We start from the raw sequence: 69,946 nt of genomic DNA, 5'->3' as shown, positions 1-69,946 counted from the left end.
TGCTGAACCCATGAACGGAGGCCCAAGACTTCTACCCCAAAATCTGGTTCTGACAGCAACACTACATTTTTTTGACATTAGGAAGTGACCAGAGAAATTCTGATGCTGTGGAGTAGAGTCAGTTGAACTAAGCTTCAGATGCGTACACAAGAATTTTCTTGTGGCTGGAAGTCCATGTTTCCCCTTCCCTCCACAACCCTCTCTAGGGAGTGCTCCTCCTCCACAGAGCTTCCTGTTTTTCTGGCCATTCTCATCCTCTTTGTCTCCTCCCTCCTTGCCCATTACCCTTTGAAGGGAACCATGAAGCTATGCAGAAAACACTTCTGCACCTGTCCTCTGCTTGATATGAATTTCCTCTGTCCTAGCATGAAGTTGAGAGGAGAGAGGGAGAGGTGACACAGTCTTTAGGTAAGTAGGAGTTGGCCGTGTGGAAAGTAGGGTTGCCAAGTGACTCACCAAAATAAGCAGGAGAGAGTTGGTCCCGTTCCGGGACATTCACACACGCACCACGATGACATCGCCCAGAAGTGACATCATCACACTGGGCATATTGCCGGGCAACGCTCTAACAACCGGGTGATTGCTAGATTGCTAGAGCGTCACCCAGTGACGTGCCCAGCATGATGACATCACTTCTGGGCAATGTCATCACGCCGGGCATGTCGGCCTGATCTGGCCCCTTCGAGGATGGGGTTCCCCCCACCAGGCGGACCCAGACCGGTGGATTGGGGGCCCTTTTAACGGGGGAATCCCCGCCCCCGGGGGGACTTGGCAGCCCTAGTGGAAAGGTGAAATGGGAGAGATTAAGGGCATTAAAAGCAAGGTGATACATGCAATAAACAATTGTGTTAGTTTACAATCCCATTATCTTATAAAGGTGCCTTCCTGGACTGTTCCATTACACTGCAATTATGATCCCTTTATAAAAATGCCCTCCTGAACAATTCTGTTTTGCACATCCTGAAGAATGATAGAAGTGTGGGAGCCTTCCTGACCTCCTGACCTTCCTGACCTCCTCAGAGCCACCCCAGAGAATACACATTAACAGGCAGTTGCTGCTCTTATCCATTTGCAGGCTGTTCAGATGAGTGAAACTCATGCACCAGAGCATAGCGGGAGAGGTGGTCCTGCAGGTATGTGGGTCCAAGGCCATTAAGGGATTTGCTGGAGAAGACTCTTGAGAGTCCCTTGGACTGCAAGGAGATCAAATCAGTTAATCCTAAAAGAAATCAACCCTGACTGTTCCCTGGAAGGCCAGATACTGAAGCTGAAGCTCAAATACTTTGGCTACCAAGTGAGAAGGGAGCACTCACTGGAGAAGTCCCTGATGCTGGGAAAGACTGAAGGTAAAAGAAGGAGGGAACGGCAAAGGATGAGAAGGAGGGAACGGCAAAGGATGAGATGATTAGACAGTGTTATTGATGCAACGAACATGAAATTGAGCAAACTCCGTAGGACAGCGGAAGACAGGAGGGCCTGGCGTGATGTGGCCCATGGGGTTGCGAAGAGTCGAACTTGACTGTGCGACTGAACAACAACAAGAAAAGATGACAAATAATACCTTGAATTGAACTCAGTAACTGATCAGTGAGCAATGGAGTGACTGCAGGAAGATATGCATGCTCTGCTGAACTCCAGATAGTAATTGAGCTGTGGTATTCAGTACCAATTAGAGTTTCTCAGTTGACTTTAAGGGCAGACCTCCATGGAGTGCATTACAACAGCTGGCCTTGAGGTAACCATGGTATGGATCCATGTGGCCAGATCAGCCGGGACAAGGTAGGAACCCAGCTTCTTGGCTAAATGAAGATAGAAGAAAGCTTTTTGTTTTGTTTTTTGCAGTCACATTAACTTGCTTCTGCAGTAGTAATGCTGGCTCCAGTATAACCCCTCTGGACTGAGTCAGTGATGATTCCCATCTAATGTGGAATGTATTGATGCTTTACAGATTAAAGTGGAAAGAAATAATAAAAAATGGGATTCCCTATGGGGGGGGGGGGAAATGCCTGTTGCAATTCAGTCTTATTTCAACAATAACTATGCCCAGGTTTTCAGAGTCTCAGTAAGACTTTCCGGTTTGTTCTTCGGTACAAATTCCCAGGGATCTCTTTGCAGAAGCCATCTCTTATTCTTGACTTGACAGCCTGTATTTATGGTGTACATTTTTGATAAAGTGGAACATTTATGACACATTTGGAGGGGGGGGGATTCAGGAAGCCAGGCATCAGCTCCATAACACCATCATCACATGTCCACAAACCCCCAAAGCCTTGAATTTTTTTGCATTCTGTCCCACTCAGTGATGACCACACCTGGTTTTTGCCAGCATTTTTACATTTTATTGGTCAGATCTTGGGGGAGGGGGGCAGTACTGCACAAAATGAATGCTTTAACTTCAGCAGGGAATTCGAAGCGGTGTGATCGGTGTACACGCGACCACTGTTTCCCGACTAAAGTTCACACGGGAGAACTGTGAGTGCTCATTATCAATTACAGAGATTGTTCCCATTGTGAAAATTCTCAGGCTGCAGGAGATCTAACATTCTTTGCACTTTGTTTTGCAGATCTATTGTGATGTGCCCTTTTCAAGCCACAGCCAGCTGCATTGAAATCTTGACTGACACCTCTTATCTGATAGGGCTTGCTTTTCCACTAGCTGCTTTTGAGAGTGATAAATGTCAGAAGTTTTGGAGTTTCTTGTATCGAAGTGTTCCATCGGAGGCTTTGAGGCAGGCAATTATCCCTGGATCCACAAGACTTTTGTGATGTATTCCAGAGCAACACTTGTTTAACAAAAGTTTCAGAGACTCACAGCATCAAGGATTGGGAAAATGTCTGCTCAGGACAGGGAACCGAATAAGGGTCTAAAACTGTGGTGGCGAACCTATGGCACGGGTGCCAGAGGTGGCACTCAGAGCCCTCTCTGTGGGCACGCGTGCCATCGCCCCAGCCAAGCCTAGACCATCATTAAAGTGTCGAATTCTCTGCCAAATAATTTTAAGTAAACAAAAGCATTTGGGATTGCTTTCCTTACTTTGTTTGGATCATCTTAAGTTAATGTATGAGTTGTTTTTTCTAAAATAAAACCTCAGAATTCAGGTTAATTTGCCGTGTTGCCATTTTGCGATAAATAAGTGGGTTTTGGGTCGCAGTTTGGGCACTCGGTCTCTAAAAGGGTCGCCATCACTGGTCTAAAACAATTTTTTTAAAGCCTTCCCTGTTCTAATTGTTATATAATCTTCACAAGCCTAATGTCATGATTAACATGTGAAATAAGTCATGTAGAATCTGAGATGGATTGCAAAGATGCTTATTTTTACTGTGTCCCAATCCAGCAAAGATGCTTATGTTCCAGCGTGGTCCATGTGTTGATCCTCTTGCTGAATCAGAAAGGCCTGCACAGATCTATCCATTACAACTCTTATCCACACTGCAAGCTGTGGGATAGGGATGCACTAATCTGTCATAGTGTGGATTTGAGCACACATTCCCGTATGTTATCTGGAGTACTAGACGTGTGATGCAATCAGAATGAGTGTGGCATTAGAGAGTTGGACTAGAATCTGGGAGACCACTCTGCCATGGAAGCTTGCTGGGTGACCTTGAGCCAGTCACTCTCCCTCAGCACTGCACAACCTACTTCACAGGGTTGTTTTGAGGATAAACTGGAGGAGGAAGAAATAACCTATGCTACCTTCAGGGCTTTGGAGGAAGGGTGGGATAAAAATGTACCAAATAAATGCTCTAGGCGGATCCTGCATTGAGCAGGGTTTTTGACTAGATGGCCTGTATGGCCTCTTCCAACTCTGTGATTCTGTGATTCTAAATAACCACATGAATACATTAAGCTGCCTAATACTGAATCAGACCATGGGTCCATCAAGGTCAGCATCGTCTACTCAGACTGGCAGTGGTTCTCTAGGTTCTCAGGCAAAAGTCTTTCCCATCACCTACTGTCTGGACCTTTTAACTGGAGATGCCAAGGATTGACCCTGGGACCTTCTGCATGCCAAGCAGAGGCTCTTCCACTGAGCCACAGCCCCTCTCACAGCTTAGTCATCACTGACTGGGACAAAAAGCTACAGCCCCTCCCTATAAAAGAACTGTGCATGGCTGACTCTGGCTCAGGGCCAGAGGACCAGCTGTACTGTTTCAGTACCCAAGTTTAATATGGCAGGTCTCATGTGGGCTGTGCAATCCGTATTGCTGGCTTTCCTCTTGACCACAGGGGAGTCTTAAGGGTAACCTTTTTTGCTGGTCATTTTCTGTGCTCTGAATCATGTGCTATAGGAGCACGAGTGCATGACCAGCCAACATCTATCTGTGCTCATAGTACATCTACATTGACTATTTTTGACAGGTGTATTGTGGAAAGGGGTGGGGCCATGTGGGTTTTGCTACCGGTGGGACTTCCCTTCTAAAAAACTCTCCCTCCCCACACATAAGCATCCTCCTTCCCTCCTGCCCCCTTCAGCAGGGATTGCTTCTGTTTTCCCTTCTATTTTGTCCCAGACCAATCGTACGGTATGGAGGTCCACGGTAAGGTTGTCAGCTCTGGGTTGGGAAATCCCTAGATTTTTTTGGGGGGGGGTGGAACCTGGGGAGGGTGAGGTTTGGAGAGTGACCTCAGCAGGGTATATAATGCCGCAGAGTCCACCTTCCAAAGCAGCCATTTTCTCCAGGGAAACTGACCTCTGTAGCCAGGAGATCAGTTGTGATTCTAGGAGATCTCTAGCCACCACCTGGAGGTTGGCAACCAGAGTGCTTGGGGACTGGGGATGAGGGACTTCCCTGCATCTTGCAGGCCTCTCATTCTTCAGCCTTAGGTCTAGGACTGGGACAAGATGTTATAAGCCTTGTGGTTTACACTGTTGGGAGTGTATTGTCACTTTTCCAAAAGAAGATGTTCCTGTGGAGTCCTAATATATTTAGTTTCATTTGTTTGAGAACGTTCAGGAGAACTGAAGTTTCTATAAAGTTTGCTTTATTCACACTTATGTAAGCAGAGCTGGTGGTGCCGCCTTCTTTAAGGTTGGTAAGGTATGTTCACATTATAAAATATGCAGTAAAAACATTTTGATTCATATCTGAGTCACAAAACCTGACGATTCTATAATTATTGTCTTCTGCTAGAATCTGGGAGCTGCGGTGGCTCAGGTGGTTAAGACGCTGAACTGCAGGCTGTGGAAGGTCAGTAGTTCAGCAGTTCAAGACCCGGGTGCCACATGACGGAGTGAGCTCCCGTCTCTAGTTCCAGCTCCTGCCAACCTAGCAGTTCGAAAGCAAGAAATTGCAAGTAGATAAATAGGTACCACTTCGGTGGGAAGGTAACAGCGTTCCGTGCGCCTTGGTGTGTAGTCATGCCGGCCACGTGACCACGGAAACGTCTTTGGACAGCGCTGGCTCTTCAGCTTTGAAACGGGGATGAGCACCGCAACCCTAGAGTCGGATTCGACTGGCTTTCGAGCAAGGGAAACCTTTACGTTTACCTTAGAATCTGGGGGGTTATCTTTTAAAGGGCTAAACATTTTGTTCTTAAATTTGAGGCTGAGAATGAACAATCTTTCCATTATTGCCTGGGAGTTCTATATGACTTGCATAATCTAATAGCAACATATGTTGAACTAGCAATATTTTTTAAAAAATCACACACCCCTTCTGCACTATGGGTGAAAGGGGCTGAACTCATTCGGTGCTTCGCTATTTAACATTTTGAAAGTTTTATTTTCTGCTTGTGCAATGCTGTGAACCTACTGGGGGAGAAAAGCCACAGAAGTCCCGTGAACTGTAGCGAAATTGTCAATTTACAGTACAATTCTAGGCATGTCGACTCAGAAGATCATATTCTGAGATAGAGATGCACAGTACTGCAGCAGTCATCATAGCTGGAAGTCCCCTGCAAGAGCCCCTCTTCAAGCAGAGTCGACACAACCCTTGAGCCCCTGTGCCCTGATAAAGACAGCTGGGGAGCTTGACTGCCTTGGGAGTGATATTGTTTACAGTGACAGCAGCCAAAATCTCTGGAAAGAAATAATCTGAAATAATCAGCTCAGTGTGGTCCACTAATGAAAAGTCAGTGGTAGAAATTAGTAGGGGAGAGTTTCAAGAGTGAGAAATCATTTTTCTTTAAAACTCAGGATCATCCAATGAAACTGGCCAGCAATAAACACAGAATAAAGATCAGGAAGTCCTTCTTTAAGCATCAGATCATTTAAAGTTTTCAGATGACCAGCCTGTGGGCAAGGCCCTGTGTTTTAATTACTTCTGTACACAGGCTGGTCATCTGAAAACTTTAAATGAAATTCATCACCACAGGATGTTGCAATTGCTACTGGTGCAAGCTTACAAAAGAATAATGTATAATGGATGCAAAGAAATAAATCATAGATGTATGTGGGATATGTCTGCCATTACCCATTAGCCACAGTAGTCAAGAATACAGCCTTCTTGTTCAGATAACCTCTGATATGATCACCTTCCGGGGACACAGGGAAAGGAGTGGCAATTTCTACAGTTGGACACTCAGAGGGGAGGACGGGATGGATTGTCTGATCCATTCCAGGATGGCAAATAATTGTTTTTCTGAAGTAATATTGTTGTTTAGAAGTAGCTGCCTTGCATATATCACTTAATGGTTTCCTCACAGCAAGGGGAGGGGTGTGTGACAGTAAAGGACTGACAGTAGGATAGCGGCAGTAGTTCCCGATAGTAGGAACCAAAGTGTTCCACAGGTGGTTCTTAAGGAGGTGGTTCCAGAGAACACAGAGCAAACCACAGAAACCTTCAGCGGCAGCCGCTTAATATTATTGTTGTTTGTGCGAGTCGCACAGTTCAGATCAAGTTCCTTTGTTGCACATTCCAGTTTCTTGTTTGTGTCATTTATGAGGTTTGCAGCTGCAAACATCACAGTAATTCTACAACATTTATTCCGAGCTCCCTCTTTGTTTTAGATAAGACTGTAGTAAGGCAGATACCTTACGGAGATTGTAAGTGCGTTCATTTGTAATGGTACTCTGCTGAATCATATCACATGCTAATTTTTTGTTAATATGGAGGTGAACATTTTTGTATGCTGCAAAAAGGGGTTTTAAATATATATATATTGACTGGCTATATTCTTCAACCCAAGCAGGAAGGTGCTCATGCCTTTGCTTTCTCATGTGTTTATATGAGTAAAAACAAAGACATATCATTCGTGTATTGCAAAGTATGTGTTGCCTTTTGTAATTCAGAGTTAATGTCCATGTGGAAATTATTTTTTCCTTTCTGCCTTTTCTCTTGGCTCAAGACAGCTTATAGGTAATAATGAAAACATAACTGATTAACACCAAATGAAATAATGCCCCGAAATACGTCCCTTTCCCCCAAAGATGCCTGCTGTTTATACCCCATCAAAAGCCTTGGAAAGCAAACAAGACTTACAGTGCCTCCTGAAGATCCCCAGTGAGAAGGCTGCCCTCATCTCTTCTGGGAAATGGAAAGGAAAAAGACCAGGGCTTTGGCTGATGCCAGGCAAAGAACAGCTGGTAAGTGGGAGCCTGAAGACCCTAGTTGGCAAATGAGAAAATATGGGAAGAGAGAGTTTTTCAGATATGTGGGAACCAGGCCATGAACGGCTTTAGAGGTCATAGCCAGCACCTTGAATTGAACTTGGAAACAAACTGACAGTTAATGTAGCTGTTTCAAAATGGGCAACATATGTTCCCATCAGCTAGCCCCTGACAATAATCAGGCTGCCACATTCTGGGCAAGCTGCAATTTCCAGATTCCCTTCAAGGACAGCCCAACGTAGAGTACACTACAGTATTTCATCCATGAAGTTACAAAAACATTCTGATGTTAATTCAGGGGTCATTTCGTAGAAAAAGAGCTAGGGGGACTCATTAGCATAACTCATTAGCATATGCCACACCCCCTGACATCACCGGAAGTGTGTCCTCCCCACAGCCGGCGGCGACCTCCAGCGGGCACCAGCAGGGAGCTCCAGGCCCCGCCCTCCCACACCTCACCCGGGGGGATGGCGTCCCCCCGCGTCCCCCCCCCAAATGACCCCTGGATGTTATACAGTAGGGGTGGCTGAAGTAAGCTTCAGGTGTGCATACAAGAATCCTCTCATGGCTAGACCAGATCAGCTAAGTCTAACAAAGGAAAGTGCTGGCGAACCATATGCGGTTGATAGGTATGGGCATGAACCGCATTTTTGTGGTTCACTTTGTGGTTCGTGGCTGAACCACAAACCAATATGCCAATTTGCAAACCAAACCAGTTCATATTGGTTTGTGAACCATTTAAAGTTTGAACCCCTGTGGGGAGCAGAAAGCAGGGGTTTCCAAACAGCTGAGCATTCAGCTGAGTGTTCAGCCATGGGGAGCAGAAAGCAGCTTCCAAACAGCTGAGCAGTGAGAACTGCCCCTCAGCTAGTTGGAACTAGCTGTTTGGAAATCCCTGCTTTCTGTTATTCTGCAATTTCAGCTCTGAGCCATTTAAACTACAGTTAAGCTGTTTAAACCAAACAGCTCAGCTGTTTTTCATGAAGAGCAGAAAGCACTTTCTGCTCTTCACAAACAGCCATGAACTGCATCAGAATTCATGGAAGTTTGTGGTGGTTCTTCAGTTTGTGAACATTGCTTTGTGAATAATGAACTGGTCAAAATTTGTGACAAACGTTTGTTCATCAACCAGTTTGTGCCCATCCCTAGTGCGTGATGGAAGATGCTATTGGCCACAGTTCCAACTTGCTTTTCAAACAGCAAGACTGGGTCCATGAGCACCCCAGAATCGCACAGGTCCTCATTCAAAACATTGTGGGGAAAGGTTCAAAATGTGCTAAAATTTTTAGAGAATTGGTTCATTCAAAGAAAAATAAAGTTCAACTTTAGGTTCATAGAAACACTGTTAATTTGGAAGCAGTCCTAAATTAGGGTTTTTTTTAAAGCTTAAATTAAAAACAAAAACACCGGCTCCAGAATGTTTATAAAACAGTGACATCATTTGGGCATTATTAGTTCCCTGAAGTTCACTACATGTGGAGGACTACTATCCTTTGATGTCCTGTTCTTTGACAGCAGCAATTATCTCTGTAGTTTTGCCACAGCTTCATGACCATGACAAGAAATGGACTTTGTCAACATGATGTCTCTGTGTCTCTCACCTTCTCTACTTAATCACTGAGTATCAGAGTAGGGCAGCACCTTGTCAGCATAGTTCATAATCTTCCAGAAAGCTCTTTGACCTGATTGAAGATTTATTTTCATCTGCTGCCAAAAGAAGAAGGAAAAAATCCCCCACATATTGACTAGAATTGTATGTCTATTATGAGAGTCTGGGGCTCTCCAGAATCCAGAATCACCATAGACCTAGAATCCAGTCCTTGGCAGAGGTGGAAAAGCTCCCTATGTGGTATCTATATAGAGGGCAATGAGACTGTACTGCTGACTCTTGTTGGAGTGAGCAACTCCGCATGCCTGGTCGGGGGGGGGGGGGCTAGTGTGTATAGGTGTTATCTCCTTGAATGGGATGCCTCTTGTTTGTCTTAACCTGGGAGATGCCCGCTGACCCCTCCTCCTTCCCTTTGTCCTCTCATTATTCTCATGGCCTTCCATGGAAACACATGTCTCTGCAGGTCTCTCCTGTAGATACAGTGCCCTCATACTCCCACATGCATGATGCTGGACAAGCTGGCCATTTGTGGTAGGGAAAATACTCTTTAGATTAGGCTTCTTTCTCTTCTTTTGACTGCAACCTGAATGTGAACTGTATCTACTTGGATAAATATAAATTTACTGTATTTGCAATATACTTTGTGGGAGATTTATTTATAGCACCCGGTAGCATGTGTCTATGACTGGGCAAACTCTGCTATATTAACCAAATATCCCAATAGCTCTGCGTCTAACATTTTCACCTTCAGCCAAACATCAGTAGTGAGCCACAAACAAGTGGAGGTTCTTCAGTGTGACTGGAAATGCTCCTCTTTGTGGCTTTACTCAGAAGATCCAGTATGGGGGCTCACTGCCGAAGTTCAGGATGCAAGCATTTTTAGTTGCATTTATGGGAAAACTAGGACTTAATCATCTCTCTGTAAAGCTGTCCACTTTCACCATGCTCCTTCCAGTCACATGCCCTATTCTGAGTCCAATCCTGTGATGCACCTGTATTATATGACAGAGGTTCCATTCACACAGAGCATTTGCCCGCTAAAGATACGGATGATAGGCGGATTTTCCGGTCGCGATCACACCGCAACATCTGGGAAGCGTAGTGCACCCGTGGCTAACCCGTGGGGAGTAAAAAACTAGTACATACGGGTCCCGGTCAAATAGGCCAAAAAATGCAGGGGGGAAGCGTGGCTGTTTGCCCCAGAGCAAAGTAACGTGCGGCAGCCTGATCACATGTCCTGTGGAGGTCCCATGGGTATGCCATCAGGTGCCGATCACACGGCTATTCTGCAGCGTGGCAAAGAAGCGGTGCGGCGCGATCACATTGGCAATCACTAGGCGTTGCTTCCGTGGCAAATGGGATTTTTTTCCCTCTCACCACAGTGTGTGCATGTGCCAGTGGGCGTTTGTGCGCATCCTGTGGAGACTTTAAAAAAAAATTCCAGTTTGCGACGGGACATGGGCGAGCGCCGGATGCCATGGGAATTCCAGCGGAAATGTGATCAGATGCCCGCCCTTGCCCCACGTTTTCTGGAAACTAGATCATCGTATGTACTAGTTTTTTACTCCGTATCTTTGGCAAGAAGCCACGGGTTAGCCACGGGTGCACTACGCTTCCCAGATGTTGCGGTGTGATCGCGCCCGGAAAATTCGCCTATCATCTGTATTTTTAGCAGGCAAATGCTCCGTGTGAACGGGACCACGATGTGCTAGTTTCTAGAAAACGCGGGGCAAGGGCAGGCATCTGATCGCGTTTCCGTTGGAATCCCGTGGCATTCAGCACCCACCCATGTCCCGTCGCAGACTGGATGTTGTTGTTTTTTTAAAGTCTCCACAGGATGCGCACAAACACCCACTGGCACATGCGCACACTGTGGTGAGGGGGGAAAGTTCCCGTTTGCCACAGAAGCGGCGCCTAGCAATTGTAAGTGCGATCGCACCGCGCCGCTTCTTTGCCGCGCTGCAGGATAGCCATGTGATTGGCACCTGACAGCATACCCATGGGACCTCCACGGGCCATGTGATTGGGCTGCCACACGTTACTTTGCTCCGGGGCAAACAGCCACGCTTCCCCCCTGCATTTTCCAGCCCATGTGACTGGGCCCTGTGTCTGGTTTGCATTAGCCTCTTGTTCTGAAAGAGGTTACAATGAGCTTCGTTGCTTGCCAAGAACATAACTATAGTTATAGGATACATCTCCCCCCATGAAATTAATGATGTGTGAATGGTTCCTACATTTAACTTTGTATTATGGGGTTAACAGTGGACTAGGAAAACTCAGCCTGGCTGGATTTTTGCATTTGATCTAATTGTCAGAAATGCAAAGGCAGGGCTCTACCCCCCTGCTAGGCCTTTACCATTTTTAAAACAGATTTTACATTGGGCTTCATCCCTGGACTCATTAAGACCCACTGGGTGCCACCCTTTGACTTACTAGAAACCTGCTGGGCTCTGTTATGCCCTGCTAGTCTCCCCCAAGGGTGCCCAAAATGGCCAAGCTCTACTCCAGGCTTCTGCCTGAATATCAGAACATCTGATGAATCTGCTGTCATTCCTTGCTCACACCCCGATGCATTAAAACAAATCTAATTTCTTTCTAGATTGTTGACCTGCAGAGAGTCCAGCTGCCTGGCTTTGAGGAACAAGGGCACCATGGATGGGCCAGATCCCCCGGTCTGACGTGGGTGGAGAGGAGGCTCCTTTAGAAGTTGTTATTTAGTTCCAAAGATGAGCCAAGCTGCTAGAGCCAGCCTGAACTAAGGACTTCCTGCTTGATTCAAGTTTTATAGCACCTGCACTGTTTTGAAATACCTATTCTTTGAAAACTAATGTGCTATATTCTCAGAAACCGCTTTCAAAAATAATTTAATACAATCTAATTAAAACTGAAAAGTGAGCTGTGGTTTGAAATCGGCACAAATTCCAGTTAAACACCCCCCCATTTCACCCTAAAACACCTGTAAACGACTGAACTAGTTATGAAGGTAGAAAGCCAGTAGGGAAGTTGGGGCTGTCGAGTGTTTCGCAGAGAGTGCCAAATGTATGATTATGAGTTTATGCTCAATGCATGGAGCTACTGGCTCTTAGGGAGCAGGTTTGTTCTCTTGAAGCTAGGGTTAATGACCTGGAGAAGCTGAGGGAGAGAGACGTTTGGGGGTGAGAGCTTCAGTGACCTCCCAGAACAGTTCCACTCCTTAGCCAATAGCTCTTCTGCTGTTGTGAAGAGTGAGAGTCCTGAAGACAGAGGGCATCAGTTTAAGGAGGATAGATTTGATCCCTCAGAAGGGACCTTTCCTTGGGTGACAAACCAATATCCTCTCATTCTGAGGATACTCCTCTGGGTTTGGGGGGGAGGTGAGCTTTTGGTAGCGGGTGATTTGATTACTAGGAATTTAGAGACGGGGTACTGTGACAGGTTTTTAATGGCATGGTGACTTGCCAGCCTGGTTTGAAAGTTGCGGACATCATGGATTGTTCAGATATGTTGATAGTGCTGGGGAAGGGCCAGCAGTCATGGTGAGCGTTGGCACCAATGACATTGGCAAATGCCGTTGTCTGGTCCTGGAGGAAAAGATTAGGTTACTCGGCAAAAAGTTGAAGGCCAGGACCTCAAGGTAGCATTCTCAGAATTGGTACCAGTTCCACATGCAGGGCCAGCTTGACAGGTACAGGGGCCACAATGCATGGATGAGAAAGAGGTGCCAGGAGGAAGGGTTTAGATTTGTTAGGCACTGGGGAACTTTCTGGGACAAGCCGAAGCTGTACAAAAGAGATTCACTTCAATTGAATTCGATCCGGCTGCCGGTGATTAATATCAAAAGGTGGCAGATCAGCTTTTAAACTAATCTCAGGGGGAAAGCTGACAGGAGCTGGGGAGCCCCGAGTTTGGGACAAGTCAGTCCAAAGGGACGATAGTGTAAACACTCAAGGTACTATTGATAGGAGCATAATAGAACTTGGGAGCAATGCTCCCTCTAAGCTGTGGAGTCTTGTGAGCAAAAATTCTACTTTGTGAGCCACTGGCATTAAAGCTGTGAGTGAGCGATTTGGCTACTGCATAAATTAGTATGCTCTGGAGCCATCCTTCCTGAGCTAAGACAAAAATGTGGAGGCTAAAAAACTGTGAGCTAGCTCACACTAACTCAGTTTAGAGGGAACACTGCTTGGGAGTGAGGGTAGAATGGCAATGGAAGGCCATGTGTGGAGACAAAGTGGCCAAGGGAGGTGAGAATTGTTAGAGAGGGAAACTTATTATTGGTGTCTGTATGCTAATAGTAGAAGTCTCTGAGCCAAGATGGGAGAACTGGAGTCCATGGTACTAAATGACAATTTAGGTATTGTAGCTATCTCCAAAACATGGTGGAATGTGGAAAAATCAGTGGGATCCAGTCATTCCTATGTATAAGCTCTATAGCAGGACAGAAAGGGATGGGTTGGTGGAGGTGTTGCACTGTACATCAAAGACAGCATATAATCAAATAGGTGAGAAAACATCAGTTGAATTAAGTCCCCCACAGAAGCAGTATGGATGAAAATACTGGACCCTAAAGGTTACTTAAAAATGGAGGTGTACTGTTGTCCACCTGATCAAATGCTTGAGGCTGATCTTGAGATGGAGAAGGAGATGAGGAGGGTGACTACAGCAGGTAATGTTGTGATACTGGAAAACTTCAACTACCTTCACATTGACTGGGCAAACATGTGCACAAGTCATGCTACAGAAGTAAGATTCCTAGACATCATAAATGACTGCACACTGGAACAGTTGGTCACAGAGCAAACCAGAAGGGTAGTGATCTTGGACTTGGTTCTGAGCAGGATCAAGACTTGGTGAGAGATGTAAAGGTTGTTGCACCAGTTGGGAACAGTAACTGCAATGCTGTTAAGTTTAGCATTCATGTCAATGGAAAGTTACCCCTGAAGTAAAAAACTGGAACACTTTATTTCAAATGAGAGAGTTTTAAAAGAATGAGAGGAACAGTTAAAAGGAAGCTGAAACAGAAACACAAGAGAGTCAAATCTCTAGAGGATGCTTGGAAGTGATTAAAAACCACACTAATTGAAACCCAGAGAGAATGCATTTCCCAGGATAGGAAAGACACTGCCAAGCCTAAAAGAATGCCTGCACAGTTAACATAACAAATCATGAAGCTATAAAAAGCAAAAAGTCTTCCTTTAAGAAGAAATTCTGCCCCAATGAATTCAACAGAAGGGACCACAGGCTGTGGCCAAAAAAAAAAAAAGACAAGAAGTTAATAATTAGGCATGCAGAAAGAGACATTTGAGGAGGGGATTGCTAAAAGCATCAAGACAAACAATAAACATTTCTTTAAATATTTCCTGCTAGGGAAGCAGTTCGACCTTTGGATGACCAGGAGGAAAAAGATTGCTAAAGGAAGATGGGGGAGATGGCAGAAAAGCTCAATGAATTTTTTGCTTCTGTGTTCACTGTGTCAAGTGTAGAGGCATGTACCCATGCCATAGCCACTATTTTCAGGAAGGGAGTCTGAAGAACCAAATCAAATTCTGGTGATGAAAAATGAAGTTCTAGACCTACTAGGAAAATTAAAAACCTATCAGTCTCTAGACTCCTACCTCTCAAAGATACCTTGTTTGGGATGATCAGCTCTTGGGCTTCAAAATGGAGAACAGAAGCCCTCCCAAGTGCCTGCTCAGAACACAAGTGGTGTGATAGGTTTTTTTTTTTGGTCATCAAGTCACAGCTGACTTACGGCAACCCTGTAGGGCTTTCAAGGCAAGAGATGTTTGGAGGTGGTTTGCCATTGCCTGCCTCCACGTTGACCCTGTTTAGCTTCTGAAATCTGATGAGATCAGGCTAGGCTGGGGCTAGCCAGGTCAGGGCTAGGCTGAGAGTACTGTGACTGGCCCAAGGTCACCCAGCAAACTTCCATGGCACGAGTGGGGATTCGAACCTGGACTTCCCAGATCCTAGTCCAGCACTTTATGCACTACACCACACTGGCTCTCATGATGGAATAGCATGTTGCCCTGTTGTTAACCTTCCAGAGGAACTGGTTGGCTGCTGTGTTTGACAGGATACTGGACTAAATGGACCATTGGTCTGATCCACCAGGGCCCTTCTTCTGTTCTTATGACAGAATGAAAACTTGACAGCAATGATTTGAACCCTGTATGCTCTCTCTCTGTGTGTGTGTGTGTGTGTGTGTGTATGTGTGTGTGTGAGGGAGAGATGGAGGGTTTGAAGGCTAAGTTAGGATGGATGTGATAAGGAGGCCTAAATTTAAAGAATCACAATGAGGTCCTTCTTGGTGGCGGCTCCTATCTGGTGGAATGAGCTCCCAGAGGAGATCAGGGCCCTGCGGGACCTGTTGCAGTTCCGCAGGGCCTGCAAGACGGAGCTCTTCCGCCAGGCTTTCGAATAGGAGCCGCCGCCGCCACCACTACCACCAATGGGGACCGTTTTATAGCACCGCCGGAGGCCAAGTGGCAAATAACATCAGGAGGCCACAGCAATCTTCCCTGGAATGAAAGGGTATGTGCAATATGGAGAGAGGGTTCTAGTCATGCAGGATCCTTGGGCATGGCCCATGTATTAATTGTTTTAAATTGTTTTATTGCATTTTATTGCACTGTGTGCCATATGGTTGTAAGCCGCCCTGAGCCCGCACGCGGGGAGGGCGGGGTATAAATAAAATTAAATAAATAATAAATAAATAAATAAATAAATTCTCTTTTAAACTGCAGTCCAATCAAGGGACAGTGCTTATTTGATACACTTCTGACCTCTGAGCCTGAGGCAAAACCTTTCTGTTTTACAGATATAGCTCACTCCTTTCTCTGTCTTGACCCAGGCTGCTTGCATGAGGAAGCTTTTCTCCTCCTTTGTTTCCAAACTGGTACGCTTTTATTTTATTTTTTGAGCACCCACACAACGTTGTGCCCTAATCATCCTCTCTCCTCAGCACACTCGTTCCTAAACCTGCTTTACTCCAATCCTTTTGGGAAAAGTGAATTCCAAGGGCACTATCACACCATCTGGAAAGGAAGGGGCACATTTTCAGAGATCCTGCTCACACTGCCTCTAGCCCCCCCCCAGCTTCCCCTCGCAACTGCCATTTCATTTGCTACAGAAGAGCTATGGGGGGGGATTAAAAACATTTGTAAGTGCTCTATGCCTGGATGTATCTAGCCCAACATCATCATATCTAGGAAGCTAAGCGAGGTCAGCCCTGACTAGAATTTGGATGGGAGACCACCAAGGAATTCCAGGATTGCTAAGCAGAGGCAGGCAACAACAAACCACACCTGAACATCTTTTGCCTACAGGGTCGCCATAAATTGGCGGTGACTTGGTGGCACTTTCCAACACCAGTTGCACTAGTGCTATAATGCTACAGCACTGGAACAATGACTGATTTTTTAAAAAACCCTCCAGTGTGGTATGGCAGGGGAAAATATATAGGAATAATGGTGATTGTGAGAGGCGGATGGAGGATAGCGTGCACACTCCTGTGTGGAAGCTCTGTTACCCGTGACTTGCTTCTTCATTCTCAGCAACACTGAAAGAGGCATAGAGAATCCAGGCCATGTGGAAACAGACTTGCACTACAGCAGTTTCAAGGCAAAGCCACACTGTTGTCCTTGCAGGGTTAGAGGCTTCATTAAATATTTTTGCTGCAGTATATGGGGTTGCCGTCAAACAGAGGGCTTTGCTGTAATATAATTAGACAAGATGATCCTCATTGTGCAACCTGGGTCTGTCAAGCTCCTTTTATTTCAGGTTCAGAAACTTTTCACTCATCCTGGTAGGGGAAGATGTATGACCATATTATCCTCAGTGGGAAGAGAAAATTTGGAAATGCGGGAACGTTTTCTTGCACAGGGCAGATTTTGCAGCTGGAACATCCTCTTGCCTCCCATCTCTTGCTGACTCTGCAGGAGTGCATCTGTGTGCCTGATTCTCTTTAGGCAATCATGTCGTGACTCATTGGTAGGACTCAGCATTGGACCCCCGGGATGTTTCGTCCTTTTCCTGGCAGCTTCCACTGCTGTAAAGCTGGGAAATGAGTGTAGACCAGCCCCATCATGACCACTGATCACCTCTACTAGCAGAGATTCTTCAGTTGTCTTTTTTACTAGTAATGCATTCCTTCTAAAAAAAAAACTGCCTGGCATTTATGCAGCAGGACAGATAAGTTCTTCCTGGTTTCAAATGACATTAAAAATAAGGTAAGGTAAGGACCAGAATCTTAGAGGTATGATCTGTTACTCTCAGTGATCGGAGGGACAACTAGACCAGTTTTTTATAACTTGCAAGCTCTGGAGATGCTTATGCTTGAAGAATCTGTGTATTTATATATTTGTGAATTTCCTGCATTGTGGAGTGGGTTGGAGTAGATGACCTTGGAGATGCCTTCCAACTCTTTGATTCTAAGACCCCTGTGAATTCCAAATTTTGCTGTTTCTTATCATATTTTTGCCCAGTCACCCGTAATTCATTAAATTCCAGATAAGGTTTTTAAGGGTACTCAGAAACATCCTTGTATTGCCAATAAGGCTCAAAATTTCCTATATACGAACTAGTTCTCAGACCTTTCATCCTGTTCTTCTGGTATTACTTCATAGTCTAGTATGATCAAGGGTGAATGTAGTAAGTCACCTTATCATGCGGAGAAATTTGCTTGTTTCTTAAACTGTGCTACAGTGTATACAGCAGTGTTTGGTTTTGTACCATTCCGTGGTTGCTGTTGCTCCATCACTAGTTACAGATTTATTCTGTTGCTATGGAATGAAGATGTTAGTTATGAACGTGAAAGCAGCTCTGCTGGATCAGACCAATGTCTGACGACCACCTTGTCCTGAATCTTGTTTCCTGTCATGGCCAACCAGATGGCCTAGATGGCCTATTGTCAGGGTCTGAAAGGCCAAAGTCTCTTCTTCTCTCCCCTCTGCCCCCTCAGCTAGTATTCCATGTTACATTCATGGCCAATGGAACTTACAGATTTACCTTCCATGAATATGGAAGACTTTTTATTATTTGTAGCCATCACTGCATCTTGTGGCAGTGAGTTCCGCAAACCAATATGTTACTTTTCTTTTGTCTGACTTGAACATAGTGCCTATCAACTTATTTCTAAAATTATGGGAGACAAGAGAAAATGTTTCGCCTTTTCCCTCTCCGTAGCTTTCTGTTGCAACTTTCTGGTTCTTGTTTATGGAAATTTGTTCCATTTTCACTGTCTTATAAGTAACTCATGGTGGTGTTTGCACATCACTCCCTCTCCCATCAGCACGTATTAATTACTAAAACATCCAACTACAAGGTGAGTGTAAGGAAGTCTTACCCTAACCTCTACCACTCATAAGAATATATGGCTGAAATAACCTGACATAATGTTTATCGTACTGCAGATAACCAAGGTAACTACATGATAGAAAACTCTACCGTGTCATAAACTGGTCCATCTTTGTTGGTTCTAAGAAACAGAGTGGGGCTAAGCAGGCTTGATGCTTAGCAGATTGTGCCACTATAGGCTTGCCAAAAGCAAGCCCCACCCCAAGGCAGTCTTTTCACTGTGCTGTTATCTACAGATAGGTGTGCAGAAATCAGGAAGTGAAGGTTTTTATATTAGGGTGATTAATATCATCACCTGATAATGTTTGCGTATCAAGCTGTAGTTAAATGTACAGACAGGGCTTTTTCTGTTAACAAGAACAGGTGCTCTAACTCATATAAGATGGCACTGATTTCCACTTATTCCCCCCTCTGAACATGGGAGAGCCCCCCCCCCCCGTACCAGTACACAGTACTGGGGTGTACCACCACCACAAAGAAGAAGACGACGATGAAGATGACAAAGACAAAGATGAAGTCAATGAAGAAGAAGAAGACCATGACCTGGGTACAGGACAGAAGCCAGTAATATCATGTCTTCGCCAACTTAGCCCCTAGCCCTGACCTGCATAGCCTGGGCTAGCTTAATCTTGTCAAGTCTTGGAAGCTAAGCAGGATCAGCTCTGTCTAGTATTTGGATGGGAGACCTCCAAGGAATACCAGGGTCATGACACAGAGGCAGGCAATGGCAGACCACCTCTGAACAACTCTTGTCTTGAAAATCCTATGGGGTCGCCGTAAGTCAACTGTGACTTGATGGCACTTTTCCATCACCGACTTAGCCTCCATTCCTACAGTGAATTGCTGACATTTGTACCTATAGGGGATTATAAAGGACTGCTTTTTGTGAACCATGTTGTGGTGAGAACAAATTCCACCTTTGATTTTGACAGTGCATGGCCTGCTGTCACTAACAGGGATCGGTGTGTGTGTGTGTACTCCCTCAGTATCCAAGCAATATACAGTCTTCTCACATGCACACACCCCCAGCCCATCATAGTGACAAGCATTTCTCTAACATTTAACAGGGATCTAGTCTCTGTTACAAAATCTTTTGAAAATGCCTGAAAATACCATGGCGTGCTGTAGCAGGAGAGCTGGGTCCTCTTTGAAGCTGAGCTGTAGCAGCAGCGTTTCCAACAAGAGGCAACCCATCTGCCTCACATCACTTTCCATACCTCTCAAGCACTGCCAGTGCCTTTTTTTTCAGATCTCTAGTATCCCCTTGCTAAATTGGGCTCCACAAAAATGAGAGGCATTTTGAAGTTTAGGACAAAGAGCTCTCCTTGAGTGTGCAAATACCTTAGTCAGATCATTTCTGAGCTTAAGGGTACCAACTGCTTCTTCTGTGCGCTTTTCCCGATCTCCCTCACATACCCTTTGAGCTGTTCTTTAATTGAAGTGAATGTAACAGCTGCTACTTTGTGTGTTGTTTTCCCCATTTTCCCCAGTGAGTCACACATTTCCTTCCTTAATGTCTCTATCTTCTATCAGTCCTGTGCTAATGAAACCCCAGATTTCAGCTGCTGATGTTTCTGAAGTTGTATGCTTAGAATCTTTAAAGCCTGTGATTATTATTTTTTTAACTTCCCTTCCCAGTTCTTCTTTGTTACTTTTTTGGCTGGGAATTTTGGATGGGAACTATCAGGGGGGAAAGGATAAAAGTACAATCCTACACTGTCAAGCCCATGAACTTCAATGTACTTAGAAAGCCAGTGGGGTGTGGTGGTTAGGAGTACAGGACTAGGATCTAGAAGGCCCAGGTCTGAATCCCCACGCGTGCCATGGAAGCTTGTTGTGTGACCCTGAGCCAGTCACGCACACTCTCAGCCTAACCTACCTCACAGGGTTGTTGTGAAGATAAACTGGAGGAGAGGAGAAGAATGTAAGCCACTTCGGGTCCCCTTTGGGCAGAAAGACAGGGTATAAATGAAGTAAATAAATAAATAAATAATAGAAAACGAGCTCTTCTTAGGATTGCACTGCGATTGGGGCTTGGAAAAGGTGGCAACTTCTTGAGAAGAAAAGGGAACAGGGCCAGGGGGAAGAAAGGGCAGGTGTCCTAGATGCTGGTAACCAAAGGCATAATTAAAAGCAAAGCTGACCGGCTAAGCAGAAGTGAAATAGACTATCTGCCAAGGGAGAGTGGCAGAACACAACAGGTGGATGACAAGTACCTTGGATCTTTATCAGAAATATAAGTTACTCAGCCTGAAATGCAGCAAGCAACCCAGGCGGTGATTGATCCGGGCAACGTGGCAGCGTGGTGACGTGGCGCGGTCGGAGCCTGCAGGACAGAGACCAGCGGTTGCAGCCATCGCGCCACCGCGCGCCGTGAGGACCACCCCAGAAGGACTCAGTGTGTGAGAGAGAAGACCTCAGCCGAGACACTGTTGCCTGAATACAGCAAGAACCTGCCACGGAAAGAACAACGTAAGAAGAAGATCACGGCTGCTTAGGTGCCTGGTAGGCACTCACCGCTCCCCTTGCACTGTGGCCCTAGTTAGGAAATTTAAATGTCTATGTAAACCGCTCCGAGCCTCCAGGAAGGAGCGGTATATACGTCAAATGTGTAATGTAATGTAAAATGCAAGGATGGGATCTGGAAGTCTGAAACACAAAGCACCATGTCACTGGCTCACTGGATCACTTGATATATAGGCCAACAGCCTGGAAAACAGAGACTTAATTGGCTTCTAGTTGATGTCATTTACCGGCACACCCTGAAAAGCTTCAAATGTCCTTTTCCACACATTAAACCACTGTTACAGGGGTCCAGGCATTTTTTCCTCCAAGTTATTGTCTCATATGCTAATATCAGTATACCCTAATCTGCAGTTCCAAGAAGTCCCCCCCCTCCCCACCACCTCTTCTGCAATTTTAAATGCCTCTCCAAAACAACAGTTGATATTTGCAGGAAAATACAAGGAATTGGACATCTCATTTATTTCCACAGTAGCTCTGTAGCTTCTGTTTCTAGTCAGCTGGGAGGGGGGGCAGATTGGCCATTAAGACTGATGACCTTAATGCTGAAAAAACCATGGTGAGCTGATGGCTTCAACCCCTCTGTCGGCATCCTCCTGGTCCAAAATGATTCAAGAGTCACTTCATGTAGAGTGGCCCCACTGGAGTTGGGTAGGAAGTGTCAAGTGACCCCAAACCAGGATCCCTCGGAAGGGGACAGGTCAAGCCAGACAAAACCAAAAAGGCTGAAGTGTGAATTTTCACAACCCACTATAGGACCACCATGAGCCCCTTTCTACAAGCCAGAGATCAAGGGGCAAAGTCTCAGGCCTTCGTTGGAACTAAAAATCAAGAAAGTCACCCTTACAAGGTGAGTTTCAGAGAACAATCTGGTAGCTCTAGCCACTGAGGGCTAAAAAATACTGGATTCAGACTGAAGCCTCCTGAATTCAAGAACTCCACAGAATTTAAGTAAAGTGGTTTATTTTAAAAATGTGCAGAAATAGTCAATAAAAGGTCAATGAGGATAAAAATAACAAAGCTGAAAGTCTAACTAAAAGTATTTACAAGCATTGGTTCAAGATCCAAATATTACCAAAAAAACCTGAGCCTAGTAAGGTTTCAAAGCCCAAGAAAAGGTTTCTGGTCAATAAGACCTGCACAATACAAGAAATGAGTCAGATGTCATCCAGACATAGGGTGGAACTAGAATGAAGGATCTTTCCTTTATGCTCAGTGACCTGCATTGCCTGATTCTAGTTAATCAATCAAACGTATATCAGTTGACCATCAGGTCTGTTGCTAAGCAGGTGATCGAACCAGTCAGATGGGTTTGCCAATTAAACCAAATCCCTGCAGCTTCATTGGGTTCAGCTGAATGAACACCTTCTCCCACCCATGAGCTCAGACCCTCACAAGATGGAATGCATCCTCTAGATTCTTGTTCCCTTGAAGCTACCAGACCGGTTTACCTCCTATCTACCTTATCTGAGTCTTTGAAGCGACCAGCAGCTTGAGCTATGTTTCAGAGAAAGGAACTTCCATCTTTTCTAGGCCTCAGCCCGAGCCATTGTTTAGAACTGAACAATAAACTGCTTAAAGAGACCAGTTTCTTGACAGGAGCCACCAAAATCTGTTGGACCACAAGCCTGTGATCCCCATTCCCCATGAAGTAGGGTTGCCAGCTTCGGGTTAGGAAATAACTGGAGATTTGGGGAGTGGAGCCTGGGGGGGGGGGTTGGGGCATAAAGCCATAGAGTCCAACTTCCAAAGTGGCCATTTTCTCCAGGTGAACTGATCTTTGTCACCTGGAGTTCAGTTGCAATAACAGGAGATCTCCAGCCACCACCTGGATGTTGGCAACGCTACCATGAAGTGGGTGGGATCTTCTTCTGCTGCTGCTATAAACTGGAGGCACCTGGTTGTGTGAGGTAGGCGTATGCCTATTCTTCCTCCTTCCTCTCTCTGTCAGGGAGTCCTTTTCAGGGCCATTTTTGCCTCTCAATCTGCCCCTGGCTGTAGCAGGTAATAGGGAACTGGAATTTCGCTGCCAAGACTACTACCTAATAGCCCACAGAGCCACTGCCAGTCAGGGTAGACAAAACTGACTGCAACAGACTATGGGTCTGAGTCCATATAAGGAAGCTTCATGTATACAAACAATGAAAAATCTTCTTGAATTTATGTTCCTCAATTTTAGACTGGCCTGGTCATTGAACACTCTTTAGAAAGACCTGCCTGAAGACAGACAAAGGCAACCCTCAGCGTGTTGACAAGCTTACCCGGTAACTCTTCTTCTGAAACTCATTTTGTCTCCACTATGAAGGAGGAATGCTAACACAGAACTTGTGAGAAAAATAATTTACATGTCATTGACATTTCTACTTTTAGCTCATGTTGATCTGTGTCAATCCCTGTGTTTATGACTCATTTTGACATGTACCAAGTATTGTACTTCTGTGTACAAATCAGTACAAGTGTGTGTGTGTGTGTGTGTGTGTGTGTGTGTGCACATACCTAGTATAATGCTTCTGCCATTATTGTTTTGCTAATGTCCAGGAGGAAACTGTAGAAAGAAGCACTACATTTTCCAGATCAGCCATTTATGACTTGAGAAGGGGAGCTGCAATTCTTTCACTGAAACATTTATTTAAAAGTAAATTAAAACATATTTTCTATATTTCCTGTTGGAATGAAAATTAATAAATGGTATCAAGCAATTCCCTTTTGGAGAATCCTCTAGTACAGCTTTATCAAAAACCTTTTTTATAATATAGCTTTTAGAAAACAAAGATGTTTTATAATGTGTGTTTTGAAACAAAAAAGAACAAAATGCATTAAGAGACAATATGATTATAAACGTAATTTAAAGATTTTCTGCTGTGCGTACATTGAAAATATGTATGTGCAATAATTATCATTTGCTTGTATTACAATGTGTATGCATATTTTTATATCACAGTACCCTTGAGGACAAGCTTTATTGCTCAAAGTGTGCACCTTTGGACAGAGGCATTGCATCGGTCCAGCAAACCTTTCCCTGAAGGAACACAATGTCAGGACTAGTTATCAGAATGGCATAGGCTCCTGTGAATCCTAGTGCCAGGAGGCAACATCAGGGGAAGGCCTCACCTCTGTGCCCTGTTGCTGTCCCTCCAGAGTAATTGGTTGGCCATTGTGTGAGAGGCTCATTAGTAATTCTGTGCACAGCCAGGGGTCGTTTCGTAGAAAAAGAGCTAGGGGAACTAATTAGCATAACTCATTAGCATATGCCACACACCCGACATCACAGGAAGTGTGTCATAAGGCCACACCCCCTGACATCACCGGAAGTGTGTCATAAGGCCACACCCCCCGCCCTCAACGGTCCTGGCCGCCGCCGGCCTTGCAGCTCCACTGCCGAGCCCCATGTGGGGCCCGGCGGTGGACCTGCAAGGCCGGCGGGAGTGCAAGGAAGCCCCGCGAAGGCCCTCCCTGGCCCCAGGCAGGCAGGGGTGGGGAGAGGCAGGGAGGAAGCAACTTACCCTCCCTCTTCTCCTGCCTCCTCCTGGCTAAATGAGGGCCGGAAGCGGGGCGGCCGGAAGCAGGGGGCGGGGCTTTGTCATGTGCCCCGCCCCCGTACCTCACCCGGGGGAACTGTGATCCCCCGCGATCCCCCCTGAAATGACCCCTGTGCACAGCAAATATAGAATGGATTCAGGTATCCTTGTAAAAGCTTAAGAAGAGTCCCACTGGATCAGACAGTGGCAGGAGTGGGCGTCGCCCATGCAACCAGTTGCATTGTAGCCTTCTGGGTAAAGGTCTAGAGTCCATTGGCACTGTTCCCCCCAGGCACATGCCAGCCTGTCTAGTTGGTTCACATGAACACATGAAGCTGCCTTATACTGAATCAGACTCTTGGTCCATCAGAGTCAGTATTGTCTACTCAGACTGGCAGCAGCTTTCCAGGGTTCCAGGCAGAGAGAGGGGTTTCTCATCATCTACTTCCCCGTCCTTTTTAAACTGGAGATGTCAGGGATTGAACCTGAGATCATCTGCATTCATAGCAGATGCTCTACCACTGAGCCACAGCCCCTTCCCGATACTTCATACATAACAGTGATTAACAGCACCCTTCTTGCCTTATGGCTCACAAGCTTCCCTTGCTACCCCATCAGCCGTGCCCAGCAAGCCATCTAAGGGTAGTTTAACACTGGGGCCATTTTTTGCAAACAAGCTGTTGCTGTTTCAGCTTTAGCTGTTTGCAGAATTACAATGGAAGGCCCATGTTCGTGGATAGTGTGTCGTTGACAAGATTTGTCTAAGGTTGCCTGGCAACTGGTGGGAGGGTTGCATGAGGAGGCACAGTGTCATAGGAATTTTTTTAAAAATAATACAGCCTCATGTACTTACTAGAAGTATATACAACAAATGACAAAGGGTAGTTCTAGGAAACACCAGAAACTCTATGGTAAAACTACAGAGTTTCCATTAAATCCTAGAACTACCCTTTGTCACTTCATGTATAAATGTCCAGTTAAGTATACATAACTGCTTTTACCTTCCTTAATTTTTCTTGCACCATGGCTTGGAGTGGGGAGTAGGCAATCGGGGCTTGGCAACCTTAGATTTGCAGCTTGCATTTTCATATCCACAAAGGGGACTTTGTTACATTATGAGCATAAAGGTACTTCCCTCTCCATTTACTAATGCTATTTATTTATTTTTTATTTATATTTGAATTTATATCCCGCCCTACCCCGAAGGCTCAGGGCGGCTAACAAGGGCACCATGTGCCGAGGTTAAAACAGTAAACACATAGTTTAAAAACAATAAATTATAATAAAATACCATAACAAATTTACAAACAGATTTAGACAAGATGGGTAGGTCTTAACTTCCAAACTACTTCCTAAGATCTTATCATCTAAGCCGTGCCCAGGCACCTTGCTCCCCCCTTGGGGGGCCAGGCAATCATAATGTTAATCTGCCAGAGCATAGGGGGCAAAGGTGGAATAGTGGTGGTGGCGGCTCCTACTCAAAGGCCTGGCAGAAGAGCTCCGTCTTGCAGGCCCTGTGGAACTGAGAGAGGTCCCGCAGGGCTCGAATCTCTTCCGGGAGCTCCTTCCACCAGGTAGGAGCCGCCACCGAAAATGCCCTGGTCCTGGTCACCCCAAATTTAACGTCTCTCGGACCTGGAATTTCCAGGAGATGAGGCCCCCCCCCCTACCGTAGTGCCCTTGGGGGAACATATGGAGAAAGGCGGTCCCTCAGGTAGGCTGGACCCTGGCCATAAATGGCTAGTGGAGGTATATCTGTTTTTTCCACTGCCACCCCCGGGTTGCAGGGAGGGATTAAGTGGGCTATGGATGGGATCCAGGATGCGTCGGCAGAAGCTCAAGAGTTTAGGATCACCTCAGAATTATCGTGATAGAGTTAACGGCACTCACAATGATGGGGAGACGATAGACGAGTTCAAGTGGAGTTCACCACTCCTCTCTGTCATTTTTCCGTAACTCCTTCCATCTCATTCCTCCTCGGTTTCACCTGACTCTCATCTTTTATTTGTTCCGCCTTTGCACCTGTGATCCCCCACCACACACTTCTTAAAGCAACCGAGCCACCAGCCAGAGCCCAAAGGGGAACTGGTCTCGGTTGTTGACTTGCCATCCTGTTTTCCATCGATCGTATCCCTGACGACCGGCCCAGTGATTACCGCGGCCCCGACCCCCTCCCTTTGTAGGTGTTCCACCCCTCTGTGGTTGCGGCACAAGTATCCCGGGTCCCCCTGGAAAGGGTCTCGGACTAGTGTCTCCCTTCTGGCGAGAGCTGACAGGGTGGGCTCCTGCATAGTCAGGAGGGGGTTGATATCGCCCTCCTGACATCCACATAGAAGCTACAGGGTATAATCATGGATTACCTGGAGCTTCTACAGTGTGGGGTATATATTTGCAATTATATCCAAATGCAGCACTTTGTCCTTGGTTCAGCATTCCACTACAGTTTTTCCTCACAACAACTCTGGGTTGGGAAATAACTGGAGATTTTGGGAGTGGAGCCTAGGGAGGGATTGGGTTTGGGGGGAAGAGGGACCTCATCAGAGTATAAAGCCATAGAGTCTACCCTCTGAGGCAGCCATTTCCCTCAGGAGAACTGATATCTGTTGCTTGGAGATCAGTTGTAATTCCTGGAGATTCCCCAGACCCCAGCTGGAAGGTGGCAGCCCTACCTATGGTGTATGGGGAGAGGAGGGACCTCATCAGGGTACAATACCATAGAGTCCACCCTCCAAAGGAGCCATTTCCCCCCCAGTCAAACTGATCTCTGTTGCCTGGAGGTCACTTGTGATTCTGGAAGATTTCCCAAACCACACCTGGAGCCTTGCTACCCTAGGTTAGGCTGAGAGAGAATGACGGATCCAAGGTCACCCAGCGAGCTTCCATGCAGAGTGGGGATTTGAACCTGGGTCTCCCAGATCCTAATCTGACACTCTAGTCGGTACATCATGCTGGCTGTCAAACAGATGAGGCAACTGAAGCAGCAAACTTTCTGAAGCTAGATGGGGGGATTATCTCAAGGTCACCACCACAGCTTACACTGAAAAAAAGGCAGGCTATAAAGCTATGCTTTTTTAAAATGAAAACTGCAAAGATGAGGAGTCTGGCGCAACACTCGTATTGCACACAGTGTTGTATGAGAGGAATGGTGTTTGGGACAGATGTGTATGCCAGCTTTCCTCCAAATTTTTGTCTGTCTTTGGATCAGGGAATGTTAGGGGTGTGTGTTTGTAGTAGGGCACAGAAATTGAGAGAGCATCCCATAGTCTTTAGGGACACACTTTCACTTTGTTCAAGTCCTGGCCAGGTTGGACTGCAAAGGTGGCACAATAGTCATGAACCCTCTAAACTGGGCCTGGCAAGGACCTGGCCTCGCTAACCATTGGCACTGGCTGCCGTGAGACCTGGTTGCAAGTTTACATTTGCACTCTTCCAAGGCTGCCTATGATTCTGTTTTCAAGTAATGGAAATGTCAGTGCTAATGAAAAGACTTCGTGGAAGGGACATCTAATTGATTTCCCTGCTGCCCTAGACTACAAAGACTACCAGAAGAATCAGTGTCTCAGTCCTGATCCTTGTAAATGGCTGTGTTATCAACAGAGGGCGGGCCGTCTGTTCCCAAAGGGAGTTTCTTCTTGCTTTTTTAATTGCTGTGGGCTCCTTTCTCGGAAAACACACGGAAAAGCTCAAAGCGAACAATAAACAAAACATTTCTTCCTTTTGTTTGAGGCCTCCCATAGATGTCCCTTTATCACTATAGAGAGATGGCTGTTTGCTTGGAAGAAAAGAGTTATTGGAATTCAAACTGGACCAAAAAAAATTTTTTTTAATAAATAGCCTAACAACAAACAAACCGATTATACATCTTCAATTACTTTCAAACTGTTGGGTCTGATTAAAAAATGTAAATGCCCCGTTCACACTGGCAACACTTCTATAAAAATGCATGAAGCTAAAAGCCAGAAACTGGAAAGAGTATGCCTCAGAGCCAACGTAGTGTTATCTGCTCTTTTAGGTTTCTTCCCCCACCACATGGAAATTCATATGTTCAAAGGCAATTCAAATGCATAATTTCAAGCACTGCACATACGGACCCCCTGCTAAATGTTTAACAGATAAAGATGGGTGGATTTACCCCTGTGTGTCTGTGTACCCATCGCTATTGAGTGCACTGCAAACATTTCAGCTGTGCGAGCCCTAGTAGGCCAATGATCCCTCTTACACACACACACACACACACACACACACACACATGCACACACACACAGTGTGTGGATTTTTCACACTGAACATCATCTTCTCAGAAACCCGGAGGCTTAACTTTCTCCAGACACAGAATGAGAAGCCGGGGGACTGCGCTTTCTTTATTTCCAATGGAGTCAAGGAAATAGACATCTTTTCCAATCGACTCTTCTCCCTTTCTGTTGGCTCACTGCCCTTCACTGTTATGCACTAATAGGCCACTTATTTAATATACAGTTTTAGGCTGAGCCTCAATTGTTTCTGAGAGACAGGTAGGCTTATGGGGTGGAACGCCAGAATAAATTTATCTTAGCTGCTGTTGCAAGTCAGATTCCAATTCTAGGCAGGTGAACGCGCCTTGCGCTTTTCAATATTTACTGTTCATCTCAATGGAACCATTTTTCTATTAATGTTTTTCTTCACCTTTCTCACTTCCCTCACCTTTTTCTCTGCAATTTTATCTCACTGCTTTTCTGCTCAACTATTTTGTTGCATAGAACTTTTTTGTGCAGGCAAGGGCTAGCCTGCCATGGTTCTTTTAAAGAATCTCAGTACATTCACTTTTTCCACATTAAAGGTGAGATATAATAGAAAGAATGCAACACCATATGAGCAGCATGAAGAATGTGAAGCTGAGATGTGTTTGGAAATCACGATATGCGATTACAGTGTCTGGCACCACCACACTCCTAATGTTATGTGGATCCACCTTCCTTTCACAGAGCTTTGCTCTTACATAGGATATCATTATTTATATCCCCCATTCCCAATTAAAAATAATAATAAGTAAGTAATCTAAGATATAGGAAGACAGATTTTAATAGGTTTATGTGAAAGAGCTATTGGTGCCTTATTATCTTCTGTCCCGGTGTTGTCTCAGATGAGTAAGATTCTGCAGGTTTTGTAATAATTAAAAACCTACAATACCTTTATGCCAAGACACAATAGGGGTACAAAAGAAGGGAGTGTGAATGTTCTTGGAAAAGAAAACAGTATCCTACCACCTTCAGCAAATAGGTAAGCACCATGTGCTGAAAATCTGTTCAAAAGGGTATTTAAACACATTTAATTTAGATGCCCTTATATGAACCTGTTCTTGTTGGAACATACAAGGTCTATAGTGCACCAGCTTGAAAAAGATCAGAAGAACAGCCAATAGGGGACAGTTGATGAACTGCTAGTTAGCATACCTAGATTAAAGATTTCCCACAACTTCAAATTATGCCCTTCCTGTCTCCTTATTGTCCCTTTGGAGACTTCCTGCTCCAACTGAGCCCTCCCATAAGAACATAAGAGAAGCCAATGGTGGATCAGGCCAATGGCACATCCAGTCCAACACTGTCACACAGTGGCCAAAAATACCAGGCGCCATCAGGAGGTCCATCAGTGGGGCCAGGACACTAGAAGCCCTCCCACTGTTGCCCCCCCCCCAAGCACCAAGAATACAGCACATCACTTGCCCCAGACTGAGGTGTGGTGACCAGAACTGTACACAGTATTTGAAGTGAGGTTGCACCATTGATTTATACAGGGACATTATGATACTGGCTGATTTGTTTTCAATTCCCTTCCTAATAATCCCCAGCATAGCACTGGCCTTTTTTATTGAAGTCGCACACTGTTTCGACATTTCAAGTGAGTTATCTACTATGACTCTAAGATTTCTCTCTTGGTCAGTCTCTGCTAGTTTGGACCCCATCAATGTGTATTTATAGTTAGAATTTTTGGCCCCAATATGCATTACTTTGCACTTGGCCACATTGAACCCCATTTGCCACGTTGATGCCGACTCGCCCATCCTTGACAGATCCCTTTGGAGTGCCTCACAATCCTCCCTGGTTTTCACCACCCTGAACAATTTTGTGTCATCCACAAATTTAGCCATTTCACTGCTTACTCCCAACTCCAAATCATTAATGAACAAGTCAAAAAGCATTGGATCCAGTACGGATCCCTGCAGTACCACCCCTCTAAGCTGTGGAGCCTTGTGAGCAAGTATTCTGCTTTGTGAGCTACTGGCATTAAAGTTGTGCGGCAGCAATTTGGCTGCTGCATAAATTAGTTTGTTCTGGAGCCATCCTTCCTGAGCTAAGGCAAAAATGTGTGAGCTGGAGGCTCAAAAACTGTGAACTAGCTCACACTAACTTATCTTAGAGGGAACACTGGATACCACATCTCAAAAAAGATATTATAGCATTGGGGAAAAGTGCAGAAAAGGGCAACTAGAATGATAAAAGGGCTGGAACACTTTCCCTATGAAGAAAGGTTAGAGCACTTGGGGCTCTTTAGCTTGGAGAAATGATGGCATGATTGAGGTTTACAAGATTATGCATGGGATAGAGCAGGTAGAGAAAGAAGTACTTTTCTCCCTTTCTCACAATACAAGAACTTGTGGGCACTCAATGAAATTGCTGAGCAGTCGGGTTAGAACGGATAAAAGGAAGTACTTATTCACCCAAAGAGTGATTAACACATGGAATTCACTGCCACAGGAGGCAGTGGCAGCTACAAGCATGGACAGCTTCAAGAAGGAATTAGATAACAGGGCTATTTTTGGGCAGGAACGCACAGGAACGGAGTTCCGGCTGGCTCCTGAGTTGGCCATGCCCAGCAGGAACTCGTTAGCATAATAGGCCACACCCAACAGCAGAAACTCATTAGGATTGGCTACATTAGGGGTGTGTGGCCTAACATGAAAAGAAGTTCCTGCTACAAAAAAAGCTCTGGGTTTTGACAACAAACAAGGTAAACAGAATAAGAAGCAAAAGGTGGGTGTGGCTGGATGGCCACACTTCTGGTAACATGGGGGTGCGACCTAATATGCTGTGCTGTCAGGGGTGTGGTTTAATATGCTAATGAGTTCCTGCTCTTGGGTGTGGCCTATTATGCTAATGAGTTCCTGCTGGGCTTTTTCTACAAAAAAAGCCCTGGATAAGCATATGGAGCAGAGGTCAATCAGTGGCTCTTAGCCATAAGATATAGATAGGTACTCTCAGTCTGGGGCAAGTGATGCTCTGTATTCTTGGTGCTTGGGGGGGCAACAGTGGGAGGGCTTCTAGTGTTGTGGTGGACCCACTGATGGACCTCCTGATGGCACCTGGTTTGGTGTAGTGGTTAAGTGCGTGGACTCTAATCTGGGAGAACTGGGTTTGATTCCCCACTCCTCCACTTGCACCTGGCTGGATGACCTTGGGCAAGCCTTAGTTCTGATAAGAGCTGTCCTTGAAAAAGAGCAATTTCTGTCAAGAGCTCTGTCAGCCCCACCTACCTCACAGGGTGTCTGTTGTGGGGAGGGGATGGGAAGGGAAAGGAGTTTGTAAGCCACTCTGAGACACCTTTGGATAGTGAAGGGCAGGGTATAAATCCAATCTCCTCCTCTTCCTCCTGGTATTTTTGGTCACTGTATGACAGAGTGTTGGACCAGATGGGTCATTGGCCTGATCCAACATTGGCTTCTCTTATGTTTTTATGTTCTTATGTCATCTCTGTGTCAAATAAGATATATGAACTGGAGCATATATTTAAACATAAATAGTTTGAGGAGCCCAACAGAAAGGCTGAGCAGAATGCTCAGCAAGTAGCTTTTTATAAGAATAGAAAAGCAAAGTAATTTGTTATTCATGTGGAAAACAGGGACATATTAAAAAGGAATGTAGCACTTTTTAAAAGAAGGGTACCCCTCCAAGACAAATAAAGGGGGAGAATTTGAAACAGCCACCCCTGAAGAAGTGTTTCATATTAACTAAAGCGGCAACCAAAAGTCATATATGGTTCTTAGATAGTGCAGGCTCAATGCACATGAGTGCACACAGAGAATTTTTTTGAAACTTTAAATTAAGAAGAAAGAGAAACACTAAGTGTAGCTGATGGGAGATCTGTTGTGGCAGAAGGGGTAGGATTGGGAACTATAAAATGCAGGCTCCCAGACAGACAGAAATCCTTTTTGAGAACTGTTTGTATGTGCCACAGCTAACAAATAACTTCCTTTCAGTAAGAGTTGTTGCAAAAAGAGGAATGGTGACCTAATTTGGGGAAAGATGTCTTATCAAACAGGTTGGCGAACTGATTGCAACAGGGAGAGCGCATTAAGATTTATATGCTCTGGACATATGCACTCAAGTGCAAATTTGACCAAAAGTTACAATCATAAGAGATGTTCCTGGTTATGGCACCGAAGATTTGGGCATAGAGATAATTATGCAATTGCCCAACTTGAGAACCAGAATTTGACCAAAGGCATACAAATAAATAAATGTACAAGGGAAAGGAATTGCATGCCGTGCATCCAAACTAAAAGGACAAGACCAAGTTTCAGCAGCAATCATGAACCAAACCAAACAAGGCGACCCCTAGAGCTCATTCATAGTGATGTTTGTGGTCCAATGAAAACAGAGAGCCCACTGGGAACAGATATATTTTGACTTTCATTGATGATTGCTCTGAATACAGTTACCTACTTAATAAGGGAGAAGAGTGAAGTATTTGAACTCAAGCAATGGTTAGCAACAGAGAATATGTGGGACATGACATAAAAAGGTATTTAACTGAATAAGGTATTGAACATCAACTCACTGTCCTATACACACCAGAACAAAATGGTGTAGCTGAGAGGGAGAACTGTTCCCTGACAGAAATCTGCAGATGCACGTGACTAGAAGCAGATCTACCAGAGAAATACTGGGCAGAAATCATCAATGCAGCCACTTATCTACAAAACAGCCTGCCCACAAAAGGTGCCAAGAACACGCTGTATGAACTGCAGTATGGGCAGAAACCCAGAACAAAATATCTAAGGGTATTTGGGTCAAAAGCCTTTGCCTACATCCCCAAAGAAAAGCAGTCCAGGTTGGACTTAAGGACTGCGCAAGGTATTTTTGTTGGGTAAACTTTGGGATGTAAGGGATATAGAATCTTTGGTCCAAAAACACAAAATATACGCATTTCCAATGTAGTCTACATAGACAAAAAGGAAAAATCTAAAACTACAGCAAAAATGGACACTATAGAATCCAAATTGATGGAGGAAAATAAAATTTATCAGCCGGAAGCAATGCAACCAACCACCTTGGAACCTACAGATGGCATACCAGAAGAGCCCCAAGAACCGTAAGGGGATGAGGAACCAGAGGTCAGATGACTGGCTATATCCAACAAGTGAACACCACCAAGAAAACTCTTCTAGCTGACCAAAATAGAGACTGCAATGGAACCTTCCACTTGGGCAGACATAAAGAGAATGCCTGCTGATCAGGCAGCTAGATGGAGAAATAACACAGAGGGATGAATTAAATCTCCATTCAAGCATCAGAAATGGACATTCACAGAAGCACCTCCAGGAAGGAGGGTAGAATATGAATGGATTTTCTAAATGTACAGTTGTTAAACTTGAACACTGTTTTGCAAAGCGGAGATTCTATGAAGAAAAATGAATCTTATGTACTTGCACAATAGGTCTTGAGACAGGGTGTTGGGATATGCAAGATCTATAGTGCAGTCTTATGAAGAAGATCTGAATATTACCCTACAGGTGGACAGCTGAAGGACTGCTAGTTAGCATAGGTAGATTTGGAATTTCCCACAATTTCAAATTATATCCTTCCTGTCTCCAGATTGGCTCCAACTGAGCACTCCCCTTCATGTCTCTCACAACAGTTAGTTAAGCCTCTCTCCCTCTCCTCTGTTTTATCAAAGTTTATTTCTTCTTTAATAAACCGAGTTATTTTCTTTAAACAGTTGGTGCTCTGTTCCTCTGCATGTTTAAACTCTACCAACAGTTTTAATGTCATGTCATAGACACTACTATGTTTTTGTGGAAACCTTCCTCTCTCAGTAACCATCTCTTTCCTTATAGGCAAGCTCTTATGAGCTATTAAGGCTTATCAAATCTTCGATAAGTATTTGAAATAACTTTTTGGATTTGGTTTCAGTCCTCATAGCTAAATTTGGTCAGAACATAAGAGTGACTCGTGCCAGACTCATAGGCCCTATCATCTCAGCATCCTATCGACCGATTCTACTGACAGATGCCTCATGTTTAGAAAGATACAATTTAATCCTAAATTATATCTTCAGAAAGAAAGTATGGTTTCCACTAAAAAAACTCTTCTTGAGATTTTTTTTAAAAAATTGTTTCATCAAAGCATTCGTTTTAAAGATTAGATCACTACACACACAGAGGCACGAATAACACCAGTGAAGTGCTTTTCTGTGTCATTCCAAATTTGTTTATTTTGTGGATACCTGACGTTTTCATGCCATTGTCTTTATTTTTTGTTGTTGTTCAGTCGCACAGTCGAGTCCGACTCTTCGCGACCCCATGGACCAGATCATGCCAGGCCTTCCTGTCTTCCGCCGTCCTCTGACGTTGGCTCAATATCATGTTCGTTGCATCTACGACACTGTCTAACCATCTCATCCTCTGCTGTCCCCGTCTTCTTTGACCTTCAATTGTCTTTATAGGGGATCGCTAAAGTAATCTTGATCTCTTGCACTTGATTTCAGAATTTATCTTAGGTTGTAAGGAACAGTATTCTACTAGATATGTTCAGAACCTGGTCACTCTGCCAGAACATTCCACTGCCACATATAGTGATGTTGTAGTAAGATTCTGGTTTGTTTGTTTTTTCCAGAGCTCAGGTGATACATTTCCAGAGCGAAAGGACAACCAGAGCTGACTTGGTGTTAATGCCAAACTTTAAATGTTTTGACTATCAAACGAAAACACCATTACCTATTCCCTGCGGAGTGCCATTCTCACTCCCTCTCCTTCTCCTCTCCTTTCCATATCGTAGCCTTTTGTATGTCTCAGGCATTAATCCCTCACTGCTGGGGTGTGTAAATTAAAGAATAATAGAGCTGCAGAGGCATAAGCTTGCAATGATGGGGAATGTGTTTGTCTGCTAAGAAGCAATTTCAGCGAAAATTAACTCAATTTCATCTGAAATCGTGAAGACCGGCATAAACTGGCAGATCCCTGAGGACAGTAAAATTACTTTGTCAAAGCTCTGCTTGCTAAAATTAACCAAGCAAGCACTCCAGGTTATTGGAGAGATGCTGGTAGTAACTAGGTTTTAATGAACAAAAATAGCTTTTTGGATAAATAAGGAAAGTGCAAAATGTCTTTTGCATTCTGCTGATGCTTGCAACCATGTCCTCTTGAGGGCAAGACCTTCTGTGCTGCATGGTATCTCTTTGACAACTTGTAGGACTTCCAAGGACATGAAAGTGATGGCTTGTGGACAGCACTGTATGAGTCTGTATATATGGACTACCACCAGACTCCATCTGGTTGAGCTGGACTACTGAAGAAATGTAAAATGAGGTGGTGGTGCTTTTTAAAGAAAGTTCTGCCCTATTGAGTGTTGCCTTGGAACTGGGACTGGCTTCCTATACAATGTTAGGTGACAGCCTAGTAAGCCAATTAACTAGTTGGTAGTGACTAAAGACAGGGCATTTTCAGTGGTGGAACCTTGTCTTTGGAATGCCTTCCCCCTTGATGCTTGCCTGGTGCCTACCATACTGTCTTTTAGGCACAAGGCCAAAATTTTCCTTTTTACCCAGACTTTTAATGGGGAGGGTTTTTTAAAGCTGTTTTATGGTCTCCTTTTGGACTGAGGAGTGTTTAATGGATATTTTATGCTGTTTTTAATGTCCCCAGCTACTTTTTAATGGTTTGTTTTGTTCTTATCAGGCAATATAGTCATGATCCAAACCCAAGAGCTACAAGAAATATCAGGTCTGGAAGTTAAAAAAAAAGTGAAATAATTATAGGAATAAATATAACAAATAGATGTAGTTCCTTGGTGAAAGACAGCTATATGGAAATCATACTGGATATTAAGAAAGATTTGGAAAAATGGAAAGACTTACAAATATCCTTGATGGGAAGAATAGCTACAATAAAAATGAACATTTTACCAAGATTCATTTTTTAAATTTCAAACAATTCCAGTCCTTCAAAATAAAAAAATATTTTAACGAACTTGACAAATTGATGATACAATTTATATGGCAAAACAAGAAACTGCAGAAAGGTCGGCCCTAGTTAGTATTTGGATGGTGACCACCAAGGAGGTCCAGAGTAGTTACAGAGTAGCAGGCAATGGCAAACCACGTCTGATTGTCTCTTGCCTTGGAAACCCTATGGGGTTGCCATAAATTGGCTGTAACTTGACGGCACTGTCCACTACCACAAAGAGCTTCAGGAACTCAATATGGGAATGATGCAGGAACCCACACCTAGATACACATGAAGATGCTTAATGACCAATTCTTCAACAGTATTTCCATATAAAGGAAGGGTGGAATCAAGGTGGTAGAGGTAACTAGCCACCAGGGAATCAAAACAGCATATGGGCTGATGCATTTTAGATGTGAGACTATCCGGTATTCTATCTTCTCTACATAAAGTGATGACCCATTTTCTCCCAGTTGGTCTATTTGTTTGTTATCTGTTTATTTAGCATATTTCTTTGCTGCTTGTCCAGGACACAGCTGCTTGAGGTGGGTCACACAACAGCATACATATCATAAGGGGAATCAATATAACAATCAACCCAATTCCACAATAGTAAATTAAAAAAAAACAAGATTAAGTAATAAAACCACAACACAACCAAAGAGAACTCAAACAGTATAACAAACAAGAAAATCCCAACAGATCCAAATCATAGCCAAAATCAGCAGAACCACAAAATAAACAATCCAAAACCATATTCAGCAACCAAAACCCGCCAAAGACAATGTTAAAATAAACAGGGAATAATTAAAAAACAAACACAACACTGAAAAGTGATCAGAAAAAAATGTCAAAAGCCTGAGCAAATTAAAAATACTCACCCTGGCCCCTAAAAGCCAAAACAGTTGGTGAGGTCCAAAGGGTAGAGTGGTCCAGAGATGAGGAACTCACTGCCACTGGACATAGTGGTGGCCATGAGCATAGATGCCTTTAAATGAAGGTTAGATTCATGCAGCATACATCACTGGGTACTAGCGATGGTAACTGAAGGGAGCTTCCATATATAGTCAAGTGAGCCTCTGAATACCAGTGCTAGAAGGCAGCACCATTTGTTTGACCATCCAGGTCAGCTGATCGGCTGTTGCGCAAAAAAGTATGCTGGACTATAGGGACCCCTGGTTTGATCCAGCAGGCTCTTCTTATGTTCCCGTGTTCTCCGCCAACATGATTTAACTTCCATAAGTTTAATTTATCTAAGGTATCTGTTGGTAGATATATTGCACATTCTTTAGATGCTAAATCTAAAATACAGTCTTGAATACTGGAGGAGTAGCTTTCTGATCCTTTAGCATCATCCTTTTAGTTTATTGGGATGCCTGTGTAACTGAGGCAAATTGCAACTTTTTTGAAGCCTAGATGAACAAAGGATGTTTAAGGATGATATGCAGCATGATAACGATGCATTGTTTGACTTCTGTCCTGAAGTTATGGGCAACTTTGCAGTTCTAATACTAGTTAACACGAGTCTTCCACATTTCCAGCAACTAACATTATCAGAATAATCAGGGCTCTTTTTGTAGAAAAAGCCCAGCAGGAACTCATTAGCATAATAGGCCACCCCCAACAGCAGAAACTAATTAGCATATTAGGCCACACCCCTGACAGCACTGCTCATTAGCACATTAGGCCGCACCCCCATGTTACCAGCCACACCCACCTTTTGCTTGTTATTCTGTTTACCTTGTTTGTTGTCAAACCCCAGGGCTTTTTTTGTAGCAGGAACTCCTTTGCATGTTAGGCCACGCACCCCTAATGTAGCCAATCCTAATGAGTTTCTGCTGTTGGGTGTGGCCTATTATGCTAATGAGTTCCTGCTGGGCGTGGCCAACTTGGGAGCCAGCCGGAACTCCTTTCTTGTGTGTTCCTGCCCAAAAATAGCCCTGAGAATAATTAAACTGATTGTTACCTTTGCAGACAATTTTTACTCTTGGCACAATAAGAAGTTTTATTTATAAGGACGTAGACTCTCCAATGTGAGAAATAGATGTTTCTGAAGCTCTTCTCTGTTTTATTCATATACCTGTAGACTGTCTCATGCAAAACCTCAAATTAGCACAGGTCTATATCACATTAGCACAGGTCTATATATTCTATGGTTGGCAAGTGGTAATGTGAAGTAGTCTCCAACAGGTAAATTGTGAGCTACTGGTTAGCTTACCAGCTACTGAAGCGTTGCTCAGGCAGCTTCTAGAAGACCCCAGTAAAGATCACAAGAATGCTCTTGTGTAACTCAAGGACCTGGGAAGGCTTAATCAACTGATCTGAGACTCATCTGGGACTGTGTGTGTGTGTGTGTGAGTGTGTGTGTGTGTGTGTGTGTGTGGTGAGAGAGAGAGAGAGAGAGAGAGAGAGAGAGAGAGAGAGAGAGAGAGAGAGAGAGTCTAATTGGGATATTTTTCATTACTCAAAAGCAGCTTTCATTATTGAAAAGGTTGGAGAGCCTTGGATTATACCAACAATCAGATTTTTTAAAAAGAATGTTGTACCAAAGCATCACATATAAAACAAAAATGCTGGAGAACTGGCACTAGCCAATATCCCCCAGTGTCTTATTGTGAATGATGCACTTCTATGGATACACTTGGGAACCAAAACTGTAAAATATCCAGCTGGCCAAGCATCAGTGATGGACTTAGATGAATAAGCAAACACTTCTTTGTGTGTTGTGGCTTATATTCCTTTATTCTTTCCTTTGGTCACTTTCTGCCACAACTCTCAGAATCTGCATAGAGGAGAAAAAGCAATTGCATAAAGACTTGCTGAGCCTTTCAACTAACTGAAATGTCTCCCTGGCATTCCTCTGCTATTGCCTATTTATTATTCAGAAATGGCTTGTTAAGATAGGCCAAGGTTATATTTTCCTTGCTGTGTCAGACTCAAATGTCAGGTGAAGGAACCTAGAGAATAACCTGCTGCCCACTGCCACAACGCTGAGGTGGCCTCTCTGGAGGGTGACTTGCCAGCCCCTCTGCTCCTGAACAAAAAGGCAGGGCCGTAAATTCAGACCTAGTTCTGTGTGCATTCATTTCCTTTTGATAGGATTAATTGCAGAGATGTTCCCAGTTGTTATTAAAACCAGCAAATGCATTTGGCCAAGAAATAAATTGCCAACCAGCCAGCGGATCATCAGGGTTAGCCTTGCTCCATGGAGACCTTTTGTCACAAAGTTCTTCTGTTGGATTGTTTTTCATGTTTACTTATCTTCCCCATTAACATGGTGGTTATGGCCAGAGGGTGTATCTCTGTGTTTTTTTTTAAAGGAAGCCCACACAAAACAGTCCCCTTGATATTTTTCTTGTTTGATCACAGCATGTGGTCTGCTTGATTTATCTGCATAGCTGACTGTGGCAGCCAAGTTTTCCCTATTGTGGTCTTGGCTGAGGCTGTCTAGCTGCAGAAGGGCAAGCCAGATACACAGCAGTCATGATGTTTTGACAAAGGAATGGAAAGTGTATATCAAAAGTCAAAATGGCAGTTGGATTCCATGGGCTATGTGGGATACCTTTTTGACCTTTGTAATAGAAGGGGGATCATGTGTGTGTGTGTGTGTGTGTGTGTGTGTATTATACACACACACACAGAGAGAGACTGATGGCCGAACAGCTAGCCTTCCCTGTAAGCCTTCTCTTACAACGACATTCTGATGGGCAAACTGGAAGACTGTGGACTGGACTATAGGACAGTTTGGTGGGTAAGGAACTGGTTAGAGGACCACATCCAAAGAGTGGTGGTCAATGGCATTTCATCAGATTGGAGGGAGGTGTCCAGTGAGGTGTCTCAAGGCTCAGTTTTGGGCCCAGCACTTTTCAATATTTTCATCAGTGATCTGGATGAAGGGGTAGAAGGGCTACTCATTAAATTTGCTGATGATACCAAATTGGGAGGAGTAGCAAACACCCAAGAAGATAGAGTTAAAATTCAACAAGACCTGAATACTCTGGAGAAGTGGGCAGTTGTGAACAGGATGCAATTCAACAAAGATAAATGCACAGTATTACATCTGGGCCACAAAAATGTCAAGCACAAATACTGGATGGGGGATATGTTTCTGGGGAGTAGTGTATGCGAAAGAGATCTTGGGGTAAGGGTGGACTGTAAACTAAATATGAGCAATCAGTGTGATGCGGTGGCAAAAAAAAAGGCTAATTCAGTCTTGGGTTGTATTAAAAGGGCCATAGCATCGAAATCGCAGGAGGTCATAGCCCCTCTGTATACTGCCTTGGTCAGGCCCCACCTGGAGTACTGTGTGCAGTTCTGGAGGCCACACTTCAAAAAGGATGTGGACAAAACCGAGAGGGTGCAGAAGAGAGTGACAAGGATGATCAGGGGTCAGAAGACTGAGCCCTACGAGGGAAGGCTAAGGGCCTTGGGAATGTTTAGTTTGGAGAAGAGGAGGGGGACATGATTGCTCTCTTTAAATATTTGAAAGGCTGTCATTTGGAGGAGGGCAAGGAGTTGTTCCAGTTGGCAGCAGAGGATAGGACCCAAAGCAACGGGTTTAAATTACATGCAGAAAGCTATCGGCTGGATATTAGGAAAAACCTTTTGATGATCAGAATGGTTCAAAGGTGGAATCAGCTGCCTAGGGAGGTGGTTAGCTCCCCTTCACTCACAGCTTTCAAGAAGAGGCTGGACAAATATCTGTCAGAGATGCTTTAGGCTGGTCCTGCATTGGGCAAGGGGTTGGACTAGATGGTCTGTATGGCCCCTTCCAACTCTATGATTCTATGATTCTAACTCCTTTGCAGAGGACTTCCATTTCTGAGGGAAGTTCTTCAGTCAGGATACCATACATAGAACTATTGATAACTGGAGGTGAATCCTGGGGGTTCTGGGCACTAGCAAGTTGGGAACATGGAACTTGGTGAAAGGGCCACACGAGGGAGGGAACATTCAAATTCTCATCATTTTGCTATGGAGAATAACTTTCATTCCATTTTTTCTTGTGTTATAAATGTGTATATGCAAAATACATTGAAGGAGGGAATAAGGAACATATTTGGGTTTAGAAGCCTCAAGAGTTCAAATGCAAGTTGCTGTACATGCACTTAGCAAAGCCAGATACTGTTTGTATATTCATCATACATTATGTTAGTCTGAACTTGTGTAGGTGGCAGCAGGATCAGGGGGTGCAATCCTAGTCACCCTGTGCTTGCTCGCGTGTGCACGCGCACACACACATTACAAGTAAAGGACTCTTGTATTCGTAACTCTGAGGGACACTGATTAGTGCTTGGATTTAAGATTTATCAGGGCTACATTCTTATCTTTCACCTGCCATTTTCCTACACAAACTGATCACCTGTTTTCCCCTGTGCTTCCCACTCACATACTCTTCCAAAATTCCAGTTTGATTGCCCTATCTACTTGATAGTTGGCCATCGCTTTCCTGAAAGGAATAGCCTATTTATATGCCATCTGGTAACTCTTGAGGCCGCCCTAGATACCTTTCACCATCCGTTGCATTTTTCAGGGCTAACAGGTTCAATGGGCAATATAGTTTTCTCCCATGGTTCTTAGTGAATCTAGATTCTGCTGGTTAAACTACAGAATATTTCCCAAGTTTCCTGATGGCTCTAGAGGTTGCTGAGCACATGTAGTTCCCATAATCAGGCCTTCTCAATCATGGCATCAAAATTCTGGAACTCTTTTCCCAGAGAGACTCACCCGTACCATTCTGTTGCTATTTTCTGCCAGCAGGTGACACTTTTTATTTCATCTGACATTCCCTCCATGATTCTTCCTTCCTGCCTAGTTGTTGTGTATATGTATTGTATGTATTTAACTTAGTTTTAATTTTTGAATGTTCAATTGCTTAATTGTTTCAATGAGTTTCTTAGCTTGGATATATGGCTAGATCCTGATGTACAGACAGAGGCCCAGATCTCCTCTGTGACACATAAGGCCATTTATCAGTGTTGGCTGATACACCAACTATGTCCACTCCTCGAAAAGCATGATCTGGCCACAGTGATTCATGTTCTGATTACATCCAGCTTACTGTAATTACTGTAATGGGATTTGTTTGGGGCTGCCTTTGAACATGGTCCAGAAGCTTGAGCTCACCCAAAATGCAGTATCCAGACTATTGTCAGGGGTGGGATACAGGGATCTTATCACTCCAGTGCTGAAAGATCTGCACTCGCTGATCATTTGTTTCCTGGCATAGTTCAAAGTGCTGGTTCTTCTATTTAAAACTCTAAATGGCTATGGACCAGAGTACTGCCTCCTCCTATATTGTCCAGTCCACTATTTAAGATCTGCCTTACAAGCCCTGCTCTCTGTGTCCCCATATTCAGAGGCAAGTGCTGCAATCCTAAAGACACTTGCCTGGAAGTAAGTCTCATTGAATAAAATGGGACTTACTTCTAAGTAGCTCTGGAGCCCATTCTAAACTGAAGTGAAGGGCAGAGTTGGCCCATCCCTAATCCTATGCATCTATTTGAGAATAAGCCCTAGTGAACTCAGTGGGGCCTTTGAATGAACTTTATAGGATTGTTGTAGTGGTTAAGAGCGGCAGACTCTAATCTGGAGAACTGGGTTTCATTCTCCACTCCTTCACATGAAGCCAGCTGGGTGACCTTGGGTCAGTCACAGTGCTCTCAGAGCTCTCTCAGTCCCACCTACCTTGCGGAGAGAGGAATGGAAGGAGATTGTAAGCCACTCTGAGATTCTGAGTGAAGGGTGGAGTATAAATCCAACTTTTCTCCTCCTCCTCCCCCCAGAAAAGCCACATCATTTTTCTGTAGGAATGAGTTTTGTTGTTGTTGTTTTAGCAGTGGACATGTAACCACCTCTTTGAGTGGCCAGGAAAGGTGTCTTGATTAATTATGGACTCACTAATGTGGCTCTTACATGATTTCAGTAGCCAGGAAGGGCAAGGATCCAGTGCACAAGTCGCAGCCTTCATAGATCCCAGGATCCTGTCAACGTACATTATGATAACTGGGTCAAAAAAGACAAGGTATTAGGCATTTCTTCTGCCTGGCCTAGATTACAGGCTGCATTCAAGTCATGGTGTGTTTTTGTTATTTTATCAGCAAAAAACCTTTGCAAAAGTTATCACAGCTAATTGTCTGCCACTAAATCAGAGGTGCCCTGACCTGAATTGCCCAGTCTAGCCTGATCTTGTCTGATTTTGGAAGCTAAGCAAGGGATCGGCCCTGTTAGTATTTGGATGGGAGACCACCAAGGAAGTCTAGGGTTATGATATATAGGCAGGCAATGGCAAACCATCTCTGAATGTCTTTTGCCTTGAAAACCCTACAGGGTTGCCGTAAGTCAGCTGTGACTTGATGGTACTTTCCACCACTGGCTTTCTACTTTCCCTACAGCAGCATTCATGGGGAATGGTTATGTTTGCCCAGCATTACACTATAGCTTTCATATTTGTCCTGTAACTTCAAGGCCAAAAAAATTAGTGATGGATTTGTCAAGAATGCACCATTTTCCCTTCTTGAGAGCACCAGGAGGAGGACTAGCAATTGCGCATAGCAAGCAAAGCATGTAGAGGGGTTGGAGTTTGTTATAAAAAGGGATGCTTGAATGCCTGCTGATTTGGCTCATGTTCTGCCAGTTGTGAACACGGAGGTGATTTTGCATTAATTGTTCTGCTGTTCATTAGCCATTTCAGCCTGTCCAGTTTAGTTTTGCATATTTAAACAGTGCGGTATAATACATGCAGCAGTGTTTCGAGCATGCAGATTCTCACAGGTCCTGATGAGAACTCTAAATTCCCCCTCCTCCCCACACCTGTTGACAGTGCATGCCACTCAACAGCCCATCATGTAAATCAATATTGAGCATATCATTTTGTAATTATAAATATGCTGGTTCTAAAAAAAGTTTTAGCATTTGGTACTTAAGTGTTACCGAAATCATTTTGTGCATGTGTATTTTCATGCAGCCATATGGGAGGCAAAGTAATTACCTTACCCTACCATTGATGATGCTGAGGAGAATCGATTTCACCTACTGTGCCGATGCAAAGGTGCTCGCAATGCAAGGAAACAGAACTCCACAATCACAGCTACTGCAGAGCCACAAAGCTGTCCAATGGCTGTTGGACTAAGACAGCAGTGAACCAAACAGATCCTAGGCTCAGTTCAGGATATATTCTCCCGGCTGAACTTGTTCCCTGAGAAGTTTGCCACATCCCTAATTATTACATGATTGTTTGCATCCACAATCCTTTTTGAAAATTCTTTATCTGTGGAATCCAACCAGGAGGAGAGAGTATCTTTGGAAAAGTCTGGAGTTATAATTGTTCCCTTGTACTAGTTAAACTTAGTCTGCTGTCTGAGAGAAAATGGATTTCTTCTGGCAGCAGCCTGGGTTAGGCTGGAACCAGCAACCTTGAAGTACCAGGCTCGCAAACCTCCAGTCTGCTTTTTAGCCCATCCTTATTTTTTTTCTTTTTTTCTAGCATCCTGTAATGATGCTCTTCAAAGGATTGCATGCCAAGGGTGATGTGGGAATGTTCCTGTGATCTCTCCTCTTGAAGGAAGATTTGGAACATTTTAATAAAGTGGATTAGAAGGACTTGGGCACAAAAGCAACCTGTTTCCTTCTGACAGGAGCTTTAATCTTCTCCCTGGGCTGCTGACAAAGGCTTTTTCTTGAAGAAAACCCACGAGCACAAAGGGAGACATAGAAGAGAAAGAGAATAGATGCAGAGAGGTGCGAGCGGTTGAAAGACACCCATGAATTGAAGCCGCTCGGGTGTTAATTGTGTCCTCTTTTCCAGGGGCCTTGTTTCCCCTTTTCTTTTCCAATTCTGGATCAATGGTGGAGGCAGGTGAGCCACGGGCAGGAAGGAAGGCCCTTTGATTAGACAATCTTAGTGGTAAGAAAGGGTATTGAACAAAGGAGCAGAGTCAATACAACAATTAAAAGGTGAAGCTTCTGCCTTTCCTTTGAAAGCGAAAGACCTCAGCTTGGCAGGGAGAATCACCTCACCACCCCTGCACCCAGTCTCATCCAGAGTCTGTTCATTGTTCAAAGAAAGTCTCTGACCTAAAAAAGTGTCCCAGTTTCACGTTGCTGCATGCATGGAGTGAACATGGACTGTTCATTTAAAGGGACACGAGCAACCCTTTGCCTGAGGTGCTGTAATACAGAAAGCGTGCTAGCTGAGGAACAGCTCCTCGGATGTACTTTGGAGATGGGATGTTCATAAAGGCACTTAATAATGCAGATGAGCTGCCACTTCATATAGTTTCAACACCCTTTCATTTACATGTTCAAGGCAGTTAACAGTGTATTAAAAGACTAGAATGTTCCCACAGTTATCGGCGGTACCAGGAAAGTTTCCAGAAATGGGTTGGACTATTCACAAGACAAGTTCAGCACACCCAAAGTATGAAAGAGTCCACTCAGGTTGCCTTTAATGCATTAAAAAGCTTGCATGAATTGACTTTGATTGATTAGCTAAATGGTGTCATCATGAAAGGGAGACACTGAACAGCTGAATCCTGATGTTGGATATCCCCCAGATATGAGATTAATAGACCATAAAATACAGCAAGCTTTGCAAAGTTGGTGCGTTCATATTTCACCATCTTATGAATTACAAAACCAATCAAACTGCATTTACAGCTCAAATTAGCTCCCATTTTTATTTAACATATGCAAAGCAACATACAATCTGACCTATGATACTCTGGTTAAGAAAAAGAAAAGAATCAAGACTCTCAAAATGTGTCATTTTTCTATTGATTTAATTGTGCACGGCATAGCACACAAATAGAATTGCTACAGAATGCATGGTGTTGGTATAGTCACTGAAGTTGTCCTTTTGAATGAAGATCAGTAATGTATCTTGCCCAGTAATCAAGGTTGCCGTCTAAGAACATAAGAAGAACACTGCTGGATTAGATCAATGGTCCACAGAGTTCAGCTTCTGTTTCTCAGAGTGGCCAGTCCTGGAAGGGTCACAGCAGGTTCATGAGGTCCAAAGCTTCCCCCAGTTGTTGTCCCCCAACAACTGGCATATAGGGGCATATTGGTTCTGACCATGGAAATCCCATTTATCTATCATGCCCAATAGGTGGACTGTATTATTATTATTCCCCTGAGGATTAATTCTCTCCCCTTTATTATAAGGCATGTGAAAATACCATAGCAAATGATTTCAAAATAACACTGTCTTTGTTGGAGCCAGGGGTCAAAAAGAGGTGCAGGAGCTCATTAGCATAACTCATTAGCATAACTTATTTGTATATGCCACACCCCCTGACATCACCGGAAGTGTGTCAGAAGACAACACCCACCGCTCAGGCTCCACTGGACTGTTTTGGATAGGGAAAAAACCTTGGATAAAATGGATTAGAAGAGCATCTCTTGAATAGCCCACTCTTCTTTATCCATCTCTTTGTTGGCTAATATTTGAAATCTTAAAGGCAGACAGACAGACAGATAGTTAGATAGTTAAAGCACCAAAGTCTTTTGGAAGGAGAAAACAATGAAATAAATTATAAGAGGGTATGATCTGATTGGACACACAAGTCTCCCTTCCTCCGCTACTGTCTCTCTATGCCATGCCATCGGTTGGTGGTTGGTTTTTGGAAAAGTGTATGGGAAAATGGCTTCCTGCGAAGAGTCATTGTGAAGCCGTTGTAGCTCAAAGGAGGCTCCTTCAGAAAGAGAACATTATCAGTTAGCTCCAGATTCACCCAAGGTGCTCCTGATAAGGCTTTGGTGACGCTGCTCCTGAGGAACCTGCATGAGGAATTCAGTGGGGGTTTCTGTTCTTGTGGCTTTTTCTTGCTATCATTTTTTTCTTCCATTGGCTTTTTGCACTTTGCAGAACTTTCTGCCTTTGGAGAAGTATTCTTGGCATATTTTGTGGCTTGGCAAGATTTGCATTTGACTGGGCTCGATTTCTTTTTGCTTATATCCTCTTTTTTTTTTTTTGCAAATCGTGATGATCGGGAATTATGAGACATGTCTGTCAGACAGCAGATGTGCAACCAGGAGGGGGAAATGTAGATCGTTGATTCTTGCAAAGGCTTTTTGCTTCAGAAGAAATTGCACATTCAGTGTGGCATTCTCTGTACACGACAGAGCATTTAATATCACCAAAAAGTTTCAAAGGCGACTTCCAGGCACTGCTGCTTGTGACCATTCCAAACTTGAGCACTCTGGGGATGAAGGGGGCGGCGTGGGTAGTGCAACTTTTGGGAGAGCATCCAAATAGCAGAACAGCTGATGAGGAGTGCTTCGTAAAAGCTTGACCTCAAGCTACTCATGGAGTCCTCGATGGTGGAGTCCCCGGGGTCACTCTCACTCAGGCCGGCCTCCTCTTCCAGCTCCCTCGCGTGGAGATGAACTGACTCCTGGGGCTGGTGGGAGGCTACAGAGGCCACCCCTCCATTGCTGCCCCCATCCCACTGGTGGCCTCCAGCCGCAGCTCGCCCTCCTCCTCCTCTTCATGCAGCCCCCGCCTTGCTCGCTGCTGGCCCCCCGCCATCCAGCCCTGCTGCCACCACCTGGCCCCCTGTGGCCCCCCCAGGCCATGATCACCCATCACCACTGCTTGTGCCCTGCTGAGCCGCTATTGACCTGGCCGCCACCACTGCCTGCCACACTAGCCACCTACTCCCGCCCTCTGACTGGCTACCTTGGGGCTCACATTCCCATTTCTCTCTTCACAGCCCTCACCAGCCCACTGGGAGCTAGGGTTGGGGCTTGCCGCCGCCATTTTCCCTGCTCCTGGGCTGCCGGAGCACTGCCGGAGCACTCCGGCCCCAAACGACCCTTGGTTGGAGCTCTGCAATTTCCAAAGCAGGCCTTCAGCTTTTTGAATCTTATTTCTGCCCCTTGAAATTATCTCTCATCCTACCAAAGCCTCCCATTTGAAAGGGTTCCATAGAAGCTATCTGGATGGTGCCAACAACAATGTGATAAGTCACCCACAGAGATGGGGTGGGTAAAAATCTTGGATATGGACTAGGGAGACTAGGTTTACTCATCTCTAGCTGGGGACTAGCATTCTTCCAGAGTTATAATTGTTCGCTGGACTAGAGAGACCTGTTCCACTGAAGGATCAGGAAGCAATTTTTCTCCAGGCCAGTTTGACTAGGGATCCTGAAGAGGTTTTTTTGCCCTCTTCTGGGCACAGAACAGGGGTCACTGGGTGTGCGTGGGGGGAGGTATTTGTGAATTTCCTGCATTGTGCAGGGGGTTGGACTAGATGAGCCTGGGGGGTCCCTTCCAACGCTATGATTCTATGAAGAAAATGACATATTTGGAGAGCAGACTCTGTGGCATCTCATCCCCACTCGGCTCCCTCCCCCAAAGCCCACCCTCCTCAAACACTGCTTTAAAATCTTCAAGAATTTCCCAGATTGGGGCTTCCGGTCTGGCTCCCGCGCATGGCGGACGCTTCCTCGGGTCGCTCCCGAGGGCGCCTCGCCCGCCCGCGGTGGAGGAGGGAATCCGCACGAGCGGAGACCCGAACGAGCCCCTCAGAAGAGAGGAGCTCGGATCCGGGGCGCTTTAGGGCGCACTAGGGGGGAGTCGCTCTTTCGGCTGAGAGCCATCTATACAAGCGAAAAAGAAAAGGAGGGGGGGGATGAATTGAGCGGACAGTGATGTTTTCCTTTGATGTATTTGAAAGCGAGAAGCTTGTCTCTCTGGAGCACATTTTAAGAACTTTCTAAAAGTAAACAAAAAAGAAAAGATGTCGGAGCTGGGCAAAAGCGAGCGGAGAAGGAGGGAGGGACTTCCGTCTGGGCGTTGGTTTGTGTGCAAGAGCCGGCGGTTGAATGTATGGACTGTTTATGGCTGTGAATCCGACGGGAGTTTTGCAAAAAAGACAAGTTGGAATTGTGACAGCGAAAAGTGCCTGATAAGCGCTTATAAGTCAACAATTGCGAGGAGGACCCATAGAGAGTCTGGGAGCGAATATAAAAGCGAAAATGAAATTGATACCATTCTCGAAAATGGGGACCTCCGAGGCATGAAAGGAAGAGGATTTATAGTACATGAACTGAGCGTATTAACAACAACCCGAAGGAGGATCTAACAAGCCGGAAGGAAGACAACAGAGGAAGCTCCTCCACGTCAGCGATAGTAAAAGTACCCAGCACGCAAGAAGTGGTTCTGAATGTGCACAGAAGAGACCCTTTTTATTAACAGAATCTCAAAGGAACATTACTAACATACTAACAGAGAATACATGTAACAGGACTAAGAAAAGAAGTTTGGCAACACACAGAAGAAGCCCAAGAAGATTAATTGGACATTACTAACAGTTTAATTTACCAGTTTATATATCACTCAGCTTTCTCTTTCTCCCACTGTCTACCCCTCCCTTTTTTTCTTTTAAGCGAAATACCTCCCCTTTTTAGGGGAGCCAATAAAACCTTTATTAAAAAAAAAAGAATTTCCCAGATTGGAATTGTCAGCCCTAGGCGAGGCATGGGTTCAAACCCTCCAGCGTAAAGTGATAGTCTTGGACCAGTCCTTATCAAGCAACCTAATCCACAGGATTTTGATGGAGATAAAATGTGAAGATTTTATGTACCTATGGTAATTGGAGGCATGGTGGAATTAAAAACAGTGAAAGAAAGTGGATCTTGCATTACTAACCCATCAGAATTAAGGTTACATCAAAGCATTTAAGTTTTTCCCATCGAATCCATTAATTGTTTTGGTGTCTTTTAGTGGAGCACAAAGTCAGTGAGTGGAAGGGATTTCTCTGCTGAGGATTTCACTGATAACCATGTTCTGCATGGCTGTGTAGGTCATGCACCTCCAAATAAGGTGTGCTGAATCTTATTGGCTGGCACAGTCCATCTGACTATGAAAGGAGACAAAAGCAACTGGAAGGAGACAAAAGCAACTGTAGTCATGGAGGGTGCATGGCAGAAATTGTGGTGGCAACGCTGGTGATGGCAATGAACAGAGACAACAGTTACTAAGAGAAGGTAATGGGAGAGCTACTGTCACACTGAAAATGACACCAAGTAAAACAAAATTGTTGGGAACAGTGGCCCTGTCTACTGTCTAAGAGCTGATTGGCACTGCTGCAGTTTTTCTGGAAAGGCAAATGCACGTGCAATCCAGGCACCTGGTCTGAGGGAGGAACAGTTATGTGAAACAACACTTTTCCATGTGTGCATTCCAGGTTACTCAAAAAGTTAGAGAAACTGCAGAAACTTGCTTCTTTGAGCATATGCCCCCTAGTTGGGTTGTGAGGAGTAAAGGTACTAAAACACTAGCACACTGCTTGTATTTTGGTGCCCAGACATTTGGATGGTATTGTCCAGTCTCTACCTCCGTCTCTCTAACATTTTTACTCAGTCCCTAACAATGACTTTTTGAGTATGGTACATGCTGTTCTCTTGAAGACGCATCTCCTTTGGTTGATTATGAGCTTGTTACCTTTCACTGTCATTGAATGCCCCCTTATTCTTTTGTTACAGCTGAACTGTGAAAAGTAAATTAATTTTTAATGCACTTTTAATTTTAATATCCTCGGGTGTTACTGTGTAAATGTTAAGCACTCAGATACAACAGACAGAAGAGGAACACATGTGCACCTGAACAGACAGATAGAAGCTTTCTACAGCAATAAGTTTTTTAAAATAAAAATATTAACAATGCCTTTGAAATATGGCTATTCCCCACCTCAGTGTGTTAGAGAATTGATTGCTTTTACTGGTACTGAAATTAATGTGGAGTAAGTCAGGCAGAATTTAAAGGAAGCAAATATTATGATGCATGTTTTGTTAAAAAAACCTCTCTCTCTATAAATGAAATTCTTCAGGTGGGGCTACACTTTTTCTAGCATAACCACAGAGACTCGAAACAGATGGGGCAAGGTGGTGATTTTTCTCATATCTCCACTGAAAACTGGTTCAAAGTTTTATCATTGTTTTAAAAACTTTAACTCTTAGATGTCTCTAAACTTCAGAAGGAAGAATACATGTGATGGTATACACTGCTATCAAGTCACAGCTGACTTATGGCAACCCCATAGGCTTTTCAAAGCAAGAGACATTTAGAGGTAGTTTGCCATTGCTTGCTTCCACATCATGAGTATTCCTTGGAGGCCTTCCATCCAAATACTAGCTGACCCTGCTTAGCTTCTGAGATCTGATGAGATCAGACTAGCCTGGGCTATCCAGGTAAGCGGGAAGAATATATACATCTTATTTTGTATGGTAGTTCAATTGAATGCAGGCTTGTCTCTTTTATAATACACTATGATATTTTGCAAATTTTAATCTTTATGTTGACTAATGACAGAAAAACAGAATAAGCATTTCAAAATAAATCTCCCTTATATATAAAAGCCGAATGGTGGTGGCACTTCTCTAGAACATTCCACACGCTCCAGAATTGGTTGGCGCCCTGGTGTGTCACTCAGAATCTGCCCCTATCTATTGGCTGCATTGCTTGAGTCTCGCCTCCAACATTCTAAACAGTTTGCTGTTCCTCTCCCCCTCATAGCCAGTCAGAACACAGAGGTTATTTGCATATGCAGCCTAATTGGCCTTTGCCTCAGAACACAGAGGTCGTTTGTATATGCGACTTGATTGGCTTTTGCCTCTAACATTCTAAACAGTTTGCTGTTCTGAGGTAAAATGTGTCCAATCTGCAGGTGAGGGCTGGAGATCACTCAGAATTACAACTGCTTTCCAGATGGCAGAGATCAGTTCCCCTGGAGAAAATGGTGGTCTCTGTATCCTTATATGCTGCTGAGGTGACCCCCGTATGACAGCCAATTTCCACAACGAGCCTTTTTCCTAGTACATTAATAATTTGTTTGAGCAACACTGAGGTGAGTCTACAATTAAGTAGCCTACAGACCTCTCTCCCTCTTTGTGCTGCAATCCCAACAAAGTTAGCCATAACTGAGGATGTAGCATTGTGATTGGGAGGATAAAATGTCCCCAGTTCAAATGTTGTCTCTGCAACAAATTTATTTGGTGGTCTTGGCACTCTCAGTCTCAGCCTCTGTTCTCAAGTATACAGGATCTGTCTGTCCATCCGTCTGTTCATCCATCCATCCATCTGTCTGCCTGAGGTGACTTACAAAACAACATTAATCAAAAGAAAACATTAAAACATTAAACATGTTTAATAAAATCCATCAGGAAATCCTCCTAGCACTGCATAAAAACCTAGCTCATAAAAACAGACCACAGGCAAGTTAAAAAATAACAGTTTCCAGACTGAAATAGTATTTAAAAAAATCAACCTATTAACTAAAAGCCTGAGTGAATAGAAACCCGTTGGCCCGGCACCTAAAAGAAAGCAACACAGCAGCCAGGAGAGCCTCAAGGGGAAAGGCATTCTATAAGCAACGTGCCACTAAAGAAGAAGCCCTGTCTCTGGTTGCCACCAGCATCACTTTTGAAGGTGGGGCACAGAGAGCAGGGCTCATGAGGCGGATCTTAACTGGTGGACTGGACAGTATGGGAGGAGGTGGTTCTTAAAGTATCCTGGTCCCAAGACATTTAAGACATTAAAGACATTAAAGATAGGAACCTACAATTTGAATTTTGCCAGAAAACAAATAGGTAGCTAGTGCAGATCTGTTAGTATTGGGATGACACAGTCCCTGTATTTACCTCTGATAATAGGCTGGTTGCTGCATTTTAGATAAACTGATATTTCTGGAGCATTTTGACAGGCAGCATTCCACAAAGTGCATTACAGTAATCTAAGTTGGATGTAGTCAGAGTGTGACGAAATGCATTTTCTCCTGGGAGGTTGGCAAATAGGAAGCCTCCACTGTACATTTTAAAAGTTTCTCTCTGGGCAGAGGATAGGCTGGGGAGAAGGAAGTCCACCAATGGCTTTCCAGGCTCACCTTCTTACTTTCCAGACTCACTTTCTTACAAATGCTAACGGATCTAGCAGGAGAGACAATGGGATGGGCCAGTTAACCACCTCCTACTCCAAGCAGAGAATAGAGGTGTGGAGGTGACAAATTCTGCAGAGGCTGAGGAAGCAGATTCTTGGAGACAACTGGAAAAGCTGCCTTGACCTGGGCTGACCAGGGGTCAAGTGGGAGGGGAGACAGAGATGATAAAATTTCAGTGCAATGGGTAATAGCTTTCTTTTCTTTGGGATGCTGTGTTGAGGGAAAAACTCAGAACTGGGCTCTGCAAGCAGGCAGCCAAATTGACCATGTGCTCACCTGGGAGAAAGCTTCAAGGTAGTGGTGACTCTGTAGAGAACCAGAACAGCTAAGTTAAACAGCCAGTCCTATATTTTACCATCAGATAGGGCATGTATTTTTTTTATTTTTTTAATAGCATTTTTTATTTAGGATATAAACATACATATTCAACATTTTACATTTTCTATTTTTTCCCGTTACATCCTAACCCATCTCCCCCCCTTTGTTGGCTTCCCACAGTGCTTCAACCTCCTGCACATTCACTTCTTCCCACTTCTTCGATTTTATTTACTCATAACTTTCACTAGGTAACTTATTGTTTTATAACACTTATTTACTTTAGCCATCTTATCCTTAAACAATTCTAAAAGAAAATTCTATGCCTAATAATTGTTGAAGCAAAATAAAATATCTTTCATTTCCCAGAATTTTTCTAGATATTCTTTTAAATCTCTCCAGTCATTGTAAAAATCTTCTGCATCCATATTATTTAATTTTCTTGTCATTTTGTCCATCTCCACTACAAACAGCAATTTCTTGATCCAATCTTCCATTCTCGGTACTTCTTCTTGTTTCCAATATTGAGCATATATCAGTCTAGCTGTTGTTGCCATATACCACACTAGAGTCCTTTTTATCTGCATTAACTTCTTCCATTTTCAAACCTAAAAGTAACAGTTCTGGCTCTTTTTTGAAGGTATATTTCAAAATCTTCTCCATCTCCGCATGAATTTGGCTCCAATAATTTTTTGCTTTTTCGCATGTCCACCACGTATGATAAAAAGAGTATTTACTCATAATATATTTCCAACACTTATTTGACATGTTTGTATTCATATTAGCGATTTTCTTTGGTGTCATATACCATCTGTACATCATCTTATAACAGTTTTCTTTAAAATTATTACATGTTGATATTTTCAGTGTATTTTTCCATAAGTACTCCCATGTATCTATTGTCACTTCTGTGTTCATATTAATTGCCCATTTTATCATCTGCTCTTTAACTGTTTCTTCCTCAGTATACCATTTTAATAGCACTTTATAAACTTTAGATATACACTTTTTATCCCCTTCAAACCAAACTTCCTCAATCTCATAGTTTTTTTCTCTAAAACCAAACATTTTCTTGTCTCTTTAAAAAAGATCGTTTATTTGTCTATATTCAAACCACCCATACTTAAAAGCCGTTTCAGATAGGGCATGTATTGTGAGAGGGACAAGTTTTTACCAATTTCTTGTGTTTTACTTGCTCAGATCTGGTGCGGTGCTAAAAGTATGCTTGTGAACATTTTCTTTCCAATAACTATTTTCAACTTTTGATCTTGGGCATGGTTCTTTGTACCACATAGACCTCTACCATTTTGGACACCTATTTTAAAAGGGGCTCCAGGGGGCTTGGCAAGGGGCTATTCCACCTGGGGTGCCCAAGGCATTAAACTGTCACCACAGTGGCCAGGCACTGGGCAGTGGGAGATACTGAGGCAAGGCCTCTGAACATGGAAGGGAAGCTGGGAGTCCTGTCCCTCCCAGCAGGCAATTCCTTAAAAAAGGGCAGGTGGTGGTGGCAGGTTACCCTGAGAATGAGAGTAGGAGAAAAGCCCCTCCAGGGAGTGAGGAACCCCTAGGAGGGCAAGGCAGAAATGAGGCCTGCAGGCCATGGCCAGTATATCAGCTAAAGCTGATGAAAGGCACTTGCATTGTCTCTGGGGCTCCAACTGGATGCCAGGATCCAGCAGTACCCACATACAATGAACCTCTTCCTTCAGGGGCAATGCAACCCCCTCCAGGGAAAGCTGACTTCTCAGTCCTTGAGCAGCTTTCTCACTGGCCATCAGTACCTCAGTCTTGCTTGGACTGACCTTCATTCATCCCATTACTATCTTCAGGTACTTGTTCTGAACTTCTACAAACCCACCTGACTCAGCTGTTAAGGAGAAGTAGGGCTGAATGCATCTGCATATTGGTGCCCCAGCTCCTGCCAACCTAGCAGTTCGAAATAAAAAACATTGCAAGTAGATAAAAAGGTACTGCTTCGGAGGGAAGGTAGCAGCGTTCCGTGAGCCTCGGCATTTAGTCAGGCCAGCCACATGACCACAGAAATGTCTTCAGACAGCGCTGGCTCTTCGGCTTGGAAACGGAGATAAGCACGGCCCCCTAGAATAGGATTTGACTAGCTTTTGAGCAAGGGAAACCTTTACCTTTACTTTTACTCCAAATGCCCTGATGATTTGTCCCAGAAGTTTCATGTAAATCTTAAATATCATGGGGGGGACAAGATGGAAGCCTGTGGAACCCCATAGCATGCTATGGGACCAAACAACAGTCTCCTGGCACCATCTACTGGAACTGGCCAAGCAAATAAGAGTGGCATCACTGAAGCATGGTACCCACTCACTTCCAGCTCAACCAGCCTCTCTAGAAGGATACTCTTGTTGATGGTCCAGGAAAATCAACAGGGACAGTCTCCCCTGTCATCCTTCCAATGAAGATAATCCATCAGGGTGACCCAAGGCCATTTCCATCCATGTATAGGTCAACCTTACATGATTATTGTAAAGATTATAAGATTGTTAGGTGAAGTACTTTGAATATTTCAAGAACTATATAAATGCTAAATATTATTTATATGTAATATAAATATACATAAATTATATGTAATAAATAATTTATATTATCCCATTACTCTGAGACACTAAAACTGGTGCACACAGACCATCCCTCTATTGTACAAAAGTTCTGCGAAACATGCTAGGCTGGGGTGTCAAACATCAGTCCCGGAGGCCAGAACCGGCCTGCCCAGGGCTGTTATGTGGCCCGCAAGCAACTGGTGCAAGGGAGGGAACAGTTGGCTGCTCGGGGGTAGGTGGGCATAGCCACTCCAATTGTGGAGTCTACAGCAGTCAAGGAAAACCCCTTTACTTCAGGAACTGACTCACTCATAATTTGAGAGCCACTGCAGCTGCATTCATACATCTCTACTTGGCCTGCAGCTCCTGGGATACTGTTCTGGATGGCCTCAGGGATCAGTGTTTGCATACTGTTGGGGCATGGGAACATCTGTCCAGTACTGCACTGCTGGGTCTCCAGTCCGCCCATGTGGGTTTTCCTCTGCAGCCCCCTCCCAGCCCATGATGCCTTGCAGTTGAGGACACACCAACTCGAAGCTTGCCAGTTGCTGTCCTCTATATCTCAAATACCCGGCATTACATTTTATGGCACACATGGCCTGGCCTGACAAAGTGACATTTATGTCAAATCCGGCCCAGATAAAAAATAAGTTCGACACCCCTGTAACCTAAGAGGTAGTGAGTCATCAGTGTCACCAATAGATTTTTACAACTCTCCAGGGATTTGAACCTAAGTTTCCTGAATTCAATTCTGCCATCTATGCTTTTCCATTAGGTCACTTGAGAACTGGCTCCCAGCTACTAGAAGGAGTCTTCTTCCTTCTAAATCTTAAATGGAAAGTAATGCATGTTTACTCAAATGTAAACCTCATAAGGTTTCCAGACATCGGCTAGCAACTGGAGAGTGAGGGGGCAGGGACAGTGATGTTATGATATTAGTACAATGTCCCTTATGGCTTTGAGATGGATGTGACATCATGGCATCGGTGCAATGACTCTTCTCCAGTGAGCAGACAGTCAGATGTCTCCCATTGTGGCAGGAGACCCAGTAGGCCAGAACCTCCACTATGCTCAATAGAGACAGTTCCAAGATGAGAAAGAGACCCAGATGGTAGAGAAGGAGACTCAGATGATAGTCCAGGTCTCCTTCGGGATGAATTGTGGATGAGTTGGGAGTAAGCAGTGAAGTGGCTAAATTTACGGATGACACAAAGTTGTTCAGGGTGGTGAAAAGCAGGGAGGATTGTGAGGCACTCCAAAGGGATCTGTCAAGGATGGGCGAGTGGGCGTCAACATGGCAAATGGGGTTCAATGTGGCCAAGTGCAAAGTGATGCATATTGGGATCAAAAATCCTAACTATAAACACACGTTGATGGGGTCTGAACTGGCAGAGACTGATCAAGACAGAGATCTTGGAGTCGTAGTGGGGAACTCACTGAAAATGTCAAGACAGTGTGTGACTGCAATAAAAAAAGGCCAACGCTATGCTGGGGATTATTAGGAAGGAAATTGAAAACAAATCAGTCAGTATCATAATGCCCCTGTATAAATCAATGGTGCAACCTCATTCGGAGTACTGTGTACAGTTCTGGTCACCACACCTTAAAAAGGATATTATAGCATTGGGAAAAGTGCAGAAAAGGGCAAGTAGAATGACAAAAGGGTTGGAACACTTTCCCTATGAAGAAAGGTTAAAGCGCTTAGGGCTCTTTAGCTTGGAGAAATGACGGCTGAGGGGTGACATGATCGAGGTTTATATGCATGGGATAGAGCAGGTAGAGAAATAAGTACTTTTCTCTCTTTCTCACAATACAAGAATTCATGGGCACTCAATGAAATTGCTAAGCAGTCAGGTTACAACAGATAAAAGGAAGTACTTCTTCACCCAAAGAGTGATTAACACATGGAATTCACTGCCACAGGAGGTGGTGGTGGCTACAAGCATGGACGGCTTCAAGAGGGAATTGGATAAACATATGGAGCAGAGGTCCATCAGTGGCTATTAGCCACAAGGTAGATAGGAATTCTGGGACAAGTTATGCTCTGTCTTCTTGGTGCTTGGGGGGGGGCAACAGTGGGAGAGCTTCTAGTGTCCTGGCCCCACTGCTGGACCTCCTGATGGCACTTGGTATTTTTGGCCACTGGCTGACAGAGTGTTGGACTGGATGGGCCATTGGCCTGATCCAACATTGGCTTTAATGTTCTTATTCTCATGTGATAAAACTGGGATACAAACTAGTTTAAATACCACCCAAACGTGAATGTTAAATCTGGCAAACTTGATTTGAGAGTTATGTCATACATTACACAAAGATATCATGAATTTCATGTTGAACATGTTTGATAGTCAAACATACTTTGTTCAACAGCTGAGATCATATGTGAGCCGATATGCCTGATCTGTTCAGATGTTGATCTCCCCTTTGCATGTGCACAGTAATGTGAGTTTCGTTTTCTTGCAGCAGCGTTTCATTTCTTTGTCTTGCAGGGCTTTTGTATCTGCACAGTAGATAGCATTGATTCTGTCCCGGCTCATGGATGGTCAGAAGAGCTCATTAAATGCTCACTTTTTATTTATATCGTTAGTTGCTCGGTAGAGTGCAAGGACAACAGGTCTGAGAAGGATGGGGAGGGGGAAATTACAACGGCCATTGGACTCTGTGAAACTGTGCGTGCATAAATACTACCGATTGTTCTGCAATGTCCTACCCTGTTTGAATACTTGAAAAGTAACCTGATGAACAGGGTGAAACTGTGAACAGTAAAGTGAATAATGGATAATTGGCTCCCTGTTTGTAGCTGTTGATCACATGGTGAGCCAAACTAGTGGGGGTGTTCAAGCATCCCTAACGTTACAGGAAATTACACAATGTTTATATCCATTGTGCTCATTATGACATATGGATAGAAGACATGTTCATTGGCTATTTTCAGACAAGTTTGTTATGTGTTGTTATCAGATACATTTAACTTCTCTGAGAATTAGAGTTTTTACTGTGGACGTGTGGTAAACAAACAGAAACTAATCTTTCTTATAATATCCTTATCCTTGCTGTCCTTATTCAGCAAACACTGCCCTAAAATGCCTCTGAAATGCATATTCTTCTACATAGCTAGCTTGTTTTCAGCAAATCATTTGATTTTTTCTTCTCATCTCAATGGAAGAGGTATTAGCTCATACTTCTGACCAAAATGCCTGATTTCCTCTAGCTGATGTAAAAGAACAGAGTGACCAGATGCAAAGGAGGGCTGGGTTTCCTGTATCTTTCATAGTTTGTAGAAGAGGGACTTTTCACAGGTGCCGCATGACAAGCTACACCTGCTGGAATTCCATCTTCTGCAGAAGAATGTCCTCCTTTGCATCTGGTCAGCCTATAAATGGAGGGTGGTTTTTTTTGCCCATGCAGATAGAGAGGCTGCCAGGACACTATTTTGCTATAACTATTTTGCTATAACTCATAGAACTCACTGCCGCAAGATGTGATGCTAGTTTTAGCAAAAGGAAACAAATTCATGGAGGATAGGCTACAGCCAAATGGCAGTATTTTGAGGCAGTGTAACTCCATTTGCAGGAGACTAAGGATGGAAGCTGTTCTTCATCTTCCTGTTAAATATGGACTGCTGGACTAGGTGGAACTTGGAACCATCTAGCAAAACTTGTCTTTCTTATGGTCCACCTGGAGCTGTCTCTATGCTGAAGGTTGGCCTACCCCAAGTCCTATATCAGGGATTCACTACAGAATACTACCTTTTTCTTCATATGTTCAGGAGAACAGGATTTACATTCCCAGTTATGAAGAAATCTTCAGTAGTCCCTCTTCACAAGGTGATTCTCTTTTCCTGTAGATTGCTGGAACAATGGAAAGGGAGGTAACGGTATGAATAGAGACACACAGAGAGTTATGAAATTGGATTGTGATGTTCATTTTATTGTGTATTGTTATATTGTTGTTCTGGCTTTAGGGTGGGCTATAGTCTATTTTAATGCATAAAGACATAATAAGTAAATAAATAAGGGGGCAGGCATCACATGCTGGAGCATGCTACATTTCCCATTTTCTATTTTTTCCCTATTGTCCTGATGCTGCTGTATCTCATACAAAGGAATATGGATCGTCCATTCTTTCCTTGCTCCTTCAAGTAAAAGCAGGGAAAACAGGCAGCCCCCCTGTTGATTTAATAGACCAGCTTTAGAAGAGGAATCAGGGGGGAAAAAACAGAGCGGAGACATTGTAAATAGAATAGCGATCGGCTGGCTCAACACAGTGCTCCTTGCGCATATCTTTCTGTTGTCTACTCTTTAGTGACTGCCATGCTAGCACCCTAATGTTCCTTTCTGTGCTCCTCTTGTAAACACCAGGCAACCTCCTGTCTTGAGTTGTGTTGCACAGGGGTGAGGCCAGTTAAAGTGCTGGTACAATAGACAACAGACTACAATGTGGCTGTCTCTTCTTTAAAGGAAGACTGTCGTGGCGACTGCATACCTTGTCGTGCAGCTTTCCCACCTCCCCACCCCCATTTTGAATGTTGTATGCTAGGGTAGCCTCTTCACAAACTGCTTGTCATTCTAGCCCTGAGAGTCCTGCAGAGCTTTTCATGACAGGATGCTTAATTTTACCCATCACAGGTAGTTTGGTTGAGACTATGCACGGTAAGTACATATTTGGAGGATGAAAGCTGAAATGCATATAATGTAGCTGTATTAGGCCATATTATAGTATTATACAATAATTAGTGTGCACTGTAGTGGTCAGACAATACCTCCTGGATAGCAAAACAATAGCCATAAAAATTATGATGACACTAGCTTGGATCCTGTGCTATTAATGTTTGTGGAAGGGGACTTTGCACCCTCTTCCTTCAAGATTCAGTTTGATGGACTTCCGGTTGATGGCAGCATGCTAGCAGACTCACCTCCCGGACCTCCTGGACCTCCCGGGGGTGAAGCTGTGCTCCAGCCGAAGGAGGGGGTGTGCAGGCTCACTACTCCCCCAGGGACCCGGCTGAAGGGACCCTGGCCATGGAGCTTTTGAGAGGTTGCCTCTTTGACGGTGTAATGCTGGAGAATTGAGGCACCTCTCCGCTCTGACGGTTCTTCATGCTGAGAGACCGAATTGACTAAGTGACGCTGACCGGGGCAAGCGCAGGAGATCGAGCGTTAGAAATGGAGTGTAAACGAGGTCCGTGGACCGATTATGAATGTGAGTCATTTAAGCATTGATTTAAAAGAAAAGAAGCTCCCCACCCCCACCCCACGAAACAGAAGATAAGGCGAGCGGGGGAGGGATGCCTCCCAAACGCATAGACTTTAGAGCTATTGAGGGGGGGAGCGGAAGCATAAATGGTTGAAACTATTAAGGAGTACTTACCAAGGTGAGTGCGGGCGTTTAAGCGCATATTCAGAGACTTTCAAAAAGTTTGTGAAAGTAAACAAAGCGAAAAAGATGGTGGGGAAGAGGATGGAGAAAGAGAAGCATTTGAAATCAAAAGTAACTGAGAGCCCAAAACCGGAAGGAGCCAACGAGCAGGCAAAGACTTTGGCAGACTCCATGTGCCACCTGCTGGACCAAATGAATAATCTCAAAGAGCAGATGACATCAATGACCCAGTGTATCACCACTCAACAAAATCAGATAAGCGAGACTTTGAAAATGATGAATCAAACAAATGAGAAGGTGAAAGAAGTGGACACCACTACCCAAAAGGTGAAGAAAAAAGTACAAAAACTGGAAAAGAAGCAAGTTTCCACAGAAGAGCAGTTGCTACAATTACAAATGGAAAAGGCTAATATGATCCTTCGCTTTCAGGACATGCCAGAGACTAAGGGAGAGAATCTGAAGGAAATGATGAGTGAAATACTGGCCCCAGTGTCAGAGATGAAGGCGGAATTTTTGCTAAGCGAAATGGATGTGGCCTATAGGTAATATTCAGGATACATAAAGAAAAATAATCTGCATGGGAAATTGTCGTAAGATTCTCAAAGAGGCATGTAAGGGATGTAATCCTGAAAGCAGTATCTGGAGCACCCCTGAGAGCTGGGGAGAGTGTTATCAGAGTACTGAAGGATATTCCATTTGAAATAAGACAGCGGAGAAAGAAATATAAAGACCTTGTTTTTTTTCTTCAAACAAATTCAATTGGATATAGATGGCTAATTCCAGAAGATGTCACCTTCAAAATTAAGGATAAAAAAGAAAAGATTGACTCTGTTCTGAAAGCAAGAGAATTTTTAAGAGTCCAGCTGGGAGGGCCAGAGGAAAAAGAAAAAGAAGGGGACAGGAAGTCCAGTGGCGAGCTGGACTCGGGTTCTTCCAGAGAGGACTAAAGTTCATGATGAATTCTGGCCTGTTCGTGCTTCACAAAATCAACTTTCCACAAACTTTCAAGATATTGGTGGACGTTCATGCCAGTTTGTGAGTGGAGACATTCACAGAAAGACTGTCTCCGCTCAATCAAAATGTTTACAGACCTTCAAAGCAACAACTTGGAGGGCATGTAGAGGAGCATCCAGGGGAGGTCCCCTGCGACTCTGATGTCTCTAGCTTGCACAGGGTCCATTCTATACACTCCCAAACCTTGGTCATTTTGATAGGTTCAGGAGGTTCAGGCATGTATAGAATAGATCCTGTGCATGCTAAAGATACCAAACTTTTAGCAATCCTCCCCTGAAAGCTCCTCTACATGCTCCCTATGTTTAGTGTCTCTAGCCTGCACAGGATCCATTCTATACACTTCTGAACCTCTTGAACCTGCACCTGTCAAAATGACTACCTGTCAGCTGTCATTTTGACAGGCACAGGTTCAAGAGGTTCAGGAGAGTATAGAATAGATCCTGTGCATGCTAGAGACACCAAACTCACAAGGGACCTCCAGCTGACTCTTCTCTACCTGTCCTCCAAGTTTGATGAGGATTGGATTTACGGGGTCCAAGTTATGGTCCTCCAAATAAGGTGCTCCAAGGAAAGTGCTTTCTGGGAAAATGGCAGGCAGTCTGGGGCACCTTCTTTGGGGGGAGGTGTAACTTGGACCCTGTAATTCCCATCCTCACCAAACTTGGAGAAACAGGTAGAGGAGAGTCAGCCAGAGATCCCCTCTGAGTTTGGTGTTTCTACTTTGCTGGGGGAGGCATTCTACCATCTCACAAACTGAACCCATTCATGAGGTAGCTAAAAATTTGTGAAGCTCTGTGGTTTGTGAATGGGGCACATCACAAACCATTAAAAAACTGCATATTTATTTATTTATTTATTGGATTTATTGGATTTATACCCTGCCTTCCCCACCAAAGCAGGCTCAGGGAGGCTTACATAAAATTTTAAACAATTTCAAACCAAATAAAATCTAAATTGCTATACATAAATTTCCTATGCAGCAGCGAACAATAAACCACTATTTCCATAGCCAATATTTTCCATAATAGGAGTCAGTCAATACAAACATAGCTGATGGAAAAAATCCCAGGGAAGGCTTTGATGTTATATTCAGATGTTAAATGTGGTCAAATGCCTGGTGGAAGAGCTCTGTCTTGCAGGCCCTGTGGAATTGTAATAAATTATGCAGGGCCCTGGTATTTTATGGGAGCTCGTTCTACCAGTGTGGAGCTGCCACAGAAAAGGCTCTAGCCCTGGTGGTGGCCAGTCTGGCCTCTTTAGGGCCAGGGAGAACTGGGAGGTTTTGTGTCCCAGAATGCAGTGCTCTTTGGGGAACATGTGGGGAAAGGCGGTCCCCCAGGTATGCTGGTCCCTGACCACAAAGGGCTTTAAAGGTGAGAACCAGGACCTTGAAGCAAATTCAGTAAGCTATAGACAGCCAGTGCAGTGCTTTCAGCACAGGCTGCATGTGTTCTCACAGAGAGAGACCCAGCAACAGCCTGGCCACTGCATTCTGCACCAGCTGCAGCTTCTGAATTTGAGACAAGGGCAGCCCCATGTAGAGAGCATTACAGTAGTCTAAGCTTGAGGTGACCATTTTGTGGATTACCATTGTCAAGTTACCACATTTCAGGAAGGGAACCAGCTGCCTGATCAGCCAAAGATGGTAGAAGGCTGACTTGTCAGTGGCTGCTGCCTGGGCCTCCATCATTAAGGAGGCATCCAAGAACACTCCGAGACTCCTAACCTCCAGTGCAGGCACTAACGGCACCCCATTGAAGGTCAGGAGTGGGATCCATCACCCTGAACCACCGTGATTTAAGCATAGAACGGAGGTCTTCATCAGATTTTGTTTCAGTTGGCTCAGCCTAAACCACCCAGCCACAACTTGTAACACCAGGTCCAGGTCTTGCAGCCCAGAGTCTGACTGGCTACCCAACAGCAGATATAGCTGGGTGTCATCAGCAGTCCTATCCCTGATGTTATTTAACATCTGTATGCACCCCCATGCCAAGATTGCTCGGAGCTATGAGCTGGGGTGTCATCAGCATACTGATGACAGCCCAGTTCATAGCTCAGAGCAATCTGGGCATGGGGGTGCATACAGATGTTAAATAACATCAGGGATGGGACTGCCCCTTGAGGCACTCTGCAAGTCAGCAGGTGCCTTTGGTTCTTTCCCAAGGACAGTTCTTTCCCAAGCACCACCCTTTGTCCTCAACCCTGGAGGAAGGAGGTGAGCCATTGTAAGGAAAGCCCCTGAAGTCCAGCGTCGGCAAGGTGGTGGATCAGTAACTGATGGATGACCATGTTGAATGCAGCCGAGAGGTCTAACAACATCAGTACCACCATCCCACCTCGATTCAGATGTCTTCGGAGATCATCTGTGAGGGCGACCAGCAGTGTTCCCTCTAAGCTGAGTTAGTGTGAGCTAGCTCACAGTTTTTTAGCCTCTGGCTCACACATTTTTGTCTTAGCTCAGGAATGATGGCTCCAGAACAAACTAATTAATGCTCACAACTTTAATGCCAGTAACTCACAAAGTAGAAATTTTGCTCAGAAGACTCCACAGCTTAGAGGGAACATTGGCGACCAGTGCCATCTCGGTGCCATGACCTGGACAAAGCTGGACTGGAAGGGATCTCATATGGAAGCATCATCCAGAAAACCCTGTAACTGACTTGCCACTGTGCTCTCAATTATCTTGCCAGATAGGGCAAATTGGAAACCGGCCGGTAGTTTGCCAATTCTGCTGGGTCCAACGATGATTTCTTTAGGAGAAGGTGGACTACTGCTTCCTTAAGAGCCCTCGGGAATGTTCCTTTGGAAATGGACTTGTTTGTTTTTTTAAAAATAAGTTTATTTAATTATTTTCCATATGGAAATGGACTTGTTGACTATCTCCCGTAGGGAACCCCGTAACCCATCACAGCTTGCGTTAATCAGCCATGATGGGCATGGGTCAAGGCTGCAGGTGGTGGGGCATACAGTTATGAGTAGTCTGTCAACTTCCTTTAGGCTGAGCTAGTTGAACCGATCCATAACCAGACTAGAAGATGTGCATGGAGCCTTGAATTCACTCACTGTCTCAACTGTGGCGGGGAGGTTGCAGCAGAGTGACAGGACTTAATTTGTGAAAAAGCTCGCAAAACCCTCACAGCCAATATCCAATTCCCTAACTTTTAGTCTGCTCTGAGGCAGAGTAGTTAAGGACTAAATCATTCTAAACAGTTTTCCTAGTTCTTGCCCATCCCTATGGACCTGGAAGTGACATAATCATGTTGGCACGATGGTCTAGGATTCCCCTAAAGTTCTGTGGTAAGACAGAAGTGATACCGCTGCATTGGCTTGACACCTGTTTGCTTGTCCCCACCCTAGTAACAGGGTGCCAGGCAACTGACAGAGGGGTTGTGGGTGGGGCCATGGTGGGGGCTGCAGTGTCCTATGAGGCTCTATGCCACTTCTCATGAAAAAAGAAGTAAAAGAGGGTAGCTCTAGACTTTCCAGCAATGTCTAAGCTACCCTTTGTTACTTCTGGTAAGAACTGCTGGCAATAATACAAGGTTGTACTTAAAAAAAAAAAATCTCTTGCCTCCACTTCGAGTTGTGATAGGCAACAGGACCTGGGGGTGGTGGATCCCCTGCCCACTGGGGGGCTTGGCAGCCCTATCTGCAGAGGTCATTTCGGGGGGGATCGCGGGGGATCGCAGTTCCCCCGGGTGAGGTACGGGGGCGGGGCACATGACAAAGCCCTGCCCCCTGCTTCTGGCCACCCAGCTTCCGGCCCTCATTCAGCCAGGAGGAGGCAGGAGAAGAGGGAGGGTAAGTTGCTTCCTCCCCGGGCGGCGGTGGCCGGGACCGTTGGGGGCGGGGTGTGTGGCCTTATGACACACTTCCGGTGATGTCAGGGGGTGTGGCCTTATGACACACTTCCGGTGATGTCAGGGGGTGTGGCATATGCTAATGAGTTATGCTAATGAGTTCCCCTAGCTCTTTTTCTACGAAACGACCCCTGCCTATCTGATTGCTAGCCCTGGCAATCCTAGTGCAAGAGGGAAATCAACATACATTGCTCTATACTTTCTGGTTGTGGAAAACAAGTGATCCAGTCCATGGGTTATGCAAGTAGTAAACAGAAGCTAGAATTTTTTTGGGGGGGGGGGTTTGATCCGGGTTGATTTTGGAATTACTCATCCGAAGTGACAAATCCACACAAGATATTTCTGCCTCGGTACTAAATGATATACCTTTTTAAAGCCTGCCAGCCAACCACAAAGCAGGCTTGGGAAAGGAAGTCTGGTCCAAAAGGTGGGATACAAGCGCTCATGGGTAGCTGTGCACTACAGTATGAAAGAGACAATGAATACAAAGCGCATGTGTAAAAACAGCAACTTGAGCAAAGCTAATAAGTATAATAGGACATGCTAGAAACCCTTTATTGGATTTGTGTGTACTTTGCATTGATCCCTGCTGTGAGCCAGCCTGCTCATAGCTTCAATAAAGACTAATTGGTTAATGCTGATAAGTATCTATTTTAGGCCCATCTCCAAAGTAATGTTTGGCAGCTTCAGACCTATGGAAAGCACAGTAGCTGCGAAATCAGTGAGTTCTATATCTGTGTTTATTGAAATTCACTTCCTTAAGGCTGTTTAACACATTCTGGGGAGCAGCAAAAGCAGATGAAATGATTTTACTTCTCGCATTTTTCAGGTATTATTCATTATTGAGGTAGCACCACCAATATACCCATGCTCTATATAAGTTCTTAAACCAAAGACACACTGAAACATGGCCCTCAGGAGCTAATAATTGAGAACTGACAGTGGAGTAGACAGCCCAGGAAGTAGGGTTGCCAGTTCCAGGTCAGCAAATACCTTGACATTTTGGGGGTGGAGTCTGAGGAGAGCAGACTTCGGGGACGGGAGATACTTCAGTGGGTTACAATGCCATAGAGTCCACCTTCCAAAGTGGCCATTTTCTCCCAAGTGAACTGATTTCTGCCATCTGGAGATCAGTTGTAATTCCAGGAGATCTTCAGCCACCACCTGGTGGTTGGCAAATCTACCAGGAAGCGACAGCAGAGACAAAGTAAGCAAGAACTAAACGTGGGCAAATACAGTCATACATGGCTTGACTACTCCCCAGACACTGATTTTCACCCCAGTCAAACTCATCCAATTTTAGATATAATGTTGAAACCTGGAGATCTCTACTGTTCTATGGACAACTTTGAGCATTAGGCCTTTATATTGTGACCCAACCATGGGGTCCGAACTGGCAGAGACTGATCAAGAGAGAGATCTTGGAGTGCTAGTAGATAACTCACTGAAAATGTCGAGACAGTGTGTGACTGCAATAAAAAAGGCCAATGTTATGCTGGGGATTATTAGGAAGGGTATTGAAAACAGATCAGCCAATATCATAATGCCCCTATATAAATCAATGGTGCGACCTCATTTGGAATACTGTGTGCAGTTCTGGTCACCACACCTTAAAAAGGATCTTATAGCTTTGGAAAAAGAGCAGAAAAGGGCAACTCGAATGATAAAAGGGTTGGAACACTTTCCCTATGAGGAAAGGTTAAGGTGCTTAGGGCTCTTTAGCTTGGAGAAACGACGACTGAGGGGTGAAATGATTGAGGTTTATAAGATTATGCATGGGATAGAGCAGGTAGAGAAAGAGGTACTTTTCTCCCTTTCTCACAATACAAGAACTCGTGGGCACTCCATGAAATTGCTGAATGGTCGGGTCAGAACGGATAAAAGGAAGTACTTCTTCACCCAAAGAATGATTAACACATGGAATTCACTGCCACAGGAAGTGGTGACGGCTACAAGCATGGACAGCTTCAAAAGGGAATTAGATAAGTATATGGAGCAGAGGTCCATCAGTTGCTATTAGCCACAAGGTATAGATAGGGGCTCTGGGGCAAGTGATGCTCTGTCATCTTGGTGCTTGGGGGGGTCAACAGTGGGAGGGCTTCTAATGTCCTGGCCCCACTGGTGGACCTCCTGATGGCACTGGTATTTCTGGCCACTGTGTGACACAGAGTGTTGGACTGGATGGGCCTTCGGCCTGATCCAACATTGGCATCTCTTATGTTCTTATGAGAAGGTGCCGGACAGAATGGGGACTGTTGTTGACTTCAACCAATGGTAATGAAGTGGTGGAGGAAAGCCAGGATCTGTTCTTTGTTTTGGCAAAGCTTCCAGTGGTGAGGGTTTGCTTCCTACAGGGCCATACGGAGAGATTTCCAAGACCATAGAAATATAAGGAAGTCTCTTTCTATGGCCATACCATGGGAACATGGCTGTGATGCAGCTACCCAGGATGAGCTCAATGGTTTGGTAGTCAGTCAGCTGATAGAGGGGAACTTGTTTGTTTCCTTTTCTATTCATGATTTTGGATTTATTCCTTAAGATTCCAGAAGTTAGTGGGCACCAGGAAACACAGCAATGGGTTCCATGGCACCCTTCAGCACCACACTGAAGACCACTGCCCTATAGCTATACCCCTTTCTTCCATCTATTCCCCTGTGGTCATCCCTCTCCACGTTTTCTGTTGGGGTCCCTGCCGTCTTATGTTTTAAGGCTAGAACAAATCTAGGAATGCTGGGATTTCCCCCCCACCCTCAAGCACACATTTTGTTTTGATAAACTACAATGTTTTGTCTGTAGAAAAGTATTAACCGCTTACATCTATTTCCTCAAAGACCATGCATGAATATTAAAAGGGATTTATTCCTACAATGGCTTCGGGCAGTTGAGTAATCCATTTTATGCTGTCATATCACACTGTGGTAATGCGCAAAGCTGGGAGTCCCTCCAGTAATCTTGATTAGCAGTACGGGGACATTTTCCCCCCGCTGTAAACACATTTTCCCCCCACCCCACCCCCTTGTGCTAAGTTCACATTAAAAATTATGATGTGATTCTTAATCCGTTGCTTTGTTTTAATTATTATTATTTCTTTTCTTTTTTTAAAAAAAATGTTACTACTAAGTGCATTTCCTGCT

General features: G+C 44.4%; 1 non-coding gene across 1 annotated transcript; it reads right to left on the bottom strand.

Moving 5' to 3' along the window:
- Positions 1-25,000: 25,000 nt before the first annotated feature.
- On the bottom strand, positions 25,001-25,072 carry TRNAS-UGA. The gene has a single exon. It is a non-coding gene; the product is annotated as a tRNA-Ser (tRNA).
- Positions 25,073-69,946: the final 44,874 nt, after the last annotated feature.

This window comes from Gekko japonicus, unplaced genomic scaffold (genome assembly GCF_001447785.1).
Source record: "Gekko japonicus isolate JY-2015 unplaced genomic scaffold, Gekko_japonicus_V1.1 scaffold12, whole genome shotgun sequence".
NCBI classification, from domain to species: domain Eukaryota; kingdom Metazoa; phylum Chordata; class Lepidosauria; order Squamata; family Gekkonidae; genus Gekko; species Gekko japonicus.
Note: the sequence above shows the minus strand (reverse complement) of the source record. Positions and strands in the feature narration are given on the sequence as shown.